At 30.5% G+C, this 72,089-nt stretch overlaps 2 protein-coding genes across 2 annotated transcripts; one reads left to right on the plus strand and one right to left on the minus strand.

The window, feature by feature from the left end:
* Positions 1 to 17,832: 17,832 nt before the first annotated feature.
* On the plus strand, positions 17,833 to 52,873 carry LOC148277665 (UDP-glucosyltransferase 2-like). Its single transcript, XM_088232566.1, has 8 exons — positions 17,833 to 18,183; positions 18,253 to 18,475; positions 19,205 to 19,418; positions 24,928 to 25,162; positions 34,271 to 35,113; positions 48,453 to 48,675; positions 49,794 to 50,013; positions 52,055 to 52,873. Exons 1-8 carry the CDS (start codon positions 17,833 to 17,835, stop codon positions 52,335 to 52,337), a joined length of 2,592 nt encoding a protein of 863 aa, XP_088088692.1. The 3' UTR covers positions 52,338 to 52,873.
* Positions 52,874 to 60,678: 7,805 nt separating this feature from the next.
* LOC148277666 (UDP-glycosyltransferase UGT5-like) lies at positions 60,679 to 69,343 on the minus strand. Its single transcript, XM_088232567.1, has 5 exons — positions 69,336 to 69,343; positions 63,741 to 64,443; positions 63,434 to 63,656; positions 63,133 to 63,352; positions 60,679 to 62,161 (listed from the first exon to the last, which is right to left on the minus strand). The coding sequence occupies exons 1-5, from the start codon at positions 69,341 to 69,343 to the stop codon at positions 61,864 to 61,866; spliced, it is 1,452 nt and encodes a 483-aa protein (XP_088088693.1). The 3' UTR covers positions 60,679 to 61,863.
* Positions 69,344 to 72,089: the final 2,746 nt, after the last annotated feature.

Here is a 72,089-nt window from a genome sequence, read left to right on the forward strand (position 1 = left end):
GGTAACCTCAAAGCTATTTTTGTACCACTCGATAAATAAATAAATAATAAAAGTATTTCTCTATTATTCTTTTGGTAAAAAATATAATTTTAAATAAATAATCTACTTACAGAAATTTACAGTTATAATGTAAAAAATCGATATTCAAAACCATACCTAAAAATTATTTGAACCTATAATTTACAATATTAGTACTATTTCATACAACTATATAGACTTAAATGAAAATAAAAATGTCAATACAGAATTACGTGTGTGCAAAGTTAAAATTATTTTTATTAGATGACAAATCAGTATTTTTTTTATTTGTGTTATTGAAGTGAAATATTTTTCAACAATATTTTGAGTTTGTCCAAATTTTTGTAGACAAGGACTGGATTCAACTCCCTGGGGAGCTGATTATATTTTTTGTAAACCACTGTTTAAAAAAAAACATTACAAATAGTAAGTCTATTTTTTTTAAAGAAAGGAGTAGCTTATGCATAAAATACGTATTTTAAGAAATGTCTTAAATACGAAAAATTTCCATTGGCCAGTATTAAAAAACAACAATTTTCTTATTTTCTATAAGTTGAGCATAGACAAAGCAGCATTTGTGACTTTCCTCTACCGGCAAAACGGGGTGACGTATCGCCATCCCTTACGTACCCACAATAGATAGACCTCGACTTGTCCTTCTCTTTCTAGCTGGGTATGATTATTCCTGTCCTTTTCATACTTACTGCGCACGCGCAATATTCCTACGTTTGAGTAATGTATTATTTTGCTGGCGAGATGCTGGGAGTAAGTTGGCTTTATGAAAAATAAAGATTAAAGAATATTAAAAATTATGAAGAACTCCAAAACTGATGTACTATGCCGTATCGAAATCATCCACTCATCTGAAAACAATGGTGTATTAAGCACTCTAATAGTACACAAAAATAGCGTATTTCAAGCATTTGTTTTATAAAGAGAAAATTTATATGTTACTTCAAGTCCAACAATTTGCAAAAAAATATATGTACAATACCAGTTTAAGTTATAGAATGATCTGAAATCTATCTCTATGTTGAACAATATCACTTTGGATTTTGACATTTTTCACGTCTCTGAAGGAATTTTTCGTTACAAGATTCTCTTACTTTTTTAACATATTATTCTTTAAATATTATGTATACTCATGTGTTTTTTTTATATCTACCTAATTTTACCTAATTATTTTGATTTTTTCTATATGTATGAATTAAGATATTCCATTTTGTAATGTTCGTATATATGAATAAATAAATAAAATTAAAATTGAAATTGAAATTCAATTATTGAAATGTTTCATCGTATGAGGACATTGCCTAATCATTTGATGCGTTTTTAATTTTTGATATTTAAAAACTAACAATGATGTACCTTAGCTATAAATTTTAATATATAAAAAATCTGTCAACTCATAAAAATAAAACTTTTAAGTATTACTCCATATATTAGGAATTTTTAAACAAATATCACTAATTTCTGAGAAGAATTATTATAATTGAGACAAAGTCCTAACAAAGCCCGAAACTTACGTTTAGATAAATCATTATATACGCGTATGTAATATGTTTTTAAAAGTGGTTTCACCCTGAAATGCATATTATATTGTCCAAGGACTGGGACCTTATAAGAGCATGCAGCAGGTTAGAATTTTTAAGAATAGGTAGTGTTGGGACTATTTTTGTTTTTTTAAAATTATTTATTATATTTGTATATAGTACGTTCGAAGACGGCAGATAAAACTGGACCGTTTTTTGGGTTTTTAGATGGTCTTAGCTCACATAAGAAACGATTGTTTAAAAAATCAAAACGACACAAAATTAATTTAAATGAACTAAGTAAATCTCTATAGTGCTTAAAAAAATCATTGCTCTAGTGCCATAATCGTGGCAGAAAATACTGGACTACGTTGACATAAAGAAAAGTAAGATCGCGTTTCCTCTTCAGCGTAAGACTGGTCACATCAGCTCTCTGTAACAGATGGTTGATATACGTTGCATTTAGTTTTAAAATGCAGTGCCTACCAGATGAGCATAGGGGTTTGATGATGATTATAACATATCTACGGTAGGTATAATATAACAAGGGGTAAAAAGCTTCAAATTAAATGTTAACTCAAGCATTTCTTTAAAAAAAACTAAGTACCTGAATGTGAAAGATGTGAAAAAAATTATATAGGTATACATATAATATGCATGTGATTTTTTAAATAAATTTCGATTATTTATGTTTTTTTATTGATTTACATCATTTTTTCTTATGCTCATTCAACATCAATACATCAAATTTTTAATTCTTCATTTGTTTCTCATTGTGTTTAAGTTTGAATAAATTTTTATTTTTCTTTTTTCAAAATTGTAATTCAAACAAATAAACCATTACGCCATTCCTCCGTAGGGATAGGCAGGGATATAATACCATATTACTGTAACTTCGCACACTGACTTCGCTTCTTCTATATTTAAAGATCATCTCATGCACGCAGGGCAAATATTCCTTGACATATGAATTTTGAGATCTCGATCTTCAAGTGTTTGTTGAGTTGGTCATACTATGATTTTTTTGATCTTCCTCGTTTGCCGTTTTTTCATCGTTAATTCGCTCTACATGTCCAAACCATCGCAGAACTCCTTTCTTGATTTATCGATAATGCTTAGCTCAGCATTACATAATTCATGGATCTTGACGTTTGTGCGCCTATAGCACTTAGTTTTACAACACACTTGCCAGAGAGATCGCATTTTGATAGCATTCAGTCTACTTTTTTCTTATTTTCCCGATTCCAAAGTAAATTGTAGTTAGGCATAATTAATGCTTTAAAAGGGTATGAAATAAAAAATAACTATCATTAATGTAAATACACGGCACTAGAATTCTTTGTTTACACGCACAAATCAAGATAATCCCCTAAAAGATAAGCAGAAAATATGGCGGAACATTTATTTATAAATCTTCTTTCCGGAAAACCACCGTTTTTCTTTAAATGAATGATACTTCAGGCACCCTTTTCCAACTGTAATCTCCATTCTCTTCTCGTCCTACCCTTACAGGTAGGGGGCGTCGGTGTTTACATTCGAAAGGTTTTTCCATTCATCTGAATATAATACGATACCTACCCCTCCTGGAGGGAATTTCAGTAGATAAAGGTTTCATTACCGCCGCAACTTGTTCACTGTACTCGGTCGAACAGAAACTCTGATGCTTCCGGTATCAAATAACATTTTTGCACACATTTTTTAAATTACATATGTCGGGATAAAAGTCACTGGAAGACACCTTTGCCTACTTAAATATCTAGCATAATAGATAAACATAAACAAAATGGTAAAGACATGAGCAAGTTATATGAATTTGTTCGTAGTTGACATAAATCGATGGCCTTTGAATTACTAAAAATAATTATATGTACGATCACTGAACTCGTAATCCGTAATATTCATATTTATATATATTTTATTTATTTGTTTATTTTTCCATACTTATATTATTTACATAGAAATATAATTACAAAAATACACTTTGGAAAAATACATCATAAAATTAAGCCATAACATGAATTGGAAAAAATGCCTACAAAGAAACAGCGTCTAAGCGTGGGCCATTCCTTTTTTTAATTATTAAAAAGTTTATGGCACATATAAATGGTATGACATCATCATGAAAAGAAAAGAAAAATAAACTAAAAACCAAATTAACAAATGCTGATATTACGAAAATATGATTTATTTGCAATATGCATTTATTTTTAATTTTAATTATTTGTACTTTGTTATCTCAAGAATTGTATGAAAATGAGTTTTTTTAGAACAATATTCAAAAAAGGAAAACAAATAAATTCTTGTCTAATGCAGGGTCTAGTGACGTCACTAAAATCAACATATGGAAGAATGTAAGAAATATGGATGCTCTAACATAGGCAAAATAGTGAATGTTACACAGTGTATAAAGTAGCCATTAAATCCAGCCAATGACAGGTCATAAGCCCTGTAAATGCCTAGACTTCCATATTCCCTTCTTTAATGTATTCTCCATCCCCGTTGTAATTTGTTAGTATTAATGACTCTCGAGAGGGTGAAATCCAGTCTTTTGTCTACAAACATTTGGACAAACGCAAATATTGTAATCCATCAGAATTAAATATAAAAAATATATATATATCAATATAAAAACGCATTTTGCATACATTTGAAATATAAAGTAATCACTTTTACAATTAATTTTTTTTTATCTATAGAATCCTATAGATAAAAAAAAATTAATTGAAGCTTTAAAATTTGGAATTTATTTTTTTTTAAATATTTTGTTAACATCTGCTTTGGATATATTTAAATAACTTAGAGAACAAGTAGGTTTTAAGCTTTTTCCGAAACATCACTTCACTCTCAAGGCCTCGCACCTCTGCTGGGAGAGCATTCTATGCCAAAGGGCCTGCGACCGCAAATGCGCGTTCACTGAATTTAGTGCGCTGTTTGCGTAGAGGTATGAACTAGTTACATAACTATTTTTCTCGCCGTAGATGTAGTTGATCTAAACTTAAGACGCGTATTAGCTAGTTCAGCTGGAATGCATAGTTACCTTAGATTGTCCGGAGCAGAGTTGTACAGTGATTTATACATGAGCCAACAGAATTTGTATTGCACCCACTGTGGAAAACGTAGCCAGTGTAATTCCCGATGTAGTGGAGTGATATGACTGAACTTAGATATTTCGAAAATAAGTCTCGCTGCAGCATTGAATACAGACTGAAGGCGAGTCATTTGGTTTTTTGGTAGACCTGCATAGATACCATTACAATAATCGACTCTAGACACTACAAACGCAATTTTTCAGTTCTGCCGATTGGTCCGTTTACGGAAAGTAAACCGGATATCGTTCACAGCTCTCTTATCATTGATTGATTTATATAAACCAGTGACGTCGTTCAAAGTAATTAGATTTGTTACAATATTTAATTTTTTTTGTACTTTTTTAAGAAACTTTGCCGTACAATTTAATGCTCTAATCTTGACCGCGCAAATGACAAAGTTATTTGTGTCCAATTTCCCGTAAAGCTGAAGTTCCTCATTTACTTTTGCTAACATATTGGCAAATGCTTTGATAATGCTCTTTATATCTTAAGTGTATAGAAGATAGAGGAGTGGTCCGAGCACTGACCCTTGAGGCACTCCAATAGACCCCCGAAAGTTAGGTGAACTTTTACCCTAGAACACAACTGCATATTCTTTTTCGTTAAGATATGAACTGAACCACATATGTACCTCATCACGGAAACCATAAGTTTTCTCCAAAAGTTCTTGTATTTGTGTGCTATTGTATTTAATCCAAATTAGATATGTACGTCTACATTTTTAAAATTGTGTTTCAGATTACATAAATTGTGAGAACAGAAAAAATTTAAAAATATGTATTCGAAAATTGTTTTCATGTCGCGGTCTTGCATGTCAGATAGTCTTGCACATCAGCACAACTACATTTCAAACCTTTTATTAGTTATTTAATATTTGTTTATAACCATTTATCGACTTTTCTTTGTATACCAGTTTCGAGACGTACCCGTCTCTTCGTCAGGACATTAATAAAACCAACATGCAAAACCCACTTCACACCGTTACTGAGCACTTCAATAAGCACATGCAATGATTAAGATAAACGTGCACTGATTAAATTATAAAAATATTCTATGTTGAAATTTATTTTATTAGAGAGGGAAAACATTCTTGAGAAGGGAATATGGAAGTCTGGGCATTTACAGGGCTTATGACCTGTCATTGGCTGGTTAAAGTGGCCACTTTACACACTGTGTAACATTCACCATTCTGCCCATGTTTCAACATCCACATTTCTTCAACTCTTCCATCTGTTGACTTTTGTGAAGTAAAAGAGCTGAAACCTCTTTCACGTGGGTGAGATTCATGACTGAACCAAATCACCTACTAGGTTACGCCTGAAAACAATTTTCCAATTTTTATACGTCTTCTTTTACCAGGTAGTAATTCAACAATGTTTGAGTATGTCCAAATGCTTGCAGACTGGCTGGATTTCCTCCTTAGGGAGTTCGAGAAATAGTTGAAAAGGGGTAGTATGATGGAGGGAGTGTTGATGGAGGAAGATGTGGTGGAGGGAGGGGGATGAGCTTAATAGGTTAAGGGTGACCATTACAATGGAACATCGTATAACGGACTTTATTGAAAGGTTGTTTGATTATCGATCAAAGGACCGTATTTTTCTTAAGCATTCCTATTGTGAAATATTTTCGTATTATTTACTTTTAACCCTTATTATTTGTATTTAGATTTTAACTCTTGTATTTTTATAAAAGTCATTATTTAAATTGATTTGGTGATTTGCGAATTCGGAAAAATTATAATTGTGAAGACATCTCATATATCATCTTATCTCATCTCAAGAACTTTAACACAATTATTAAAATTTCTTGATGTTCTTCCAACGTAAACGGAAGGACTAACATTGCATTTTAATTGGTTAAAAACCTGAATTATTTAAACAACTATATTTTTCTTTATTATTAAGTAATAATTTACCCATATTGTTTTTTTATAAAAAGCAAGTTCAATAATATTTGGTAAAAATTTATACATTTTAAATAATAATAATAAATAACAAATTTTAAATAAACGAAAAGATGGGTACGTATCGAAACCGGTAGACAAAGAAAAGTTGGTAAGCGGTTATGTACAAATGTTGAATAACATTCAGTAAAATTTTTGACCACAAAGTTAATGATTTAAACATGAATAATAGTTTTAATTAATTTATTACTTGGGATAAGATATATTTATTAAGGAAAGACGTGTTTACTTTTCAAAGATATTTTTGCCAATAACACAACCATGGGTTAGCTTATATAATTATTATTGTTTTAAATATACTAGATCCCATTATTTTATTGTCCTTGATTGCCTTTGCTCAATGTATATTTTTTATTTATGTTTAGTTTCATGTATCTTATGTTTCTTTATGTACGTGTTGTAATAATTGGCTTACGCCGAATATTAATTTATTTATTCATATTTTACTCTTACAAACTATAATCAATAAGAAAAATAACGTGACCTTACTGGGGTTACCCGTGCCAAGGAGACTTATTAATATATTTTTTTGAAATATTTTTACATTTGAGAATAAACAAAAAAGACTTACTTAAGAAACAGAGATAATTAACAAAATATTCAGACAATTTTTAAAACTAGATATATATATATATGTGGCGAATGGTGATTTTATGTACAGGTAAGCTATATAAAAAATTCATATATTTGTCCCCACATAGGAAGTACATAATATAATGTTAGTAATAAATACTATAAATTGATATTTTTCTGTGGTTATGTGTGATACAACAACTCTCATCCATGAAATCAACCCAAACGATGTAACTTCGTGATATATTATATTATATAGATATATTATCCATTACTTATTAAATATATAATACATAATTCATTAAAAAAAAAAAATACCACTATGAATTCAGTCGAAATTAGGTATTCAATTGAAATATCAACTGGCCGCATTGTTCTAGTAATTAATAGTGCTAAAAACGGCCGCGGGAAACGCTATATGTCCTGCAATATGACACATGAAAGTAATTATGGTCTTATGTCAAAAGTACCATCTCAAGGAAAATAATCCTTAAGAAACAATGTTTGAAATACTGTTTTCCTAATCAAGAATCTTCAAATAATTTGTGTAATCTGCAAGTTTAACCTAGTAGAAAAAACCCGCACATTTAAAATAAAGTATACTTATTAGCATGAAAAATAAGCTGGAATAATTGGCTAGTTTCTTGGCTCACCGCAGGTAATGGGCGCGCTTTTTTAAAATTAATATTTGTATTAGGATAAAAATACAAACGGTGGAAATGATTTAAAATAAATGGTAATTATTTATTTGTTTTTCTGTAAATAAAGTTACAATAAAACATTTTTATGGTAAGTCAAATGTAATGGTAAGCTGCGCATAATCGCTTCTATGCATGGTTCGCCTCTGGTATATATGTACATCTATATTATTTATATTAAAAAACGCACAATGAAAATAACAAAAACCTAACATAAGCTGTACACTTGTGGAGCGGTTGATTCAATATTGGTTTTGGCGAATGAGGCAATCCATTTTACTTTTACCTAGCTCCACTATCCATTTTTTATAGCCTTTTTAAATGTACGAGTATAATATAATACATTAAATTAAAAACAGCCATGTTCATTAATAGTATAAGTTACATCTTATGTTTATAATCTCTTTGTATTTTAGTTTTATCACACCGTGTTCTACTAAATAGAAACATAGCAACAACACACAAACCTGCGTGGGTTTCTGGTTTCATCGAAGTATGAAGCATATCAGAATTGTGAGGAACAATAGAAATGTAAACGGTACTCTTTATATAATTATTTTCGATACCTTCTCCGAATTTTATCCGAAACCAACATATTTTGCTCAGAGGAATTTCTCTTTTGTGGCCCCAAGAGTATTCAATGTTCTAGATGAACATATTTAGTTTTCCAAAATGAAAGTCATTTTCAAAAAGGGCGTACAAATTTTGTCCAAGGGAAGAGAGTCTTCCAGGAGACTGCTGCAAGATATTGCATAGATTTTCATACTATAAGGCGTGTTTTCCAGATATTTATTAAAATAAATGTATATTTTAATTTTATTTTTTTATTTTTTTTATATTTAATAATGAACATGCTTCCAATCACCATTATGTTGTATCCTAACTCAACACAGGGCTCTTTGCCCGATAGAGTTTGGGATACGTTATTATTTTTTTTAAATATATGTATATGTATGAATAAATAAATAAATTGGATACATTCTTATTTAACGAGTAAACAAGTCTTATTTATTTATTTAAATTTTTTGCTTACAAACTATAATAAATAATAAAAATAATGTGACCTCACTGGGGTTTCCCGTGCCGAGGACACTTAACAATATACTTTTTTTAAATTACATTTGAGAATAAACAAAGAAGACTTACTTAAACAAACGAAGATAATTAACAAATATTCAGACTGTTTTAAAAACAAGGTATTTATGTACATCTGTATTATTTATATTACAAAACATACAATGAAAATAACAAAAACCTAACATAAGCTATACACTTGTGGAGCAGTTGATTCAATATTGGTATGGGCAAATGAGACAATCCATTTAACTTCTACCTAGCTCTACTATCCATTTTTTAAAGCATTTTTAAACATTTTCTCGTTAAAAATTGTTTTAATAGATAGTGGAACTAGGTTATAGATTTTAATTTAATAATACTCTAAATCCCTTTGTCCGAAAGTTGTTTTAGTTTGTATTTGTGATGAATTGTGGGGTTATGTTTTTCATTTGAGTAAGAGTAGTTTTTAAATCTATAAGTGAGTATTGTTTTAGCGTATAATTGTTTTGGTGTCATAAGTTGTGATTTATGGAATATTTCTTTAGTAGATGTCTGTATCGGGACTCTGAGTATTATTTTAACAATAGATTTTTGTGCAACAAATACACTATTTAAAACTGCGTCACTTGCACCACCCCAACCGATTATACCGTACTCCAAAATTGATTGGCACGATGCAAAATAAATCTTTAAAAGTTCATGTACATTTATTATATTTCGAATTGTTTTGAATATATACGTTAGTCTCTTAAGTTTATTAGTAATATTTTCAATCTGCTGTTTCCACTTTAAATTTATATCAATAATAACTCCTTAGTATTTGTAATTGTCTGTTCTATACAGTATTGGGCAATTACAATGAGCACTTTGAAGATAATTATTATTATGTAGTTTGATGTTAAGATAAGCATTTTGTGAACAGTTTTTAGAACTGATTTGAAATGGAGTGAAGTTAGTTTAAGATTTATTAAGAGTTACGTAATACACATACTAGTAATTAAATACTTAAATAGTTTAAAGTGAGTGACATTTTACTTGTGTTTTCAGTGTAACAATTTGAATTCCATTTAATCCAAAATTATATTTGTTTTAAAATAGAAAACGTGATTATGGTTTGACAGGGTTAAAAAATATCTTGGTATTTACATCTCAAGATATTATTTATATTATATTTGAGTTAATACAAAGGATAAAACGAAATGAATATTTTATCAAATTAACTATTGGAATATCATCAGATGACAAGAATCTTCATTATCATGATCAATGTTTCTCAAACTTAAATTTAAATTAGTTTCTTAAAATTAAATTACTTTGCCTGGTTTCAGGGTGTTGGTTAAAATATAATATTTAAAGACAAAAATCAGTTTTCGGTTTTTTCATTACCAGGCGTATTTTTAAGTTTGAACTGAACCAAACCAAATCAATGGATCATAATTCAAATAATAATTAAAATATTTTAAAAAATAAAAATACTAGTAATTAAACATAAAAAAAATATGAAAATAAACATTAAAAATATTAATTCAGTCATGCCAAACGTAAATACTGTTGTCGCATCAGCAAAAAGTTATGCATTTATATTACGTAAACTGAATAAAATAGCAAGCAATGAATATGTTATGTACGCCTTTATGCATATTTATATCCAAATATAAAATATGGTTATATTTTTTGGGGTAACTCTACTAATGTACGGGTTGTTTTTAAAATTAAAAAAATATGTGTTAGAAAAAAGGGTTATGTTCATTACCAGACAACGTGTAGGCCAATTTTTATAAGAATTAGTTCATTAATAGTTACAGGTATTCATGTAATGGAACATAGTCTTATTGTTAAGGCACACAAGAAAAAATCCAATTTTATTACACGAGGAATAAAAGTAATTTATAAATTATAATGTCGAAACAATCATTTATACAAAGAGAGCCCGTATGCCAGTCAAAATTTGTAATAAGCTTCCCAAAAACACTAATAAAATATATAAATTATATTTTTAAAATTCCAAAAAAATTTAAAAGAGTTTCTGATAAAAAAATATTTCTTTTTAATATATCAGCCTCGTGGTTTAGTGGTCAACGCGATCACCTACCATACCCAAGTCTCGGGTTCGATTCCCGACATGTTTGACATGAAATATTTATTTAAAAGGGTGTTTTTACACTAGAATATTTCATAACCCCTGGACTGGTACCTGAAGCGAAAGACTAATCATCTTAACTTCATGTTACAAAAATGATCAAGATACACTGCAATCGGTGTACCAATGCAGTGCACTATGCACCATTAGATACGGAAAGCAAATGATGATTATGATTATAACAAAGCAAATTGTTTAACTTAAATAACAAATTCAAAAAGTTAACTTTAGGTCTTAATAGAATCACTATGTAAAGCGGTCTTGAGGTATTATATTACGAAAATGGCGCTACGTAAGGTATCCAAAATATAAATATAAATAAATATTTGGAATATGCAATTGAATAAATTAAAATGTAAATATTGACACCATAAATAATATAATTTTTTTACTGTTTCTGTTTTCTGAACTTTTTATTAATTTCCTTAATTTTTTTATTACTTTATTTTTTTGTTTTTTGTGAGACATTAATTGTAAGTAATTGCTAGTAAAAATAAGTCCACCATTCAACCATGTATGCATTTTAACATATTACAACAGAGATGAAGAACATTTAAGAGAAGGTAATATAGAAGTCTAGGCATCTACAGGGCTTATGACCTGTCAATGGCTGGTTTAAGTGGCTACTTTACTTTACAAAAATTTGGACAAACTCAAAATATTGTTGATAAATTCACCTGGTCCATGAAGAAGTATAGAAATTGAAAAATAACATTTTCAGGCGCTGCCTAGTATGTAGGTGAAATAATTCAATTAGATGAATCTCACCCGCATAATTAAAGGTTTCAGCTTTTTAACTTCACAAACATCAACAGATGAAAGAATTGAAGAATAATAGATGTTTAAATATGGACAGAATGGTGAATGTTACACAGTGTGTAAAGTGGCCACTTAAACTAGCCATTGACAGTTCATAAGCCCTGAAGATGCCTAGACTTCTATATTACCTTCTTTTAAATGTTCTTCGTCTCTATTGTAATATGTTAATATAAACAGCTCCCCAGGGAGTTGAATCCAGTCCTCGTCTACAAAAATTTGGACAAACTCAAAATATTTTTGATGTATGTTTTTGTTTTTTTTTTAATGTATTTATCATATTGTACTCGTACATGTTACAGTCAGTATTTTTTTATTTATTTATTATTATTATTTTAATATTCTAATTTACGAATGGGTTTTTTTCCAAAACTCACTGAGAAGAATATAATAAACAGCTCCAAATTAAACGTAGGCAGTATCCAAAAACAATTAATAATCATAAAAGTGTACGAAGGTGAGCATTTAAAATGTTTCATTGTTGGTGATTGTACCATAATGCCGCATTCTACAGTTTGCTGTTTGACGCGCTTTGTTGTATCAACTTCGTTTCAGAGCACCAGTTTTATTTGCGTTTTTACGCTCCGCTAGAGTCCCGTGTAAATTCCTCAGAAACCGTAAACGATGCGGGATTGGTTCAGATAAACGAAAACAACTGAAAGCATTATATATTATTGGTTCGTTTGAAACTTTGAACCACTTTGCTCAAATCGTATTATTCAAATTTTACAAAGGAATATAAAGCATCGTAAAATATTACAGTTTTGGATTTAAACAAAACTTTTGCTACCTTTGCATAATAAATAATTAACAATTTCATCATCTTTTTTTAATTAATAAAATTACAAACGGCTGTTTTTAACTATGGGTCACATGAGTCTACATCTTCTTTATATATATAATTCCACTGTAAGTGTGATGGCACCGTCCTAAACGGCTTAACCAATTTACGTGCGGTTTTTAGAGAAACATAGATCTTTGCGCTGTGCGTGTTCATAGATATTAAAAACTCCAATTAAATATGTAAAAAATAAGTAAGGAGCATAATTGTTTTATTAATCGATCTACCAGGGTTGCATTCGAGGAGAATGCATTTGCAAAAAAATAGAAAGACGTTGTTTTTTTAGTGTATAAAAAAGTTTGTTTTTGAATGTTTACAAACAGCATTTATTTTTTGTGGATCTCCTTTCCTTAAATTCCTTATAATTTCTACCCATTTGCTTCTACTTGTTGGATTTTTGGTAGCACTAAAATAATATTAATTCAATACATTTTTGAAAATCGTATTTCTACATAAGTACAACCCTTTGTTGGTGAGACGACCGGAGTTTGACGTTTGCAAAAAGAAGCTATATTTAAAAAAAATACTAATTTTATGCTTTGGAATTCAACCATAAACAAGAACCTAGGTACCTGCTTAAATTCAATAGACACTATTTTTAGTTTTGGGATTCAATCACAAACAAGTACCTAGGTACCTACTTATCAATGAAAAGTATTTTGCCAACGTTCGGGCAGGACAATGTATGTCGGGTCCGCTAGTATAATATAAGACTTGATATATGTCTCTTACTTTTTAAAATAAAAAAGTCGTATTTTGCTTTAACAGACCTAAAATATATTATTGTTTTTTGAATTATGGAAAATTACTTGTATATGTGTGAACACTGTGTTTTTATATAAAATGTTTATTTTGTTTTTAAATACCTGTATTTCAAAATATTTCTTCTTTATGACACGACATTAACCATTAACAACAGTTTGCAATATTTTTTTTGCAGGCTTTTTAGAGCTTAAAAACAGTTTCTTTGCCAATATGTTAGAACGAGAAAATGAGGAACTTCAGCCCTACAGGTCTACGTCAAATTGGATACAAAAAATGTTTTCATGCGCGTGGAAAAGATTAGAGCATTAAATTGTACGGCAAAGTTCATTGAAAATGTACAAAAAAAAAAAATATATTTTAACAAAAACAAACTACTTTTAACGACGTCACTGGTTCATATGAATCAATCAATGATAAGAAAGCTGTGAACGATATCCGGTTTGCTTTCCGTAAACGGACCAATCGGCAGAACTAAAAAAGTGCGTTTGTAGGGTTAGAGTCGATTATTGTAATATCTACCAAATGACTCGCCTTCAGTCTGTATTAAATGCTGCAGCGAGACTTATTTTCGGAATCTCTAAGTTCAGTCATATCACTCCACTACTTCGGGAATTACACTGGCTACGTTTTCCACAGAGGGTGCAATACAAACTCTATTGGCTCATGTATAAATTACTGCACAGCTCTGTTTCGGAATATCTAAAGGAACTATGCATTTCAGATCAGCTACGTCTACCGCGCACGAACAGCGCTCTAAATTAAGTGAACGCGCATTTGCGGTCACAGACTCCGTGGCATGAAATGCTCTCCCATCAGAGGTGCGAGGCTATGAGAGTGAAGTGATGTTTCGGAAAAAACTTAAAACCCACGGGTTCTCTAAATCATTTAAATAAATCCGTAGCATGTCATAACAAAATAAATTGTTTCAATCAAATTACAATCTAAAAGCTTCAATTAAATTTATTTATTTATAGAATCACTTTATAAAGCGTCTTTGAGGTAGTATATTACCAAAATGGCGCTTTACAAGTTATTCATAATAGTTATAATAAAAGGAAAAGAATTAGAGTTGCTGAAAAAAAGTTTTCAAATGTACGCAAAATGCTTTTGTATTTTTGCATGAATAAATAACCAAAAATTAAGGCGTTCTATTGAACAATTTAAAATCCTTATTATATGAATTGTTTTGTGATTCCCGATTCACGAGCATTCTTTTAATAAAGTTTCAAGTATCTGTATAAAACGCTTTCAATAAATTGATGTTCGTTTTGAATCTAACGAGAGTGTGAGTAATTTTCGCCGAGAATTTCAAATACATCTTTCTTTTCACTGCCCTATACGAGGAAACATAAGAGCCTAACTTTGGGAGGGTAATGTTACATACACTGTTAAGGCACTTGAGTGTAAAAAGAGGGCCATAAATATCTATAAAGTTGAAGAGCAAAGTCTTTCACCGAGTCGATAAGCGACTCAAAGTAATAAAGATGTTGTTAGTTTTGACGTAAATACATAACCACTTTCCTCGGGATATTTTCACAGCCAGTTTTGATGTAAGCTGATTTGTCTAAGCTTGATTTACGCAGAATGTTTTAGTTTCGAAATATTTTGGTTGTATTTTAAAGAGACAACATTTGACTTTTATTTTAACTGCGTCATGAGATATGTGTTTTTTGGGGAAAATATGTTTACGGATCCAGTCCAGGCATTTACAGAGCTCACGATCTGTCTTTTCGTGGTTATAATTGCCACTTTACAGACTGTGTATCACAATTATGCCAATGTCTAAACATCCACATTTCCTCAATTTTCCATATCTTGACTCTTGTGAAGTCAAAATGCTAAAACCTTCATAAATGTTGATGAGATTGATCTGCCTGAATTACTCGTATTTCAACTAATATAGTAAATGCCTAAAAACACGTTTATACTGGTTAGTTTTTATATCAACAATATTTTGAGTGTGTCTGAATGATTGTAGATCGGCTAAATTTCAGATAGGGAAACATTTTTCAATTAGCTGTTTAAACTCTTTATTTATTTCAATAAGGCAATTTTTTCCTACCTACCCAAACCGTTCGATTTGAGAAAATCAGTGGTATATGAACATGTTGAATTTATTAATTATACAGGATGTTCTTTAAACCCTGTCACACCCAAAACCACTATGATCAGTATGGGCGCAAGAATACGTATAAGCATATTAAAAAAAATATTTAGAACGAAGAATTTTTTTAAAATAAAATATTTTAAAAAACAAATCGTTGCTTATTTCTGCAGGGGAGAAGCGAGGAGGGCGCGGTTGCGCTGTTGACGATGTATCAGACTACTCCTCCTTTTCGTTGCTCCCCTGCAGAAGTAAGCAACTATTTGTTTTTTTAAATATTTTATTTTTGTACATTTTATTCGTTCTGAAAAAATATTTTAATGAGCCAATATGTCTTCTTGCTCATACTGATCATCGTGGTTTCGGGTGTGACAGGGCTTAAAGAACACCCTGTAGATATTCAAAAGCAGGTAAAATTATTAATATTGTTTGGTGTATAAAGCGATCGCTTAGTGATCACAAATCACCACCAACGAACGCCATGTCATACGTCATGTAAATCTTCAAAATTCCATATTCCTTACTCAAAGGGTTTGTTTGAGTTTGAAAATGTTTAAATATTTCAACAAATATAGACAAACTCATATTAAACTTTCCCGCTGTACTCCTTAGGTTATGTTTACGAAGTTTGGCATAATAATTTCTGAATCCAGACGGGTGAAGAATACAGTTTCGTTCGTAAAATAAAACCAGAACCCTAGACCACCTTTTTGTATAATTCACCTTATTGTATGGTGGTTGGTGCGTTTGCCTAACATTCTTGAGGTTCTGGATTCGATTCCTGAAAAGGGTTATTGTAAAATATCGATTTCGAAGGTTTTTCTAAACTTCAACGCTACATTGTTCCTGTGACCTTATGCTGTAATTAATTCGTTTCGTAAATTCAATCGTATTGTCTGAGTGGGAACGAGAACAAAAAATGGTTTCGATTGCGTTAGAATGAGATGGATTTACGAAATAAATTGTGACATAATAAGCTAACTTGACTGGTATTTGATACGTAAGACTAATCGCCTTTAATTATGTCACAACAGATAATTGAAATACGCTGCATTTGGTTTCCAAATGCAGTACCCTTTACACCACTGGGTACGGATGATGAAATAATAGTTAATTTAATATTTTTGTAATATATTAAACTCTTTCTAATTCTACGGTTTTCTGCTTTTGTCCCAACGTCAATATATTAAAATTCAATAAAGTCTGTGAAAAAAAAAATTCATTTATAGGTAGGAAAATAAATTCAGTTTTAAGAACCTAGGGGTTGTAAAATTCATGCATTTAATCATCGTTCGCCCTCTTTACCGGTACATGGCATTACGTACGTTGCACGTGCCAAATATTCTATGAAACCAATTATTTGCCTTTGAAATTTAAGGTGATATTCCTCACAGTCGTATTTTCGAATTTATTTTTAAAAATATCGATTTTATTATATATTATTATTCACATACGCTGACTGAGTAAATCTGTCTTTGTAACTTGTCATATTACAGCATTAAACTAATAATATTAATGACTTACAAGCTGGTATCTATGCTTCTTTTTAAATTCATTAGATAACGATGATTATTTACGGTGGTGATAATAATGACATGGCCACTGGCGCAACATTCAGATAACTTACGGAATTGTATAAAGGTTTTACCTTTTCATGTCAAACTTTACTATCACTTCAGTTTTACGAACAAATCAGATAAGGCGGTGCTTGGAGTTCGTTTATAAATATTAAAAATTTTCTCCTACAAATGTTGTTGAAAGTATTTTCATTGATAAGTTTCCTATTTATTTCACCGTACGGAGATGGAGCGAGAATTCTCGGTATATTTCCCGTTCCGTCGTACAGCCATCAAATCGTTTACAGAACGCTAATGGAAGAACTTGCCAGAAGAGGTCATCATCTCACTATCATCACAACGGATCCTGTCAACTACACGGATCGAGTTTTTGAGAATATAACACAAATAGATATTCATAACATATCTTACAAAGTTAAATCACAAAAAATTGACTTAAACGAAAGAGCAATGCAAAATCGAGGACCACTTGAAGACATAATATATCTTGCGGATGTTTTGATTGAGATATCGGAGGCACAACTTTCTACTCCAGTTATGCAAAATTTGATACATCATTCGCAGGATAAGTTTGACGTTTGTTTTTCGGAGAGCATTTTTCGTACAATGTTTGGTTTTAAGAATCGTTTTAAGTGTCCCTTAATTTTAATCAGTTCTACGATGGGTTTTCCACACGATTTTGACGCTTTTGGTGCACCATCGCATCCATTGATATATTCTGACATCTTATCTCCGATAGATGTAGTAAATTTTAATTTATTTGAAAAAGTCAAAAGAATTTACCAAGACTTAAAATACAGATATTGGTACCATCATGTTTATGTTCCTAAAGTGGATGAATTAAACAGAAAGCATTTTGATTCTAACCTTAAATCAGTCGTGGAGAAAGAAAATAAAGCCGAAGTCATACTTCTAAATTATCATCCTCTACTGCTTGGTGTACGTCCACTTGTTCCTGGAATTGTCCACTTAGGAAGCGTTCACATTAAAGAACCAAAGCCATTACCATTGGTATGTCTCATTCATAATAATTAATTAAATTTTGTTGTCAAGAATCCACTTTAAACGAATTTGTTTTAGAGTCTTAAGGAAACATTGGATAAAGCTAAAAAAGGGGTGGTTTACTTTAGTTTGGGAACTAACGTAAAATCGATTTTGCTACCAGCGGAAACCAGAAAGATTTTCCTTGATGCCTTTAGAGAGATGCCATACACGGTACTGTGGAAATGGGAGAATGCTTCTCTTCCTGACAAGCCTGATAACGTGATCATATCAAAGTGGCTTCCTCAACAATCAGTCCTAAGTGCGTTTTCCAAATAAATATCATTATTTTAATAACACAAAAATATGAGACACAGTTTGGTTCACTTCCCAAAAGGTTATATTTTTGTTTTTTTTTCAAATTTTTCAAAATATTGTGATAGCTCTTTTTATCTCAGTTTTGTATTTAGATTTATTTAAATCTTAATAATTTTACAATATTTGTAAATGAAAGCTCTAAAACATTTTTTATTTTAATACTGTATTATGCCTCGCCATCGCGTTAATGTATTGAGAAAAAACTTAATATCAAATTAATATTTGAAACCATTTTTGTATGATTCACGTTTTGCAACAGAGATGAAAACCATTTCAGAGCTGAGATTATGAATATCTAGGTATTTACAAGGCTTATGGCCTGTGGTTGGCTGGTTTAAGTGGCTCTATACAATGTGTAACATTCACCGTTATGTGTTATGTACGAGTATGTTTTAACATCCACAAATTCTTCCAACTTCTGATTTTTGTTTTAAGTGAAAGTAAAATTTGTTAGATGAAATCTAGTTATTGTTTACAAATATTTGGATAAATTTAAAATATATTTTATTTTTGTATGCCATAATGATTTTATTAATAAAGTCGAAATACATAAGATAGTTACTGTATACCCAATTATTTTTGAGATGTAGAAATTTTGATCTTCAGTAATAGGTCCTCTGTATGAAAAAAAATGTCTTTAGTCTAAAAACTAATTGACTAATTATTTTTACAGATCATCCAAATGTCAAAGTTTTTATAATGCAGTGTGGTCAACAATCTATGGAAGAAGCTATTCACTTTGGTATCCCAATAATTGGAATACCATTTATCACAGACCAAACTCGTAATTTACAAATAATTTTGAAGCACAAAATCGGAAAAGGACTTCAAGCAATCGCGAAAGACCATATCCAAGAAGCGATCAAAGATTTGATGGAGAATCCGACGTAAGATATTTAAATACATCATTCGTTAACAATCTTATGTAGTCTGGGTGGAATATAATCCAGTTGTAAGAGTCGAATGGAACAAGAGTGAAAGGTTGTTTTTGACTAGATGGCTACTCTCAGATAAAAAAATCTCGAAAAAGGGAATCGTTGTGTAGTAACTGGACTTACTATGATCGGAGTCCCGGGTTCAATTCCTGGCAAGATTACATAAAATTTTAGAGAAAATGATGGTTTATTTTATTTTATTTTGAATCTTGAAATAGGGCACACATAAACATATTCTGATGTGTGCTCTAATAACAATGTGCATATTTATTTATTTATTTTATTTTATAAACATAAACGGCAAATCTGCCTTTTACAAACATTTATAATATTAACATATTTGGCTTAATATATATTTTTTTAAACATGAATTTCCTTATACCCAAGATTTAAAAAAAAAAAAATTAAAACAAATTAAACTAAAAATTATACAAGATTTATATTTAAAAAATTAACCTAAAAATTAAACAGCATATTTAGTAGAAAGTATAAATAATAAAACATTCTCCAGTAAAACAACAAGAAAATCATAAGTACTGTTTCACACAGCTAGGCAAAGTGAACAAAAAACTGTATATATATAAATATTATGAAATGGATGAATAAATAAATATAATTACCATTCACCATCTTTGAAAAAGTTCAAAAGGTTTGTTCTATAGGAACAATACCCTACACTAAATATATCAGATACGTGGGAATAACTATTGCCGAGTTCATGAAGTCTATTTAATACGGCATATATTTCATTTATAGGTTATTTAACATGTATTTCTTAACATTCTGTTTAAATTTTGTTTTTTTTTTCTTCAATAATGTTTTTTCCCATATCACTTTATTTTTTTACTGCCATATATAAAATAGAATTTTGTGAATGCATTTTTTTTATTACACTTTGCAGTATCTCATTTTCCGTGGACGTGCATATTTTAGCTTGAAACTTTATTTGTCAAAGTTTTGTAAGCTGATAACGAATCTATCGAAATCTACCGAATTATTTCTCTGAAACTACCAATTTTAACTTAATGGTAGTTGGCAACGCTGACTTGACCTTACTTTCATGTTACAAATGATCAAAATTCACAGTGTTTTCTTTTTCCAAGTTATTTAAATAAATATTTTAAAAATATTTTAGGCTTTGATTAGTCATTGGAATTATTTCAAACGATTCAAAAAAAAGAATTCCATATTTATAAAGGTACTGGTTTTTACAAGCGGTATTAGGAAGAAATTAGTTGTTATTGGTCATTAAGAATTTTCCCGGTGGAATAAAATATATATTTTTTTAAATTTCAGAATAAAAAGTAGCTGGTATTTCAACTATCGCTTAGTATAAAAATGACGATACGTTAGTCTATGGCGACGCAGCGTCGTTATACTTTGATGTTAATTTATTTTCCCACTAAGCATTCATTTTTCCACTTAGAAATTTTCCGAGGGAGTGAGATGTTTTTCCGGGATAAAAAGTACTATGTAACACTTGTCAGCTCTCCTACAATTCCTATGGAAAAAAATGACGTCAGTCGGTGGCGTCATTGCAACGTAACGGAAACGAACGCACAAACACACGCATTTATAATGTGTTATTTTATTTTGAATCCTAATTACTATAGTTTTGCCTATGTTTAAACATCCACATTCTTGATGACTTTAATCTGATTAGATTATTTTTTTACAAACTGCGTATTTTTTACTTCAAACTGGATGGTCACTATTAAGTTGTTATTAAATTCACATTCTATCACTTCTTCACAATATTTTAAATAATCCCACTTCGCCTGTTTATCTAAGAGAGCTCATCCAACCTCTTTCACAACACGGACTATATCTTCGTTCTAGTAACGAGAGATCTCTTTTAATACCCTGTCATCGCTCTAATTTTCTTGCCTCCTCTTTCACAGTAGTAGCCGCTCGATTGTGGAATAATCTACCCACTAATTTTAGAGACGCCCCTTCTTTATTTACATTTAAGTCAAGATTGAAATGTGACTATCTAAATATTTAAATTGTTCCTATATCCTTCTTCTTTTTTTCCCATCCTCTCTCCTCTCTTTATAGTATAGTGTTATTTTATATATATATATTTATTTTTGTTAATCTTCGCTTTTAATTTTTGTATGATATTGTAAAATTCAATATGTCCATGTATTCAATTCAATTTCAATTCAATTCAATTTATTTATTCTAAATATCACATAAACATTACAAAAATATATTCAATACGTACATATTATAAAAAAGAAAAAAAAAATACATGAAAGAGACTAATGTCAAAGTAGTAGAAGAATCCTGCTCCGGAAAATCCCTTCGGATACATGGAACAGATCAATATCCAGAGCGATGTTGTTCAACATAGCGGTAGCCCTTCCAACAGGCATAACCATAGGCAGGTTGGTCCTGAATATCGGAATATGAGACAATCTATGCTGACGCTGTCTTAGGTAATTATCAGAAACATACAAACCAATGCTCATCATAATTTCAGAGTTATCGATTATACCGCGCAACAATTGGTAAAAATGTGTAGTCAAATATATAATACCCTGGAGAAACTCGGTCAAGTAGAGCCAAGGATAATAACCGCATTCTCTCTTGTAGAGATATCTCAGAAACTTCTTTTGGATTTTCTCTATCATAAGAGAGTACTTCAGTTCATGTGGCCCCCAAATCATCGAGCCACTCTCTAGTCTACTTCGTGCCAAGGAGTTGTAAAGAGTTCTCAGTACGCGGGTATTTTCGAAAACCCTGGCAGTACGCAGAAAAAATCTTAACATCTTCAATGCATTACCACTGATTGTCTCTATATGTTCATGAAATGTCAGAGTGCTCACTAATTTAGCGCCCAGATCTTTAACATTCAATTTTCGTATCAGATTCTGGTCATTCATTTTGTAGCGAAAAAAAAGAGTTTTTTGGCCCCTAATGAAGGACGTGACCAAACACTTGGAAACATTAAACCCAAGTTTGTTTCGCCTTCCCCATTCAGATATATTAGATATATCCGCTTAGAGAAGACGAAAAACGACAGAAGTTGTCACCTATAAGAACAGCTTTAAGTCATCCGCAAACAACAGAAAACGCGAGTTCAATATTACATTTTTAATATTATTAATGAAAATTGAGAAAAACAATGGACGCAGGTTAGAAATTTGCGGGACACCCGAGAAAGTATGGAAACACTCTTACGCGAATAGACCGTAGGAGACGTATTGGTTTCTGTTTTGAAGGTAGCTCGCCATTAATTTTAACATACCATCCGAATAACCGATTTTATACAGCTTATTTAATAAGACATCATGGTCGACAGTATCAAAGGCCTTGGCGAAGTCATTATATGAACAGTCTAACTGATGTCCTGCATCCAGAGCCGTGACGTTGTTTGTAAAAACCATTAGATTGGTTTCAACCGAGCGGCCTTTCCTGAACCCATGTTGTTCATCAATAATAAATGGCTCTACTCGGGAAGTGACGATTCTACAGATGATAATTTCAAATACCTTTGCTGGTGCAGAGAGAACAGCTACAGGTCTGTAATTTTCTACTGATGACTTAGATCCACTTTTATGTATAGGTGTTACTTTTGACGTCTTTTATGTTTCTGGGAAGACCCCCGTATTAAAAGAAAGATTATACAAAAAACAGAGGGGTTTTTTGATCAGTTCCACACAACCTTTTAGGAAGAATGTCTGAATAAAATCTGGTCCGAGAGAATTAGTATTACTTAACTTTTTGAAAGTGTTAGCCACATCCTTCTCATTGATATTTTGAACATCAATAAACTGTGCCACCAGTCTGTGAACATTGCTTAACAATATTAACATCCAGAAGCGGAGGTTCATTGCTATATACTGTTTTAAAATGACCTGCAAACGCCTCAGCTGTGTTTGCACCCCGAACCAATTTTTCACCCCATGTCATGGAGTCAACATTCCCACCGTCCGCCTTTTGTGACCTTATATAGTCCCAAAAGGTATTGGGATCATGTTGCTTTTCATGTTGGAAATGAACTCCCGGTACGCCAATCGAATTCTATGTCTTACGACAAATCTGTAACACCCAAGCATCTCATAATCACCGCGACAGCCAGAAGCTTTCCACTTTTTATGATAGAAATGATTAGTCTGTATGTTTCTAACAATATCCCTAGAAAACCACTTCGGATATCGCCTCCCACCAGAAGCCTGAGATTTTCTAGGGAAGCAGGAATCAAATACATCTTCAACAATACGATAAAAATATTGTACCGCATCATTTATATCTGATATTTTATACATCTCGCCCCAGTCGATACCGTCCATGAGAGAGGACAGTCGGTCAAAGAAAATTTATAATTTTCTCAAACTGAACGGTTTGGGTAGGTAGGAAGAAATTGCCTTAATGCAATATGCCCGCCCTTATATGTATATATATTGTATATGTATATAAAGTTATAGTGAGTATTTACAAATGGAAAGTAATATTATTTCCATTTGTAAATACTCACTACAAACCACAAACTTTAAAATATCTTTTTTTCACTTAAATTTTAATTTTTAAACAACTTTCAATTATGTTTTTCTTTTTCCTTCTCTTTTTTATACTTTCATAATTAACCTAACATATAATTGCTTTATAATATGGAAACTTCACTGGTCCATTAGAATTAAGTCTAATTGTGTAAAATATTAAACTTTGTAACTGTACTGTATGTTTCCTAAAAAATATTAAATTTAAAAAAAAATTTAAAAAAAACTATCAAATAAATAAATATTTCAGTCGTTTATTTGTGATATCACATATGTACTCGTATATTAAAGATGTAAAAACCAGTAACATAAATTTAGAACTCAATGTAATAATGACATTTAACTAAATATTCTCAAAAACAATTAAATAGTTACCGAATTATACAATAATTGCGTGTAAAAGAAATAGAAAACGTATTAGAATATATATATAAGTGAAGTAATATCAATGCAAGGTATAGATTTAAATATTTTTGGTTAAGGGACCTGATTACAATAGAAAGTTAACAAAGTTATCTTCTATTGTCTATAAAATAAAACCAAATTGTCTGTATGAAAATGCGTCTATTTTTATGATTTTTTTATTTGAAATATATTCCAATACATATTTCCGAAGAATTTTTTATATACCTTTCAATTATACAAATTTTCGTACATAAACATAAAATTCAATTTCACTTCAAGACGATTGAAGATATCGCTTTTGACTTCCCATTGTAATGAGCCTAAAAAAACAGTTATTTTGTATTATTTACAGAATATTTAACTAGTGTTATTATGAGCTGGACAGGCGATGTCGCAATTTTGAAATATTCTTAAAATAAATCATTAATACCGTGTAACAAGAATACACTGCATTAAAAAATGCATTGCCGACAAGGTTTATTGTTATTCTTATCAGATTTACGATTATTTTGTTGTTATGATTTCTGAGCGTCAATTTTATTTTTCTCTAGCTATGTGTCTAACATCAAGAGTCTACGTGGAAAGTTATACGACCAGCCACAGAGTTCCCTGGAGCGTGCGGTGTGGTGGACTGAGTACGTGATACGTCACGGGGGCGCGCGTCATCTGCGATCGCCTGCGGCGGACATGCCCTTCTACCAATACTTCTGTCTTGACGTCCTAGCGCTCCTTCTTACAGGAATCACCTGTACCATTGTATCATTTTACACTCTAGCGCGATGTCTTGTAAAATGTAGAGCAAAGAAATTTAAAACGGCGTGAATTTGCTTTTTTATCAATCTTCTAAATTCCATCTATGGAGCCTCGCCATTAAAACAAATTACAATAATAAAATAAAAAATTATACCGTAATGTGAAGCGAAGTTGATCATTTTATTTACTCTGTTAAATAATTATGTGAAAAAAATTAAGTTCATCAATTTTTTTTTTTCAGTTTTCACTGAAATTGTCAATATTAATGTGTGATCGACTTTACCACCAGGGTAAATATAATATTTTATTTACCCTGTGGGGTAAATTTTTTACCCTGGAGTTTTCTTGGAAATTACGACTTTAACTGTTTGGTAGAGTGTAAAAATTAATAATAACATAAAATATATAATTTATGTATTTGTTTACTTTTTGAATAAAAAAAATGTTTATACTTGCTCAATATTAAATAAATTAATCCATCTCTGCCTCTCTTGAAATCCCAACCTAAAACCTTTAATTATTGGTCCAAATGGAGTAACATGACTGTCTGGCATATCAATATCAACTCTACAAAAACGTAGTAATAACATTGAATCCACATTTATGCATAATTTACTAAATGGCTAAACTGATGTACCACAGTTACTAGAACAAAGTGCATTTCAATCCGCGGTTTGCAAAATAATAATGTCCTGTTCCTTGATCAGCACAGCATAAATTTTGGCTCGCATGCACCAATGTCTCGATTGTGTCGCGTTGTGAACTCGAGACAAGATCTGGACTTTATTGGTGTAAGTCTTTCTAGCTTTAAACAATCACTAAGATAGACCAGATCTTGTCATGAGGTAATAATTTTTTTTTTTGTCCTAGCTTTAATTGTCTTTTGTTGAATTTTAAAACAATTGTACCATTATGTATTTTAATGAAATGTGTTTTCCATTATTAAATGGACTGTTTATGTCCGTAAATAGATAAATAAATATGTGAATGATGAACAGACATCTTTTTCGCTTTCTTTCTTTCAAAGGAACGTTATTTTTTAGTGACCGACCGAAGTTTTAGTTTCGGTTTCGATCAGATTCATCCAGTAAAACGAGTTTCGGGTGCAGTTTCGGCTCAGCCGAAACCTGCGATCGGGATGTGTCGGATATCATTTGTCTGTACTCGAAAAAACCTTGTGCATCTTTTGGTTCTCGTAAATTCTAATGTCTTTTTTATTTATATTTTTGTAATTCCTTTATAGTTAATGGGTTAAATATCCTATAGCGTACATTGAAGAATTGAAACATATAAATTGTATATATATAAAACATAACAATGAACCAAGAAGCGATTTGATTTCTGTCTATTACTTCATTGTGTATTTTATCTAAAACTTATTTGAATGAACTCGTAATGTTTAGCAAAAAAACGCTTATTTAAGGCCTTTTGATGTGACTTTTAACGGGTAGATGCAGAAAACTCGAAAAGTGGTTATATATAATTACTTACCAGCATTAAATCAAATGCTTGACAATAAAGTAAATACTTTAAATACTAATATTTCATTCTTTGGTTCACCTACATCAAAATATCATTTTTTTGGTATTCTTTTTCCGTCCAAGTTGCTAGACTTTGGAATGAGCTACATTTTCATATAAAAAGTGCACCTTCTCTAGCCACCTTCAAGAAACGCCTAAAACATTATTATATATCCCCAGAATCCTGAACTCCCTGAGTTTTTACTGTTTTTTTTTCATCTCAAATATGTATTTTTATCCCTTTTTTCTCTGGTTCATCTTTCTCTTTCCTTCCAAACTTATTATCTGATCCTACATTCCTCATAATTTAATATGAATAAAATATTTTTTCACATATGTTGATATATGCCAGCCTTATATCTCCTAAAACAGCTGTTATTTTTAATTAATTTGTTTTTTAAAAACTATTTTAACATTAACATACTACAAAAGAGATGAAAAACATTTAAGAGAAGGTAATATAAAAGTCTAGGCATCTACAGGGCTTATGAACTGTCAATGGCTGGTTTAAGTGGCCACTTTACATACTGTGTAACATTCACCATTCTTAAATTAATATATTACAACAGAGATAAAGAACATTTAAGAGAAGGTAATATAGAAGTCTAGGCATCTATGGCTGGTTTAGGTGGCAGCCATTGACAGGTCATTAGCCCTGTAGATGCCTAGACTTATATATTACCTTCTCATAAATGCTCTTAATCTCTGTTGTAATATGTTAATATAAACAGCTCCCCAGGGAGTTGAATCCAGTCCTTGTCTACGAAAATTTGGACAAACTAAAAATATTGTTCACCATTCTGCCTATATTTGAACATCTATATTCCTTCAATTCTTTCATCTGTTGATGTTTGTGAAGTTAAAGAGCTGAAACCTTTATTTATGCGGGTGAGATTCATATAATTGAATTATTTCACCCACATACTAGGCAACATCTGAAAATATTATTTTTTCAATTTCTATACTTCTTCATGGACCAGGTAATTTATCAACAATATTTTGAGTTTGTCCAAATTTTTGTATACAAGAACTGGATTCAACTCCTAGGGGAGCTAATAATTCAATTATATGAATCTCACCCGCAAAAATAAAGGTTTCAGCTCTTTAACTTCACAAACATCAACAGATGAAAGAATTGAAGGAATATAGATGTTCAAATATAGGCAGAATGGTAAATGTTACACAGTGTGTAAATTGGCCACTTAAACCAGCCATTGACAGGTCATAAGCCCTGTAGATGCCTAGACTTTTATATAACCTTCTCTTAAATGTTCTTCATCTCTGTTGTAGTATGTTAATATAAACAGCTCCCCAGGGAGTTGAATGCAGTCCTTGTCTACAAAAACTTTGGACAAACTCAAAATATTGTTGACTATTTTAACATATTGATGTATCTTTAGATATACAACAGGTGCCGTGGAGCAGTTGGTTAGACGGCTAACTGTGAAACTGGCGTCGTGGGTTCGATTTCCGCCAGTTGCAAGAAAAAAATTCAAGATTTTTTTTTTCTCAATTGGTCTGAGTGTTGTGGTGCATTTTTCGAAACCTCCTTTTATAATCCCTCTCTTTCCCACCTGCTTACAATCCTCTAAAAAGAGACTCAGCAAGTTGATTCTTTAAAAAAATATGTTTATAGTTTTTTATTACAGAATTTTGACCAATCGCTTCTTTTGACCAGTCTTTTTTTTGATTGACTGGAATATATCGCTTTTAGCAATAAGTCCACCAAAATGTTTATGATTTGTACTTGACGTTTTAATTTAATAAATAAGTAAAATTATTTTTATGTATTTCCAAAAATTATTTTGAATAAAATAGCATTTTTTTCTCCTTACTGCTTGAATTGCAAATAAATTGTCATACTTGTAAAGCAATTTATCATTATAAATATGTGTCTTCAGTACATTATTATATCATCATCGAAATAATTTAAATGATAACAACTGTTTAATAATGATCTATCATTATCCGTTTTAAGTCATCATAGGAAATCATTAATAGCATATTTATTTATATAACTGACTTCTTGGGAAAGTGAGTAATATTTATATACAGGTTATAATTATTTACATCCAATGTACAATTTATATTATGTACAAAAAGTTTAATGAATAAAATAATTACCTTGATATCATTTTAATGTCATATAATATTGAAAAGGTCCAGAATAAATTTTAAGAGATTCATTCATTTTAAAAAAGGTTTTAGAATCGATTTTTTATTTTTTTATTTGATACCGTTTATTTTGAAATTATTAAGATTAAATGATAATATAATTTTAATAGATTATATAACAGTAAATGACCCCTTTTTATTTATAATTATTCAATATAATGCCCAAAATTGTTTACTTTAATAAACTTTCATATTCCACATAGACCAACAAGACTAATTTTTTTGTTTAAAATTCATCATCATGGTACTATTTATTCATTGAATTCTCCAACTATTCGCATTCAGTGACTTGCTAATTAATAGTGATTATTAAGATTTATTTTATACCACGTCGCTGATTATCGAGTCCTGTGTTTTGAAAAAGAATTAATAATTCATAATTCAAAAAAAATATTAGTTCTTTTCTTTTGTTTAAACTCTTCACACTTGTGTTCTTAATTATTTTTTGAATTTATTATTGTTTAGGATTAAAATTTATTTATAACATGATTTCAACTTTCTAACTTTCCTTTTATGAATAATAAAAACTTTATTGGTACCGCATAGTATCTTAATAGTATGTGTTACATGAAAATAAGTCTTACAACTTCAGGTGCTAGTCCATGGGTTATAAAATAAGCATTTTATATCGAAGAACCCGGAAATTGAACTCGAGATCTCTTGTATGGTAAAAAGCAAACATGCTGACCTTTGCGACCATAAGGCGGATATTTATTTATAGATTATAGCAATTTTAATTTCATTTATGTGTGATATGAGCCCGGGTAAATGAAGAATACAGTTTGAAAACACTCATTTAAGGTTCTGGTTATTGCACACATTTGTATTTTTTATCAACCTTGACACAGAAATAATCCACAAATAAAATTGTAAATTGTAGCACATTATTTTTTTAATGATAGCTTTTATAATTTCTTCATTTTTTAACGTGCAATTTAAAACTTTAAAAATAAATATACACAATGATAATTATATGTGTATATTTTATTTATTTATTTATCTTTTCCAAAATTGCAAAAACAATAATTAATAAAACTGCAACAAAAAATAACTTGATATTGTTTTTATTTAAAAAAAATGAAAACAAAGAAATATATGTACTTTAGTAGAAAGTATCAACAAAAATAAATATAACATATTTTGTACAATAGGTATATTTAATGACATTTTATTTTGCATTTTTAAGTACATATGTGTATATAATCCCATATAAAACTGTTTGGTTATTTTTTGTTTTTAAACGTAATTTTTGTTTAAATATAAATCATTTTCGTGAAATGGTTTTTTTTGTTAAAAACTGTAGCCATATATTATTTAAACAAGCGAACGATTTGAACACTCTGTAGGTCAAAATGTAAAATACACTGTGTTTGTATACTCTTATTTTTCAAAACCTATGAAGGTCTAACTTTCGAAGGTCATAACTGGTTATGACATTTGATACGTTTTTTTTCAAAAAGATTTGTAAAACAGATACGCGGCTGTTAGGTACCTTAGAAATATATTGTATTTTTTATGAGGTTTATTTCAAACAACTGTCCATCATATTTTTAGAGTGAAATATATCATTAAATATATCTTGTTAGCTGAATAAATAATAGCTATATACGAAATACTCTAACTCCAATCTGTTAAATATTTGTTAAAAATATGTTATCAATAGTGATTATATTGAGTTTTTCTACTGACATTTCTTGGTGGATCTGCATTTTAATTATAATACTAAAAATACTTTATAGTTTTATTCCACTTTTATTTATAATTATTTTATAATTTTTTTACCAGTGACCGGGTTTCGTCGTGACCGACATCGTCAGACTGGTGGGAGACTAAACAAATTTCTATGTTAAATACAAGTGCAAGCAGGGATTGTCAATCATGATTTTATATAATTATTTAAATAAAAGAATTTAAATTAAAATCATTTAAGTATAAGGTAATAACAATTATAAGAATATAAGTTTTGTTTGAATGTATATAATAAAAACTGGTCTAAAATATATAATTTTATGAAGTTTTTTAATGTAAATGTATTTGAATTACATGAATTTAAATTCAATTAAAACTATAACAAGAGCCGCTGGTTGGTAGTTCCATCGACAGCTATGTCTCCGGGTCTGGGGGGTATTTAAGTGATTCTCTGAAAGTAAAAATTCCCGGCAGTTAATTCTTATCGATTAGTTTCATTGTTTGTATTTTATTTACCCCCGGACCCGGAGACATAGCTGTCGATGGAACTACCAACCAGCGGCCCCTGTTATAGTTTTAATTAAATTTAAATACATAAAATTCAAATCTATTTTCATTATAAAACTTCATAAAATTGTATATTTTACACCAGTTTTTATTATATACATTCAAACAAAACTTATATTCTTATAATTGTTATTACCTTATACTTAAATGATTTAAATTTAAATTCTTTTATTTACATAATTATATAAAATCATGATTTACAACCCCTGCTTGCACTTGTATATAACATAGAAATTTGTTTAGTCTCCCACCAGTCTGACGATCTCGGTCACGACGAAACCCGGTCACTGGTAAAAAATTTATAAAATAATTATAAATAAAAGTGGAATGAAATTATAAAGTATTTTTATTATTAAAATTATCAATAGTTATATTTATTTTTTAAAAATTGAAGCACTAGCTTTGTCATTTTCCGTGTTGAAATAGTATTTTGTTAGTTTTTTCTTTTCAAGTTTTATAAATAAACCCTTACGGATTATTTATTAAAAACACTTTAAGCACAAATAATAAGTACGTTTGTGGACTTACTGCTAAAAGCAATATCTTCCAGTCATCTTAACAAACATAAAACTAAATATTTTTTCTTTGAATTTATATTCTACTGGTAAAGATAATATTTTTAACATCTTTGGTAGAGGTTGTCTGATTCTTTTGTTTAGTTTTGTCTGGTATTTTATTGCATAATTTAAATCCCTGGTTTGTTAGTTTCGACTATTCTTGTCTTGGAAAGTTGTATATGATATTGTTCTGATATTCTCGTATTGTGTCTATGTTTATTACAAGTTTTAGTTCTTCGTCTACAATAAAATCAGTGGCTGATTTATGAATAAATTTGAAGGGTTCTAGTTGAAAGAGTTCAGTAATATTTATTTGTTTAGTTTGTTACAGAGTTCTTTAGTTGCTGTTAGATAAGGAAGGTCATTTACTAACTTAAATAATTTATTTTGCTGTCTTTGTAGTCTGTTTATGTCATTTTGATTTCCTATTCCCCATAGTAGTTGCATAAAACACATTTTAGTTTTTACATAGGCTTCTTACATTGGAATTTTTTAGTTTTAGGTATAAAGTTTTTAATTTTAAAACATAGACTTCGTAATGTCACCATTTTGCTAATTGAATTGTTTATATGAATTAGTCATGCCAATTGTCGGTCTATTGTTAGTCCTTAGTTAGTTTAATATATTCAATATCAGTTAGTCATTTTGTAAATACATACTTACTTTATTTAAAATCACTCAATATGTTTTTGCCGACCGGTTTCAAATCATGACTGTTTTTTCATCAAGGTATGAAATAAAAATGAAATATTTTACTTCTTACAAAAATGGCGGAATGGAAGATAAAAAGTTCAGAGATTGATCACCTACCCGATAGAGTGACTTAATGAAATCTGCGCTGGGGTCTTCAGTGTCTGATACTCTTCACCTAGCAAATAAGCCAACATCTGCACGACGAAGCTGACTTTTTCTACACATGATTTCACTTTTCAAGATAACCTGAGAGAGAACACCGAGTTGAAAACACTCGCATAAGATTCAAGTTCTATTTCACTACAAAAACGGCATTCTTTAACTGCCCAGATACAGGTCAACAAATTATATACTCTGTTCGATTTATGGCAGGGTGGACGTGGAATATTGATTTCAAAGGTTGTTCAAACTGCTCTCAGCTAAAATTCTTGAATCATCAAATGAACTGGACGTATATCCAACTCGTTGTGTAGTGTTTGACACGTCCGTCTGCCATTCTTAAGTTCCGGAGTCCGATTTCTGTCAGAGTGGACGTGAAATATTGATTCTAAAGATTGTTTGAACAGCAATATTTCATTGTTCCTGGACTTTCACCTGAGTCCGTATTCAATTAAAGGTTGCCGACAAAAATACTTTGAATTTTTGTCGAAATGCACAGATTTTCGTACATAAATATCGATGTTACTTTCGTCTCAATATGTATTGACGAATATAGCGTTTGGAATCGCGGCCCTGAAGCGTCAAACTGATAATCTTCATGTAATAAATCGAAATGAACTGCATTTGGTATATAAATACAGTGCCCTATGTACCGCTGGGCACGGAAAGGGGGAAATATTATAATTATAAATCCAAAGATCCAAAGGGGGAAATATTATAATTATAAATCCAAAGATCCAAACATTAGAGAACAGACGAAAATTAAATGACTTGCTTTTTTTGTTTAAAATAATAACATCAATGTTCGATTGATGTGAACTTATCAATTTGATTAATGTGCGAGTGCCTGGTCGAGTTACCCGATGTAATACTCTGTTCTTCTGCGGTCCATCGTCGACCAATTACAGCGTGAATTCACCAGTAGTGCGGATGCATGTACTCGCGAACCAATATGCTAACAACATCGATGTCTTTAACGTGAGTCTTGTAAATTTTAAATATCAATGCATTTGTTAAATATTAAATAGAACTTAATATTCTGTTTATATTGTATTTTATAACATTATGTACCTAGCTGCTTTAAACTTTTAACTGCATTTCTTTAGCTTACTTTTTTTTTTTTTTTTAAACCAACTAAACTACTAAACACAGTTCTAGATTTTATTTCTTTATATTGCATTTTTTAAACTTAATCCTATTTATACACTCATCTTTTTATTTTTATACCAACTTTACATCTTAACACTGATCCTATCTTTAATTTCTTTATATTCATTTTTTTTTAATTTATGTTGTTTATATACTCATCTTCTATTTTTATACCAACTTAACTTCTAAACACTGTTCTTTCTTTTATTGCTTTATGTTGTATTTTTTTAATTTTATGTTGTTTATATATTTATGTTTTATTTAACTTTCATGTATGTAAAAGCCTTATGGGCATGAACAATTAATAAAATAAAATAAATGTGTTTTGAACCTAAGTCCGAGTAAAATTTTGCGTCTCTGAAAACTGAGTTAGAGCATTTTATTTCTTAGAAATGACTATATAACTTATAACATTACATCGTTCACGAGACGATATTACAAACACGTTTAATTACATATTATTTATTATGTTATTGAATATGTGAATATACATTAGCAATAATAAAGTAGCCTTGTAATAAAACGAGTTTGTTGCAATATTTTAATTCAGTGCGGAATGTCTAAGTAAAGAGCTGACAGTGAAGTAAGATGTTTAAAAGACTCTGTAAATTTATATAATTACTATTTAAAAAATGCATCTCAAGTGTTTGTTGTTTGCTCTAGTATTAACGCGTTTGCATGAATGCAAAAGTGCAAGTATTCTAGGAATATTTCCAACACCCTCCATAAGTCACCAGGTTGTGTTCAGAGTCCTCATGGAAGAACTAGCCAGGCGAGGTCATCATCTAACGGTCATGACCACTGATCCTGCCAAACATACCGAGCCAGAATTCGCAACCTTGACTGAAATAGACGTGCATAATCTATCGTATACAACATGGAATGACTATAATAATTTTGCATCGGAAAGACTAAAAAGTGGAGGACCTATGACCATAGTAAACAGTTTTTTCACCATCATGCAAAATATATCCGAGGCACAGATGTCAACTCCAGAAATGCAAGATTTGATCAAAAACCCCAAGCGGTATCATTTTGATCTGTGTTTCGTCGAAGCTTTACTTCCGGTAATGTACGCATTCAAGGATGTTTTCAATTGTCCGTTGATTTTAATAAGCTCCTTGACTGGAATCGCGCAGAACTTCGATTCAGTTGGAAACCCATCCCATCCACTGCTGTATTCAAACTCTCTTCTATCCGTCAATCCAGGCAACATGAATATATTTCAAAAACTCCACGCGATCTTCAACGACCTGAGATATAGATTTCTGTACTATTGGCATTATTTACCTGAGTATGATAAATTGGCTAAAAAAGTATTTGGTTCAAATGTGAGGGCTCTGAGTGACATCGAACATAGTGCGGATATGGTGTTTTTAAATGTTCATCCAGTTTTGGAGGGAATACGTCCTTACGTTCCCGCAATGATAGCTTTGGGAGGAATGCATATTAAGCCAATAAAACCTCTTCCAAATGTAAGTTAATTCAATTATAATCTTTAAGTATGACAAACCTACATTTGAAAGAAAAATTTCACCATATTTTTTCATGGATTTAATATAAGTCTTCTTATTTCAGTCGTTTTTAAAATTCAAATTGTCATTCTGTTTTAATTCATTTTAATGAATCCCAAATTCGTATTCGTTATTTTAAAAAATATTTTAAGATGTATATTATTTGTAAACGAGGCTTGATTTTTCGCTCTTGAAGTTATTAAGATTAAAGTTTATTAAAACAGAGAAGAAAAACATTTTCGAGAAGATAATATGGGAGTCTAGGCATTAACAAAGCTTTTGATTGCCTGATTTTATTTGATTACTAATCAAAACTAATGTCTGAACACCCGATGACAAACTATTATTGAATAGTTTATCGGGAGAAAATAAATTGTAAAACTTTGGTTTCTTTATAATGTATTAATATTGTAATAACTTATAAATGCTGTGAAATATTTACCATTTTTTTATGTTCGAACATTCATATTTCATAATTTATTCCGTCTGTTGATTAAATTGAAGTAAAAAGCTAATTTATTTTATCGTTGCGAAGAGATTTATGAATTCAATTTGTTTACATATTAGGCAACGCCTGAGCCTGAATATACTTTGTATTTTTTTGGTTCTTGTTATACCAGTTAGGTTTATTTACAATATCTTAAGTATATCAAAATGTTTAAAGACAAGCTTTTTCAAAACTTTTCCATCTCTATTGCAATGAACGTCTGTTTATACCAAATCTTCACCTACCTAGCTGTCTTTCCCATTTCCTAGCGCACTCCATGTAACAATAATACTACGTCTGAGTGCCGATAACAACATTTAAAAATTAGTACAAAATCTAACATTAACGAGTAGTAAGTGCTCAAATAATCTATCGTCAAGCGAGCTAAGACAGCGTCCTTTTAGACCACCAGCTCCATACAAGCTGTGCCAGCGTCTCACAACCGCCAGCTTCACCAGCCAGGTTTCAGCACTAATCACCCCTCATCATCAGTAGGTTAGTGGAATTGCGCAACCTTCCTTCCTAACAATACAGTCCACTCTAAATTTTCCTTCTTTCAAGGACAAGGTATTCTTCACACCTCGTTCACTCCTCAATACGTCAAGTGTTCAATTTTATAAGTTTCATGAAAGAATAAAATAATCAATCTACAAATTCACGGCTCCAATTACATTTTATTTATTTCTTTGCGCTTAAGGTGCCACAGGCCAGGAACAATTAAATATTGATCTATAGAATTACATTTAAAGCCAAAAATTTGCGTCCGCCATGCCAGAAATCGAACCTGGGACCTTAAGCATAGTAGGAGAATATGCCAACCACTAAACTTTGAGGCGGACATTTTCCCACACGATTACTTTTTTAAGATTTTTATCTGAGATTAGCCATTTAGTCAAACACACTTGTAAGGGCTTCTGATCCAACTTCATACTTCATATACAAAACTGGACAAGTATTCTGTGTCGGCCTAGACACGGATTAAGTAATGTGTTATTTTCTATTGATTAATATTTTATTATTATTTATACAATAATTACTTTATCGGGATTATAATATCACAATTATGCAAAATTAATGAGGTACAAATGACAATCCTATAACACAATATTAATGTTTTTTTCAATGGGTAATGCCTTTTAACAAAATATAACCTTTATATACTATATTATATTATATACTTCGACACGATATGGTAAAAATGCAGTCATCAATTGACTTCACACTCTTGGCAATAAGTACCAGGACGTTGGTGACTCATTTCACATAAAATTTAGTACATATAGATTAGCTCTTCTCCTGTATTTCATTGGTAATAGTTCTAGATAACTATTTGTTACTATTGTTAAAAAATGTTTAAACTTCTTTATTAGTGTTTTTTTTTTTTTCCTTTCTTTTCTTGAATTAAATTATACGTTCAAAATATTTCTCTTCATAATTGTTTATACATCATTATATATTTTTATACACAAATATATACTATTTACCTAAGTATTAGTTTTAAATAATAATCTATATATTTTATTTATTTTTCGTTTAATGTTATTCAAAATTATTTTCATGGTTTTTTTTAACTGGTGCAAAGTATTTCTAATACCAAATTATCTTTTTTTATCGATAATTCTATCACTGGTAATATTTTATTCTTTTACATAGTTTATCTTTTTTAGACTTTCTTAATTTGTTAATCAATATTTTTGTTTTAAATCCACTGTATTACTTATAATTATGTTTAGATGTATTTCTATTTAATTGTTTTTGTAACTAATACGTAAAAGGCACTTAGTGCCGTTTATTTCAATAAAATAAAATAAAAATAAAATAAAATAACGAAATAATCATAATAACAAAATATTTAAAAAATATTAATGTGTAAAAATAGTGGCAAACAAATATATTTAAAAAAAAATAAAATAAATAATCATAATCCATAATTTAAGCATCATCATCATTCCATGTCCGCTCCCCAGTTAGAGCATATGGTATCCACAAAGCGTCTCCATGCATGTCTATTGCCTGCCTGCTCCTGTGCATCCTCCCAAGTCAGGTTCTTGTCCCATAGTCCTGACTTAAACTGCCGACGAATATTAAGCAGTGGACGTCAAGGACGTCGAGAACCCGATACCTTGTGAAGTAGGCAAGCGTGATAAAGGCTCTCAGGAGGCATCCGCAGTATATGGCCCAGCCAACCGTATCGACTCCGCTTGATGACTATTATCGCCGGAGTTTGCTGTGTCCGTTCCCATATTACTTCATTTCTCACAAAGTCAAACCACCACACTCCCGAAATTCTTCTAAGACACCTGTTCTCAGGTCTGAGTATTTTGCTGTTTTGGACCCTAGTGAAGTACCACGATTGGCATCCGTACAGGATAATAGGTGTTATGCAGGCGTTATAAAAGCGGCATTTGGTTTTCACTGAGTCACTTAAGCACAATAACTTTTTTTTAAAACATGATATTAAAGTTTTATGTTTGTACTGTCTCATAATGTATTCCTTTATATTAAGGGTCAGATTTTAGAAACATTCCTACAGAAGCAATATTTAGTATGATTAAACAATTTATTATATACGGATAGTTCGGTAAATATATAAGGTATCATCATCATCATCATTCTATTTCCGCACCTAATGGTGCATAGGGCACTGCACCGGTACATCAATCGCACCACATCTTATTTTTTTTGTTCAATGAAGGTAAGATGATCAGTCTAACGCTTCAGGTACCAGTCCAGGGAAATATTGTTGTGTAAAATCACACTTTTAAATTAATATTTCATCTCATCCATGTCCGGAATCGACCCCGAAACCTCTTTCATGGTAAGCACACACGCTCACCATAACACTGTGAGGCCGACTAATGTATGCAGTTGTTGAAATCTCGAATTTAAATTTATAAAATCCCTTGGGAAATAAATGCAGGAATATATCTAAAAATACGCGAAAATACATTTTCTGCGATGTTCCGTGCGCCTGTTGACATTTTATGAAAAAATCCTTTCATAATTCCGAATTAAAAAAGTTAAAGAATATTTTTCATGCATTCAAACCACTATTATTTAAATGTCCTCTGCAGTTAAATAAAACTTTCAGAATATTTCGAAATGTTGGAGTAGCCTGTCTTCATAGAAATTTGTATAAAGCGGGCGCGGCAGCACGCCGAAATATTTGTAACCATATATGTATATTTTTTTATATGTTACTTCTGAGAAATACTTTGAGCTGGACGCACGTTAGATCAAGTCCTGAAATTCAATACAAATAAAAGTCCTTAGATAGCGCACTAAAGAACAGTCACAAGTAATATTGTATTGTCGAAACAAATGAAAAACAGTATCAATTATGATGTTTTAGTTTCAATTTATTTATTTTAATCTTCAAGTTCAAAGAATTAGTGGCGGACTTGTTGCTAAAAGCAATATCTTCCAGCCGACCAAAAAACAAGTTGGTCAAGAGTTGGTCAAAAGCTTGCAATAAAAATAAAATTATACATCGAATGTAGAATCTGATAATGATTTTGAAAGGAGAGAGAAAATGAAACTAACGAAAGAAAAGGGATAAAAATCCATATTTAAAAAAACAATGGAATACAGGGAGTTCAGGATTTTAAGTATATATGGTAATGTTTCAGGCGTTTTTTTAAGCTGGCTAGAGAAGGTGCATTTTTGTATGAACGGGTAGCTCATTCCGAAGTCTACTTCAAGTCTTGAACTGAAAATGATTAGCTGAAAGTGTTCTCTCCCGAGAAGAGCGAAAAGAAAGGCCATAATCAGAAAGGTTAATGATATTCTTAGCAAAATATTTTGAAAGGGTTATGAAGAATATTACAAAGAAAGACTGAAAGTTTATGCGCTGGTAAAAAAGAAGTTAATGTTAATTATTTCACATTTAAAAAAGACCGGGTGGTGTTATTTTTATAAAACTAAGCAATTAATTGGTGTCTGTATTGCAAAAAAATAAAAGAAATACATTAACATAAACGAACTCAAGTATGAAGTAAAATTGTAATTTCACGCTTTACGAATGTTCTTTAGACATAGTGAACGAAAAACTTTGAGTGTTATGCTAAAAAGTATCTTAGAATAGTATATTTCCGTCGAAAGAGTTCTGTTTGAAACATAAAAAATGTTTGGTTTGTTAAATTTCGATGATTTGTTACATTATTGCCTTATCTTTATAAACCATAGCAAACACAAATTTTAATTTAACAAATAATTATAGTGTAAATATTATAAAAAAACAATGTCCTAGTTAAAGTGTTTAATAAAAAAAAGTTAATTCAAGATTTAAGTAATAATAATTTTAATAAACAAAGATAAGTACTAAATAAATATACTATGATGGCAGATATCTGCAGTAAAGAAATCTTCTCCTGGTGCCTTTTTAGCATTGAAAGATGACACAGAGTTCGTGACTTCTAATTCAGTAATTTGTGGATCATCGGGTATTTCATTTTCCATGCAGATTTTGCACCAATTCTAGTGGTCTTTTGTTCATCTGTGTCATCATCGGAATTATCATCGGGGAAAAAAGTGTTCAGCAATAATTCGGCTGTTTCCCTGTGAGTTTTCGTGTAGCCATCAGAAGTTTTGAGTGAGCTTGGGGAGTGCCTAGAAGTATTTGAAAGTATTTCCCGTACACCATTCCAAGGATTTCGGTTATATGTAACAAAGTTGTTTTATTTATTTTATTATAATGAATAACCACAAAGTTAGTGCTTCAAATATAAACTTCGTATTTTATTATAAAATATATTATGGCTTCTAATACATGCTTTAGTAAAAGTTCTAGTACTGGTGAATTAAATATGAACTCTCTCTCGAACAATGATTGCCTAAAGTATGCCAAAAATCATCCAAAAAAATTTAAAGATCTCTTAGCAAACAACATACTTAGTAAAGATCAACAAGGAACTCTTATTGATGCTGTAAATAGAATTATGGATCATCTTATTTCGCTGGTACAGTCAACGCCAGACAAAACGGATGTGCTTTTAAATGTTATTGAATCTACAACAACACTCTTCAGCGAAATCCAGGATTTAGAAACATGTAAATTTACTGACGATAAAACAAAATCATTTGAATTTGGAGTAAGTGTTGACGAAGTAAAAAAGTTTTCTTTAAATTTAATACTTATAAAATGAGACGTAAAGGAGGATGCAAAATAGTTAAAAAATATGCTCAGAAAATGAATTCAAAGACGTTTATGTCGATGTACGTGTACGAAACCCTGTACGAATTTTGCTTTTTCATCTGGAATCTGTAAGTCAGCAAAGTATTCTAGATGATTCTTGACTATGTAAAGCATTACTTTGCTTGCGTTGGATATGAGAAACAATGTGTGATAATTATCACATTTTCTTGTAGAACCTTTTTTTTGCAGAGGAAAAAATATAGAGTCAGGCCAGTCTATAGGCCATTGACCGCTTTTCCATATTTTGTTGCAGATGATATGCAAGATTTGTTCCCCTTTTGGGCTCAAGTGCTTTACTTCAGCTGATATTTCATCTGGCCCGAGAGTTTTGTTATAATTGAGTTTTTAAATTACAGTTCTTACTTCTTCTATCATTGTGTTAGGCTCCATCCCATCGATCTCCCAATTCGCTTCTGATGGTGTTCCGGTTCCTGCATCTTTGTATAAGTTTTGGCAATAATCTTTCCGGGTTTCCCTAACCTAATCAAGTTCAGTGTTGACCGTTTTTATCTTCAATAACCCATGATTTGGGTTTGAACTCTCTTGCCGATAACTTTATTTTTAACAACTGATATTCATATACAATTTAATCATACTTATATTTTGTAGTAGTAGTAGTAGTATAATAGGTAAAATGTGTGTACTGATTATGAAATTTGTTCTATTGGTCTATATAAATTGGTTATGTTTTTTATGATTACTTTAGTTTTTTATTGATAATTATGTTAATGATAATTAGGTTAATTAGATTAATTACGTTTTTTATTGTTATTATTATGTTAACTTTGTTAAATAGGCATGTTTCACATTTTGTAAAATGTTTCCCTCAGCACGGGACACCCCAGTGAGTGAACATTATTCTGTATAAAAAAAGAATACAAACTATGTAAAACTGTAATAAATAAATAAATAGTAAATATTAATTTCTTCAACACATGTGTACTGGATTTGAATGTTTTCATATGCGTGTTTATAATTCACGGAGCTGTGTTTTCTTGTTTGCATTTAAATATTAAAATCAAGAAAATTTTAACTAAACAGATGTTATTATGGCTTGTTTAAACATCTGGCATCCAAATTGCTCACTAGAAAAACTAAGACAATTATTTATAAAACTCAACTCAAACCGGTCATTGAAAACATGGTATTTAGTATATGAAAGAAAAATATTAAGAAAGGTATTTGGTGCTGTCAACCAAAACGGAGTGTAGAGAAGACGGTTTAATCATGAATAAAAGGCACTGTATGGCGAACCCGACATTGCACAATTCAGAAAAATAAGAAGATTACAATGGTTGGGCCATGTCCACAGAATGAATGATAATAGTACCCCAAAAGGGATTCTTTATACCACTCCGGAAGGCAGACGAAGCAGAGGCAGACCAAAATTAAAATGGCTGAAAAATGTGGAAAGTGGCATTAGAGCAATTGCCTTGACGAACTATAAAATATCAGCAGGGTACAAGGAGGAATGGAGACAGATTATAGAGGAGGCCAGGGCCCACAACGGGCTGTAGCGCCACTGATGATGAAATATAACATTATTAATTTAATAACTTATATTCACATATAAGTTACTAATTTAATAAGTAGAAGTGTACCAGTATTTTAATTAGAAACTTATTTGTAAATATAAATTATAACATCATTACAATGAAATTCCAGCAAGATTTGTCAATAAATAATTTAAATCAAACTTAATATTTGTTATTTCATTAGATATTATGATACGGCCTCAGCATGGATATATTATTTTATAAACACATTTGTTGATATGAGTTTTTTAACATCTGATAGTCATATATCACTACTATATTTACATAATTGATTGTTTTTCAATCATATTATGTTACCTGATATTGTATATAATATGATATTTTTTTATTTAATACAACTGTCTCAAGTATATTTCTATATTTTATTTAGGTATACAATCTTCTGAACACTGTAAACGTATTTATATTATGAAAGGTTATATGAAAGATAATAGCTTGCCATGAGTCTTGAATTTATAAATTACGAGAGGACGAGTTAATAAACAAGAGGATTCTGATTCTATTTTATTCTGATTTTATTCAATCAATTAATAGTAACAAGCGTTTGAATAACAAAATTACTTGTGTACAATGAAATATTCGCTCAATATGTAAATGTTTAGATATATTCAATGCATATTTCAAGAACTGTTTACAGTTTATTGATGTTCTAATGCCATCTGAAAATGCGATTAAGGAATGTAAAACCTGTTTTTATAATATATTAGAGCATAATTTTGCAAAACTAATAAATAGGGTGGCTGAATAATGTCATATGTTATTATTATAATTATTTTTCACCATATGATGGTAAATGGTAATTATGTTTATTTTTTCATGCATTTCATAGTATATATGTATATATATACAGTTTTTGTTCACTTTGCCTAGCTGTGTGTAACAGAATACTTCTACTGAATATGATGTATAATTTTTAAGTTAATTTTTTAAATATAAATCTTGTAAAATTTTTGGATTAATTTTTTTATATATAAATCTTAGGTTTAAGGAAATTCATGTTTAAAAAAAAAATATATACTTAGCAAAATATGATAATATTATAAATGTTTGTAAAAGGCAGATTTGCCGTTTATGTTAATAAAATAAATAAAATAAATAAAATAAATAAAATAAATAAAATAAATAAAATAAATAAAATAAATAAAATAAATAAAATAAATAAAATAAATAAAATAAATAAAATAAATAAAATAAATAAAATAAATAAAATAAATAAAATAAATAAAATAAATAAAATAAATAAAATAAATAAAATAAATAAAATAAATAAAATAAATAAAATAAATAAAATAAATAAAATAAATAAAATAAATAAAATAAATAAAATAAATAAAATAAATAGAATAAATAGAATAAATAGAATAAATAGAATAAATAGAATAAATAGAATAAATAGAATAAATAGAATAAATAGAATAAATAGAATAAATAGAATAAATAGAATAAATAGAATAAATAGAATAAATAGAATAAATAGAATAAATAGAATAAATAGAATAAATAGAATAAATAGAATAAATAGAATAAATAGAATAAATAGAATAAATAGAATAAATAGAATAAATATAATAAACAGAATAAACAGAATAAACAGAATAAACAGAATAAACAGAATAAACAGAATAAACAGAATAAACAGAATAAACAGAATAAATAGAATAAATAGAATTAATAGAATAAATAGAATAAATAGAATAAATAGAATAAATAGAATAAATAGAATAAATAGAATAAATAGAATAAATAGAATAAATAGAATAAATAGAATAAATAGAATAAATAAAATAAATAAAATAATAAAATAAAATATGTTAGTAAGAGGTTAAATTTTATTTAAAAAACAATACAAGCCATTTTTTTCTAAAATGTATGGGACTTTGTTTTTACCTAAAAAAGCAACAAACATATATTTGGCAATATATACACCTCTAAATCTTAACAAACCGGGTTTCCTAAATGAAATCTCAACATTCCTCAAAGATAGTATCAATAAAAATAAAAATTTATTGTTCTTAGGAGGTATTAATTCAAATCTATTGAATGAATTTGACCCGATAAGTATGAAAACATAATAACTGATAACTTTATTGTAAAATGTATCTCCGTCGTCCCAAAAGAAGCGGTAGTGAGTAATGGAATTACTATCCCATGTGTATATACCATATTTACTTAAAATATATATTGCAAAAAGGTAGGTGGTATGGGGCGGAATGCGTTCTCCACAAACATACGTGCTTGTCTATACAAGTATTTGAAAGCTGATCACTATACGAGAGCTATTCGTTTTCAATTGTCTAAATGTTGTCGAAAAAATAAATTAACATACATACTTTCACAAAAGCGTGTAGATATTTATTTATTTATTTAGTTGACACTTTATATACATATACAATAAATATACATATAAGGGCGGGCATATTGCCTTAAGGCAATTTCTTCCTACCTACTCAAACCGTTCAGTTTGAGAAAATTGTAACTACATGGACATATGAATCTTACAATTTTATACAAAAATTAAAAGCAAAGATTAACAAAAATAAATATAAATAAAAAAAAATTAACACTATACTATGAAGAGTGGAGAGGGGATGGGAAGGAAAGAAGAAGGATAAGGGAACAATTGAAATATTTAGATAGTGACATTTTAGTTTTGACTTAAATGTAAATAAAGAAGGGGCGTCTCTAACATTAGTGGGTAGATTATTCCACAATCGAGCGGCTACTACTGTGAAAGAGGAGGCAAGAAAATTAGAGCGATGACAGGGTATTAAAAGGGTTCTCTCGTTACTAGAACGAAGAGATAGTCCGTGTTATGAAAGAGGTTGGATGAGCTCTCTCAGATAAACAGGCGAAATGGGATTACTTAAAATATTGTGAAGAAGTGATAGAATGTGAATGTTTATTCTATGCCTGATACTGAGCCAGTGTAGTTGCGTGCGATACTCGGTTATGTGGTCAAATTTGCGAAGATTAAAGATATAACGAATACAAATATTCTATGGTTACAAAATATGACTAGCACGCCCTTCTAGAAGAAGACTATTGCACCGTATTATACGAGTATATTAAAATCAGTGAGAGTTTTGCGAATATGTATAAGGAAAGTTTAGTTTTAGTTTCATGTAAAAATACAACTAGACCTTACGCTATTAAAGATGATAAGAGGTAGTAATGATGAAATATTGTATGAAATAAAATATGGAGACTTATTTTTTAAGAAATAGAAATACACGCCTAGCAGTATGTTTTACGAAAAGGAATATAAAAGGTTATGGAACAATCTATATAAAAAAAAAATTAAGACCACATGTTAAAATGAGAAATTTAAAAATTGTTTCATTAATGTTTTAAAAACCGTGGGATGAATGTAACATAACACTAAGCAAAAAATCAATAATTAAAAGTCTATCATGATTTCGCTGAGTATTTTTCTAAAAACGTGTCTCAAATTTTATACATATGCGACGAAAAATTTGATAAATCAATATCCATAGAGCTCTTTCACAGCTCATTAGCTTCAAACAAAATTATTTGAAATCATTGATATCATAAGGCTAATGAAAAATTTAAAAGCACCAGGGGCTGATCAAATTAAAATGGTTGATATTCAAAATCATGTGGATATTACAGAACTGATCGTAACGTATTTAATAAATAAAATTATGTCTCAGGGCGGAATTCCATTAAAATTGAAATGCAGTATACTTAGACCAATATACAAATGAGGTGATAATTCATTATTAGGAAATTAAAAACCTATTAGTATTTTACTTGCTCTTGAATATTATTTTTTTAAATACATTAAAGTTGACTAAACATTTCGAACTTTTTGGAATAATTGTTGTCAACCAACACGGTTTTCAATAAAATAAAGTTCCGAAACTCTTCTCTGGGAGACTGCTACGAGACATTGCATAGATTTATGATGTTTATTTAAATTTATTCTCGTGTAATATTTTTTTTATTTGAGTGTTCCTTAATTATATGTATGCTTTCACTTTCTATTTTGTTACATTCCAACTTAACACGGAGCTCTTGGCCTCATAGAGTTGGGGATAATTTGTTTTTATAATATGTATCTTTATCTGAATAAATAAAAATAAAAATAAAATAAGTAATTAAAATTTTTGCTAATTACTTTAATAATGAACTAAATAATAGAAAATATGTACTTATATTATTTATTGATTTTTCCAAAGCTTTTGTAAATTATTAAAATGTTTAAATATAATCGAACAAGAGGACCATTACTTTACCTCTTTTAAAACTAGGTTCCTAACTAACCGAACAATGTATGTAAGTATCGAAAGTGCTCAAAGCAGTAATAGAAATATCAAATCAGGTATTCCCTAAGGTTCTATATAAAGACCCATAATTGTATTCAATACTCGAACAAGTTTTATTCATTAAAAATATTTTTTACATGTTAAGCACTTTGTTTACGCAGGCGATATTGCTCTAGTTGTTTTGCATAGCGATCTTAGTAAATACACTGAAAAATTGCAAAATGACTTTAATATCTTACAAATTTGGTGCCATTATGCTGGCCTCTAAATAAATGCCAAAAAAGGCAATTAATGCCTGTTGGATCGCCACACGCCAAAATAAATATGTTGCCTATTGTAAAATTTCCCCGTTTTATTTATTTATTTATTAATTTACACACCCTACGGGCTTTTACATATATTAGAAATTACATTCAAGTGCAGCAGTAAAACATAAGTTTGTAAATTTAGTTAGTATTAAAGGTAAAATAAGAAAAACTAAAAGATACAATAATAAGTAAAAATAAGGAAATGTACCAACATAGGTATATGAGTACATAGAAAAATATTTCACAAATTTACAAATGAAAACATACACACATACATACACATGCATATGCATACATACACACACATATACATACATGCATGTACATATACATACATACACATACATGCACATACATATACATATAAGTTTATACATTATTATAGAGATACATGAGAAAAAAAATAGTAAATAAAGAAGAATATTAAGAAATTTTATACAAATCAATTTATAACCTTTTGAATACTTAACCTATATAAAGACAGACTTCACCATACTCGTTACCTAGCCGGTGTAGTCTAGGTATTGGTGAATTGTAATAATAATTGTGACTGCCAGGAGATTAAAAAAATAACGTTAACTGCTGAGTATTTCGAACAGGTACTTTTAAGCTGATAACACTAGTTAATTCCGCTTTGAATGCCTTTATAACTCTCACTTTGATAGAATTTGCTTATGTGATAATTAGACATCGCAAACGTATATGTGTATTTAGGTTTAACTATTGATTGCTTTTTTAAGTGGAATATACATGTTATAAAAACGCGCCAACGGTTAAGTTCCGTAATTAGCCAATTACACTAATTAAAATTTTTAGTTCCTCTCTCCACACTAGGATAAATATATATGTCTCTGACCAAATCCATAGTAAGAATTATTATTATTCCACATACTAGGCAACGCCCGAAAACAATTTTTGAACCAGTTGGTTAAATACATAATATTTTAAGTGCGTCTAAATATTGATTTGTAGGCAGGGACTGTAGAAAAGTTGAAAGAACTGAAGAAGTACGGGTTTTCAAATAAAATCAGAATGGTGAATGGAGTGTAAAAGTAGCAAATCAATCTAGCTGATGAGACAGGTCACAAACTTTATAAATACCTTACATCCATTTTACCTTCTTGAACCAGTTCTTTTCATTTGTTGGGGTATGTTTATGTTGATGATGATTTTCGTTCAAATTAAATGTAATTTTTGTATTAATGTATTACCATCTTAAACCAGTTCTCTATCTTTGTTGTAGTATGTTGATGATGATTTTTGCTCAAATTAAATGTAATTTTTGCATTAATGTATTACCTTCTTAAACCAGTTTTCTATCTTTTTTGTAGTATGCTGATGATGATTTTCGTTCAAATTAAATGTAATTTTTGTATTAATGTATTACCTTCTTGAACCAGTTCTCTATCTTTGTGGTAGTATGTTGATGATGATTTTTGTTCAAATAAAATGTAAATTTTGTTTTGCAGGATCTCAAAGAGAAACTAGACAGGGCAAAAGATGGAGTGGTGTATTTCAGTCTCGGAAGCAATGTAAAATCGAATGAGCTTCCGGAGGAAATTAGGAACATATTTCTGGATGCTTTCCGACAAATACCATTCACAGTTCTGTGGAAATGGGAAGACGACACTCTGCCAAACCAGCCGAGCAACGTCGTCATTTCAAAATGGTTCCCTCAACTAGACGTGTTGAGTACGTATACAAATATGTTACTTTTTTAAATATTAATAAAAATAATGGTTTATTAACAGCAGATCAATTCCTTATGCTTGTCTCAGCTTTTGCAAGATTCTCAATATTTGTTCATGTATTAATGGTTTTTCAACCCGTTTTCCTTTATAAAAAAAATATTTTTTACAATTTCATACTTGTTTTTCCTTTCACTTTAGTACCAGGGCCGCGATTATATTAAGAAAGTTATGTTAAGATTTCAAAGATATACTACCGACCTCCTTTTCCTTTAAGTTTTGGGTAGGTACATCGATATATAACAAGGGGAAGCGTATGTCATGGTACACATATCTACGCACTAAAGTAGTTTAGCTTCATAATAACGTCATAGCTGAAAATAAATTCTTCCTTGTGATTATTAAGATACACTACCGATCCCCTCCCCTTTAAGTTTTCAGGTAGGTACATCGGTATGTATTGACGGGTCAATATGTTACGATTTATTTTAATTGTTAACCGTTATGAGGTTGGCACTTTTGTTCTTAAAAGCCTATTGGAAATATGGGAGAGTTACTGACACTGACATAACTGTCGCTTGCAAACCATAACTGTATAACAGTATTAAGACGTTAAAGAAGCCGGCTTTGTAATCGCTCGGTAGATAAATACATACGAAAGTTAAGCATACAATCTTGGGAATTGCCAAAAGTAATATAAAAATCATGTCCAAGAAAGCTTTGCTTGGATTGTGATTTGTAAGAGTTTATAATCGCTTTGAAATGGCCACTTGTAATCACAAAAGCCTATTTTAAATAAAAATGAGAACTATTAAAAATTTTAATTTAGGATCGCGGACTAAATTTCCAAGGTCATTCATTGGTTGGTATCAATTATATGATGTCGAGATGGCAAGTCGGTAGAACATACCGAGGTAAATAGAGATAGTACAGAAGTAAAATATTCCGTATCGGTATGTACCGATGAAGATTGCCTTTATAATCGCGGCCCAATACTCTTTTCTTAACTCCTAATTTCGCGTCCCGCGACAAGCATTTATTTGACGAGGTTTTTTTCAGTGCTTCAAATTTGAATTATTACCATATCGTACATCAATAATTTTAAATGTTTTTGTTAAACAGATCACCCAAATATCAGGGTATTTATAACACAGGGTGGACTGCAGTCTTTGGAAGAGGCAATCTATAATGAAGTTCCGTTGATTGGAATTCCCTTTCTGGGAGATCAATGGAACAATGTACAAAAAATGGTGAAACTGGGAATCGGAAAAGAACTTAACATTGAAACTATAACAGCGGAAAGTATACGTGATGCAATAATTGGCATTACACAAAATAAAAGGTAAGTGGTGTTTTAGTATATTTTTAAATAAACCGTTTTTTAAATTGAATTTAACTCAATTGATGTCATTGTTCCTGTGACTGTGAATTTGGCAACATGTATGAAAGGCTTGTATAGGTGTTGGCATTTTTACTAATGGTAAGATAAACTATGTTTATTAACTAAAACTCGTCTAACGTGGGTCAGGAAATGACACAAAATCGTGTGCAAGATTTCATTCAATAAATATTATGTCGTGCAATACATAAATTCGATCAAATCTGGAAGAATGAGTAGACAGGTGCCACCGTTTTGTGGCAACAATTCACGGACAGTGTATACTTGTAATGCCGTATTAAATAGACTTCATGAACTCGGCAATGGTTATTCCCACGTATCTGATATATTTAGTGTAGGGTATTGTTCCAATAGAACAAACCTTTTGAACTTATTCAAAAATGGTGAATGGTGATTATATTTATTTCTTCATGCATTTCATAATATATACAGTTTTTTAGTCACTTTGCCCAGCTGTATAAAACAGTACTTATGATTTTCTTGTTGTATCACTGTAGAATGTTTTATAATTTAAACTTTCTACTGAATATGCTGTAGAATTTTTAGGTTAATTTTTTAAATAAAAATCTTGCATAGTTTTAAGGTTTATTTTTTTTTATAAATCTTGGGTATGAGGAAATTTATGTTTTAAAAAAAATGTATTAAAACAAATATGTTAGTATTATAAATGTTTGTTAAGGGCAGATTTTCCGTTTGTGTTAATAAAATAAATCTGTGGTCGAATTCAGAAAAAATAGAAAATGTATTAAAATGTTTCAAACAATATCTGGGCGCGCCTTTCATGCCTGTGGTACTTGTTAATGTCAGCTTTAACTGTCGACGCCTATTTGTTGTTGCACGTGCCACTTTTATACTCGGTCTTATTTGTTTCGGACAAAACAAGAACATATGCCGAAATTCGGTTTAAGTTTCGGTTCCAGCTGAAAATCTTGTTTTATTTGGCCACTTATTATTATACGACAGCCTGCCAACTACATACTGCACACCGCATCTGAAGAAGTCTACTTGGTGGCGTGTCCACCTACAAGGTAATATTGCTCATTGCCAGACGCAAAAAGCTGCCCGAGGTAGCCCTCTTTAATCTGGAAGCCTCGGCATCTTTGTGGGAAGGAGGTAGTCTAGAAGTACATAATATGCACTTTATTGGATTAAAGAAAATAATGAAGTGAATTCTTCTCTGATTGCTATTATTAAACCGTTTAAAATCATAATTAATTTATTTAAACGCCTTTAAGGCTTTTACATGTTTTTACATACATATATACAAATAAAGACAGACATGTATTTTACAAAGAAGTAGCAAAGAAGGTATAAATGATTTTTAGAAGAAAAGGAAAAATATAAAAAATATCATCATTACATATTAGTATAAAATTGGAAAGAACAGAAGTGCATTTTTAAATATGAAGACAGAAATACATTTTACACAAAAAAAAGGAGCAAAAAATAGAAATGAATTAAGAAGAGAAAGAAAAATAAAATTAATAAAATAAAAATTATTACATATTATTAGAAAATATATGAGGATACATAATAATACATACATATATTGCAGTGGAGAACAGGAGTACATGTTCTCGTATTAGTTGTATTAAAGTTATCTCAATATTAGAAGTTAGAAAAATACTAATTTAGAATACAGATATAATTCAACAAACGGTAAACAATTGAAATCAACATAGTATTATTTAGGTATTACAATTTGAAGATATTAAATTGATACACTGCCTTTTAAAATTATGAATTGGGTTGTGGTCCCGTGGCTAGTATTGCGGACTCACGGATCAGAGATCCGAGGTTCGAACCCCACTCTACCCCAACACGATTTCCATTTTCTAATAGTGAAGTTTTTACAACTCGTAGAAAATGGCCACCAAAATTGAAATATTTGGGTAAATTATAAGAACGCTAATATTTCCTTTATTTTTTTGAAAATTATGCAACAGTGACATTAACATTTCTTATCATTTTTTTTTTATTTCAGTTATGTTTCTAACATCAAGAGTCTTCGTGAAAAGATGTATGACCAGCCACAGAGCTCCCTGGAGCGTGCGGTCTGGTGGACTGAGTACGTGATACGTCACGGGGGAGCGCGTCATCTACGCTCGCCTGCGGCGGACATGCCCTTCTACGAATACTTCATGCTGGACATCCTCATTTTCCTGTCAGCGTGTCTGCTAGGGGGGGCAGTCGTCATTACATTAGCAGCCTACTTTCTGCTGACGAAGATTCAGGAAATAAAACGACGGAAAATAAAGAAGTCTTAATGACGCATTTATCTCATCACGGACAAGAAAAATTGTCATGTACATCGATTTTTATTTCGTTTTCGTGATTTTTATTACAATGATACTTTTGATGCGTTGAACATTGATATACATACATGTACACACTAGATGCAGCACTAAGCACCCATTTTGTGTTCCATTCAACCTAAGTTCCGGAACTTGTAGTTCAATTCACAGTAAACTGGCAAACAGTATTTTTTTACTCTACTACGCGTTTTGAACGGCAATATTCACGCGACAACGCTAAATTTCGAAACATAATTTCAAATATCATTCTTTGAAGCATTGATAGCGCTGGATTGTGTATATTTAAACTCTTTAAATTACATTTTTAATATTTAAAGCATTAACTTTGTGGTCAAACATTTTGTAAATAACCACTTACCGACTTTTCTATGTTTACCGGTTTCGAGACGTACCGTCTCTTCGTCAGGATACCAATCAAACCAACATACAAACCAACATGCTAAACCCACTATACACCTTCACCATAGTTATTGCACAAAAATATAAAACCAACACGACATGCATTTTAATAAGCACATGCACTGATTAGGACAAACATGCACTGATTAAATTATGAAAATATTCTTTACGATACTCGTTGCGTCTAGATTCTCATAAGCTATTTCGTTTACAATTTTGTATATTTTATTTTCTGTCACCTTAATTTGCTTTATATAAACAAACTCTGGTTGTTTAAATATTCTGCCTAACTGATTCAAATTTTTATATTGGATAAAGTTGCATTTCGTTCAATTTCTTTTTTTTATCTAGTTTTTTTTCGTGTATTATTTTTTTTCCGGATTCGTATTCCAAGTGTTAATTCCTGATAAAATTCTCCTTTTTCCTATCATTACAAAAATGGCATGGAGCAGAGTACAATTTTTATCTTTGCAAATGAAGCTCAAAAGTACATTTAAAACTGTTCAGCAATAGGGAGCTACGGTCCTGAAATTAGCACTCCGCACATTTAGATTTGGATTCCTACAGATGGACCATTATGAATTGGGTTTAGAGCTACAAAGCGAATCATTTAAAATTGGATTTCTATTAAACTAAACTGTGAAACTTTTCAGCGCAGACCAACCGATGTCGATCGGGACAAATGGGCCTAAACTACTCTTACTAGTGATGTGCAAACCGATTGCAGTAATTGCAAAGTCGTCCGCTAAAAAAAACTTCATGGAATTTATTATAAGTAATGAAATTATCATTTTATAAGCCGTATAATATTACTAACCATACTTTTTTTTAAATAAAAACTTTTAATAGCATAAAAAAACGATACATTCTTTTAAAAATGGAACACTTCAGTTTGGACTTGCCAAAAAGAGAGTCTGGCTCTTGTGTTTGGCAAGTTTACAAAATAACATAAAAAAGGAACAAACAATGCAAAATAAAATTTCACAATAAATAAAAAATTAAACTATTTTAAAAATTGAGAAAATTTAACACTGATAAAAAAATAATTAAAAACACTTTTTTTTTTATTGATATACAAATTGATAAACACAGGCACATATTATACATACATCTTTAATTTCAAAATACGGTTAGTATTAATTATGTCAAGAAGCTTTTTAATTTATCCTTAAATTTTCCGTAATTTATTTCTTGACGTAGATTTTGTGGTAAATTATTGAAAAGCTTCCGTCCTATATAAGTATAATGATGTTTTGCGGTGGTAGTTTAAATTTTCTGTACAGCTAGGCATCTTGTTCTTAACCTTCCCGTAATACGGTCCGATGGGAGACTCTCCTTATGCACCTGGAGCATACAACACTTTCCGTAGATATTCTCCACTGTTACAACATTGAATTTCTTGAAAAGTTTGGTAGTTGAGAAAGGATGGTTTTATTTATTATTTCATTTTATATATTTACTTATTATTTTTACTTATTCTCATACAAATACACACAAACACACCCTTTCACATGTATATATATATAAATATATAATTATATATATTATATATAAATATATTCTTATATATAAATAGTTTCTAAATATATAAATATATTGGTTGGTTGGAAGAAATTGCCATTTGGCAATAAGCCCGCCAATGTTCAAATAACATTATGTACAAAAAGTTAAATAAATAAATAAATAATATACGAGTATATACGAATATATAGATGTAGGTATATACGGACGCACATATTTAAAAATTGACCATAATTTAATATGTATGATTGATATTTAGAAACTTTGCTCGTCTCTCTTTAAAGCTTATCTCAATTTTGTAATTTAATCATTCTTTCGGATTCATTATCTTTTATTCAAGTGTCAAGCCATTCCTTCCTTTGATTCCGGTGGTCCTTGTTTTAAATCCCAATGTACCTACTCCTCCTTGACGGCGAGTCAAGAAAGCAACGCGTGACAACACAACGATAAAACACAACAACGAAAACCGTACCGCGAGCGTGACAGTGATTTCGAATCACCAACATACAAGGAAACGTTCAAAGTGACCAGTGCAAACGATAACGGTGTTTTTCTGGACCAGTGCCAAAGGGAGAAAATCGTAAGTCCTTACTTCATTCATTAATTCCAGGATTGACACTCAAAACCATAACGTCAATTAGTTTACCTAAAATCAATCGTTCCCTGTTTTCTTCGAACACAAGTATCGCGAGAGGGCAGGCCTTGTTTACAGTCCCGAGGTTGAAGGTATCGAGCATCCAACAATCATTTTTGATTGTAGGTTTCTGTAAAATAAATAATATGAATCGTTTTAAGTATTCAATTATTTTCTTTAAACTTCTTCATTCTTACTTGCCACCATTGATATATAATATAAAGAGATTACACTCCATATAAATCCGACCATAAAAGTCATATCCAAAAGAAGGGGAATGACCAGCGGAGGGAGCAAGTATCGTCACGTCATATCATGTCGGCTTTGATAAGCAAAACAAGTAGAACAATAAAAAGCACGGACTTTTTTCATCGGTCTCCTGTAAGTACTATTCAGTATGTCACTCCCTTCTGCATACGCGTCACCTTTGTTTATCGTTCCACTATACTCCTGACTAACTGAGCAGGGCAGAGACAGGAGATAGCTTACGACTAGTAACATATTAATAAAACGTTTTTTAACTTTAAAATAGCTATTTCAAACAAGTCTAGATTAAGATACAAACATTGTTTACTGGTAAAAAATTAAACCATCGCTTTTTCCATCTTTTTCAGATATATTTGTGCATTATCTTAGCGAATATACACGCATTTTAGTAATTGCGAGGAGAAAAGTAGCCAGGGAATGCTCGCAACAGACCTACGTCCGTTGTATCAAATATATGCCAATTGACCGTTGGTTGAGGGAACATATTTTGAATGCTCATGTTTGCTCATGTTTACTCTAGTTGTCAGTCACATAAACTGCAAAGCCAATAAATCCCTTAAAATGCTAGGCCATATTTTGCGAGTAACTAAGGATTTTAAAAATAAATCTACTTTGAAAACGATGTACACAATTTTAGTTAGGAGCCAGTTGGAATACAACTCAACTTTATGGACTTAGTATTATAGTTCACACCAATATACTCTAGAAAGAGTTCAAAATAAGTTTTTAAGATACGTTAACTTTAAACTTGGAATCAAATATGAATTCATTAACTATGATTTTTTATTAAATACTTTGAACTTGTTGAAACTTACTGAGAGAAGAAAAATTATAGGTTTACTGAATTTATTTAAGATTGTAAACTTTACATGGAACTGCCCAAATCTATTAGCACTCATTAACTTCAAGGTACCTGGACGAATGACTCGTCAAGTACCTCCGTTTAGTTGCAACAATTCGCGAACCGTGTACTCGTATAATGCTATTCTGAATCGACTCCATGTACTCGGCAATAACTATTCCGACGTTTCTGATATTTTTCACTTAAAGTATAGCTTATATAAATCAACTCTATTTAATCATTTCAAAGATGATGTACGGTATTATACATTTTTTAGATTATAGTGCTTTCTATGTTTACTTTTGTATGGGTACCATTGTGTACCATATTTACGTGTATACTTATTTTTTCAATTACTTTAATTGTCATCATTATAACTATTTTTTTAATTAATTTTTTTTTTGAAACAAAAGAATTTTATTGTATTTAACATACTTATATTTTGTACCTTTTAAAGAAAAATATATACTAATTCTTTTCCTTTTAAAATTTTATCTGCACTCATTGTTTAATTATTTTTTATATCTAAATATGTTATTTATACAAAACTGCTGTGTTATATATATGGTATTTATATAAAATAATACTTTTGTATTTAATTTTAAGTTTTTCACATTATATTGATATGTTTATATTATTTTTAAATGTATCTTTTTGAGGTAAAAGGCACTGCGTGCCGTGTATATTAATAAAAAAAAAATTATATACATACCTCAATGCTTGCCGTTATCTTTAAACGATTATTTTCTTCACCGGAATGTATTTACTTACCATTTTATAAAGCGTTTCTGTCCATTTTTAGTGACAACTGCAAAACCTATGATAATTATTAACACAAAATAGATAAAATAACGTTGTGACTAAGTGATAAAGAAGAGCAATAATATAGCTATCTTTTTCGCTCACACACAATACATAATGATGTTCGTAGCCCGGAACTGTCAGTTTGAATATTAACAAGTTATGACTTGACGCCGCAGCCAGCTCGAGTAATTTGGTAATTAAAACAATCGGGAAAGGTGAAATGATTTACTATTATGTGAATAAATGATTTACTATTAATGATTTATTGTTATTTATTAAATGACATTTGATTTATTTGATTATTTTCGAATAAAGGTAAATTTATTTTTCGTGTTTGTTGTTTATTTCATCTGTTTACGAGTTTTTTTCTTGAAATTGTAATTAAAAATATCGCATGTCATTTAAATGTGACACTGACGATTTTGGGGAATAAACAAATCTTTTTATTTGTCCCAAACACGAGACATTGCCGAAAATACATATGGACGTATACAGTGTTATTCCCATAGAATATTATTGAATTTAAATGAAAAATAACTTATTTACAGCAATGTCCATTAAATAATGCCATAATGCTTTTTTTTCATCTATTGATGTATTTAACACACCCCTTGATTTATTTAAAAATAAATTAAGACTGATTCTTTCTGGCTGCGATATGATCCCACTTGCTATTTAATGGTGCTCACATTTACACACACCTGAACACTTACTCCTTCATACACACAAACACACCTATACACTTACTCTCATACAAATACTCATAAACACACCCATTTGTTGTACCATAATTTAATACATATTATTTTTATTTAGAAACATTGCTGGCCTGTCCTTAAACCGTATCTTTTTTGTGTTATTATATCATTGTCGACTGTTTGTTTCTGTAAAATAAATAAATAAAAGGACTTGAAAAAATATGTAATAAAAAAAAAATATATATATTTTAAATAACTGTTTTGACACGTGCGCTGTAATTCACGCACGCTTAATTGATCAGACAAAAATAAACCTTTATTTCATTAAATAGGTGGGTAGATTTTCACGATATTACTCTTATCATCGTGTATCTTTTTTGGATGATCCCTTGTCAGTTGGATTCGTTCCAACGTTTCGACTACTATTGTAGGAGCCATCTTCACACAATTTACCTTAAAGATGTCTCCTGCAATGGTAGCCAAAACACCGGAATCCAACTTACCCAGGATCACTAAAAAAAGATATCTAATTAAAAGATCATTTCTTTATTGATTGCCATAATCAAGGTTTAACCAATAGTTTGCCGTAATTTAACATTATTAAATAACAGTCACTCTTTAATTTCTCCGTCTTTTCCAGCATACATAATATGCTCTCCATTCAGCTCCACTGTAGATATATCTCCCTCTCACTACCAAAGATTTTTCTACAGTAGATATGTTTTAAATCGCGTCTATGGACACATCACCTTTTTCTTCCTTAATATTTTCTCTTTCTTTATTCCCTTTTTCTCAGTAAAAACTACGAGTATGTAGTATTGTTAATAATTCATTTATTACAAACAAAATGCTATTTCTCTTCTGTTTTTTTTGCATACGCATTAAAACTAAGATAAAAACAAAACACCTTTCACAATATTTTTAGTATGCTAGAATGTTTTATCAACTAATAATAAAAACACATATCTCTTCGCATTTCATCAAGAGACCAATATTTTAACAGAGATGAAGAAATTATTGAGGAATGTCAAAACCTAAATATCAGACAAAATTAAGAATATAACACAGTGAGAAAATGATCACTTTAACTAGCCTATGATTGTTCAATAGCCTCAACACATTTTAATATATTAGTTATAGTTAGTCAAATACATTGCTTACAGAGAGGGAAAACATTTTTGAGAAGAGATATGGAAGTCTAGGCATTTACAGGGCTTATGACCTGTCATTGGCTGGTTTAAGTGGCCACTTTACACACTGTGTAATATTCACCATTCTTTTATGTTGTTTATTTACTCATTTTTCATATAACTTTTAAGTATGTAAAAGCCTTACGGGCCGGAAAAATTAATAAAATTAAAATATTTAAAAAAAGTATAGGTACATGTAAAAAAATTAATTGTTTTAGATTTTCGGATTGAAGATCAATATTTAAAAAGTTGACTTAGCAGGTTTCTTAATAGTTCACTCAATCATCATGAATAAAAATTCCAAAAAAACAACCAAAAAAAATAATTGAATTACACCTTTTACAGATTCAAAATAGGATAACAGTGAACATGCAAAAAGTTAAATTATATGTTAATAATAGAATAGGAGTTTTTATTTTGAATTTTATTTAAATTAGAAATATTTGCGTTCTTAAAATTAACCTACATATTTAAGTTTTGAGGGCCATTTTCAACGAGTTGTAAATAAACCATTAATAGAAAATGTAAATGAAGTTAGCGTAGAATATGGTCCGCGGTTCGTGAGTCCGTGACATTCACTAGCCACGGAATCACAACCCGATTCCTGATAAATGTTAATAACTGGTTACGAATTATTCGATTATTCCCGTGAATCGGAATGCACATCACTATTTCCTATTCGTATTATTGTTGAAGTATTTAAAAGCCTCCTCCTTTCCCGTGTTGGGAAGACTATGAAAAGTGGGTAGATTTCATTAACCAATATGCTGCAATCAAGTTTATTCGTGGTAAATTTAATTTCCTAGTGCAACCCTTTTGACTTAAAAATGAAAACTAAATGGTCCCATAAGAAGTATAAAAATTGAAAAATATTTTTTTATTCTAATAAAAATATATTATCATTACATATATATTGTTGCTAAGGCTAAAGTAAGCGTTTTTTCGCGGATAATCAAAAAATTGGATACTGGATAAAGGAAATTGGATACAAAAAATGTTCTCCCATGCGCGATAATAATTTGAGCATTTAATTATACGGCGAAGTTAATGATTTTAATAAAAACTAACTACTGTGAACTACGTCGCAAGTTCTTGCGGATCAACCAATGTGAGAGTGTTGTAATTGATTTGCAGTTTTCGAAAGGTTGACTCAGCAATCAGCAGAACTCACCAACTAGAGCTTGTGACGTCAATGGCGGAGTAATTTGAAAATTACAATGCTTAGTAATAATAAATAAATCATAGCGCTGATAATACGATACATACGAGATTTTCTGTTAAATTTGACAAAGCTTTATAGTCTTTAAAAAAAAAACAGTTAATTTTCTTGTTGAATAAAAAAAGTCAAGTTTAAACAAAATAAAAAATGCAGTTTTGAGTCTCAATGGTTAAATAAAAACGTAAGTGAAAAGAAACTCTTTTGACAAAAACACAAGAATTATTTAACTTACATCCTTTTAAAAGTATTTTTTTTATGTTGCAACTGGCCCTTAGAAAGAAAGCTGCCATTTTAAAACTATCATACTGATTACATCAGTTTTGAGCAATATAGCGTGCAGACATGATACATGTAGTTTGATCAAAATTCTTACCACAATTCGCTTTATATTTTTAAGCAGTTATTTCCAAGTAGTTGAAAATATGCTAAATTATTTGAATGAATTATAATCAACACAAATATTTCATAAAAAATTAATGTCGTATTTAATTAATTATTCAAAAAAAATTAAATATAAGAATGGGCCCATAAATGAGATTTTTTTAAATTTAATAAAAAATAAATAAAGGATATAAAACAAATTATTTTAACTCATAAAATATGTTTTACGGAATGGTTTCATAATTATTTTACTTTAACATTAACTAATTGAGAAAACAAGAACTACCACGAAATACGTAGAGTAACTTAATTATTTAAAAAATGAGCAAACTCAAGCCAAAAGTCTAAATAATCGGCGTACAAAACAAGACCCATAAAAAAAACTAGGCTGTATGCAAACAAAACATTGGGTGATGCGTTCCTTGTCAATTACCCCTACGGAAAATGGAGAGATAGTTCCTTTTTTCATTTATTATTCATTCAAAATCCCAAATCGTTTTTTTTTTACATAAGAGGGTAAATAACAACCATAGAATCAAGAATAGTCCAGATGGAGCGTAGAATCATATTTGAATACATCGGGCTTTGTCAATAATTCCCCCACTTAGCCACACTTTCGCCGCACCCATACTTGAAGTCACCGAGTAATATTGCCAGATCACGAAGAATATAACCATAACACAAATGTAAGGTAAAAAAAAAAAACAAATTGTTAATTTTTCTAAAATTTTATTGTGCACTCGGAAACATTAATTGACACAACAAAGTAGATAAGTAAAGGGTCATTCAATAAGAGTAATTGAATTAATGAACTTTGAACTTAAAATATAAAACAAATTTTATTTTACATAAAACTGATATTTTTATGTCATGTTAAATAATATTTTATGTTTTAAAGATAATGTTGGTCAAATATCCACCATGGCGTTGTTTAATCCGAGGTTCGATTTTCATTATTTCTCTTATTATATGAGCAAAGTAGGGTAAAAAAATTTACTGCCCTGGCAACACTAACAAAATTTCCATTTTAATTCTTCGACAATCTGACAGATGGAAAAATAATTTAATTTTTAAGTAATGCATTTGTAACATACACATTCTCAGGAGTTGCGTACTGAGCGACGTCTACAAAGAAACGAATGGGTCAAAACGTAAACCCACTCACTTATGAGTGATTTAGTCGCCTTCTGTTTGATGTGCGTATGCGGTTTCTGGACTATTCTTAATTCTATGATAACAACACAAAAAAATATGATAAGTTTAAAATCAGTTCAGTATCCAATATAAAGAGACATTTATGTAAATATACCGTTGTACAATATAATAAAACAAAGAAAAAATAAAACAATATACAAACAAAATGTTTATGGTAAATATGCGATAAACTGCGAAAGAAAGAGCAAAATACTTTTGGAATGGAAACATGAGAAAGATAATTTGTTCCCAAAAAAATCGGTACTGGTATTATTTTTAGCACACCTGAAGATCCCAGATAAAGTCAAAATTATGAGTAGATCAACGATTTTACTTAACTTTCTTACTATTGTGATACATAACAAGTGACGCTTTCGACCCAAAGATCTTTCGCTTCATCTTTCGCAAGACAAAATACGTGACTATGAGAGTACAGAAACACATGATCAAGACAAAGGCCAAAATATCCAGGAACAAAAACTGGTGAAGAGGAAGTGCTGTGGAACTTCTAAAATGCTTGGCACCTTTGAATGCTAGCACGTGCTCTATCCACCAGGTTGCTTTTTTTAAAGGAGCTAATGGTTCATCGTGCATAATGGATGACAACTCTCTTATCTTGGTTTTATACCTGAAAATAAAATACTCAAACATAATAACCATTATTTTATTAGGCTGTTCTGTAAACATGATGAAATTTCGGAATCGGAGAAATTGATCCATCTGTAAGGTCCATAGTCCATAGTCGATGACACACTCGTGTTAAATTAGTTCACTTGAAGTATACTAATGACCGACGACGATGCAATGTCATCATTTTCTATCGAACCCAATACAATTTATATTTCAACTCTAGCAATATTGCACATAAAGACGGGATCGTCACCCTGCAGTACATTCACATCGTCCTTACCATGAAGAAACAAACTACAAAGGAATATGGTGTATACAGAGACCACTGGACGCAGCCAACATCAGTCAGTTCAGTTCACGTCAGACCAGCTCGACGACATCACACAGTTCCAGCATGTAGTTCAAGTGCAGTCTCTTCAACTCATCATCGCCGCGACGCTCGTGCTACACAACCAAGTGCTGTATCTTATTCGCCATGTAATATACAGGCATCCAAACTACAACAACGTCTATTTTGTCCACCTCCAACTGGGACGGGATCACCACACCTTAACAACATATTCCTACACATCCACACCAAATAGTATGTTAGGCGCTCCATTCAATTATCAGTTGCGGTGTTATTCACACTGATTATTACACGAGAAAAAATCTGATATAACCCATGACTTATAAATAAATGGACACGGTATTCTCTTGCTAGTCACCATTTGAATATAGAATATGAAGAGGTGACTTTATTTTATTGGTTCTTAGGATTTAAATAACTTTTGAAATGAAGAAAACTGCGGCAAGTGTTCATTTTGATTAGTCAATATTTTGTCTTCGATATACCAGATCAGACATAGATTGAAGATGAAACTCACTGTAGTAAAAAACAAACACTAAAATATGCATTTGATAATTTTGCAGATAATTTTAACATCTGTTTTAGGAGTTATATTTTCAAGTCTTAATTTAAAAACTTACGTGCTGTTGGAAATGACTTCATTAATTGCAGCTAAAATACTTTCTTTAGTAAGGGTTTCATAGTCCAAATGGACTCCAACACCTAACTCAACTAACTTTGCAACATTAAACATTTGATCTCCACCAATTGGCATTCCAATAATAGGAACATGGAAATAAATGGCTTCTTCGACAGATCTCAATCCGCCATGAGTGATACAGGCAACAATTTTCGGGTGATCTGAAATAACGAAAAGTAATAAAAGCATTGCGTTATATCTTAATTTTATGTAATTCATTTGAATAGGTATTTATTTCTTACTAAATAAATCTGCCTGAGGAGACCAATTATGAATTAAAACATTGGATGGATGTCCAATGAGTGTTGTGTTTTCCCATTTCCAAATGACGTTGTATGGAAGGTTTCTAAATGCATTGACAAATGCATTGATTTTTTCTGGCGGCAGATCTTTGGATTGCATTGTTGCACCGAGACTAAAGAAAATAAATCCTTTTTCTGAAGAACTCGCAAACTTATCCAACCACTAAAAAAAATTTACTCAAAATGTCAATTGCATATACACAAGCCAGTTATATTTCAGAAAAAAAGAATTATTTTTTAAATTTACCTCAGGTAAAGGCGTACTTTGCTTAATGTGCATATTCCCCAATAACACAAGACGGGGAACAGTTGGTCTTACGCCGAGTAATATTGGGTGTATATTCAACAACATGACATCCGTTTTTCTCTCTACCAATTCTAAAGGAGCTGTCTTGTTGCCAAAATGTTTCGCAGCTAGTTTTTCAAATTTCGGCAAGTAAATATTGTAGTAATTCCATTTAAACTGTAAATCTTGGAAAGCTATACCTACTCTTTGGAAGAATGTCGAATGTCCTGTATGAGTTGAATACACGTCTGGATAAAGAAGAGGATGAGAAGGATTATCCACAGAATCAAAATTTTGTAAGGTCACGTGCGAAGAAGCTATAGACACTATCGGTAACTTCAACTTGTCTGCTAAGGCCAGCCACGTTGGAGTATAAATTTCAACAATCAGCAGATCGAAGATTTCAGAACCTCTGATTATCTTTTTTACTTCTGGGTTTTCAAGTTGAGCATCGGTTAGTTTCAACACCAAATCGTAATATGCGGCACCCTTTGAATTTTGTTTATAGCTTCGAGGATTGAATGAGTCTTTTATAACGGCTTGAGTTATGGAACTTAGATCAATCTGGTTGATGGTGTTAAATTGTAGCCCATTATACTTAGCGGGGTACGTTGTCAGTATAACCAAATCATGACCTTTTCTACTCAGTTCTTCAGTAAGAGTTCTATATGCAACATGATAACCATAGAAAGGTGTTGGAAAAACACATAATATTCTGTCAGCGGATAAGCATTTTGATAAAAATGTCAAATATATTACGAAAAACCACTTTAAACGCATATTTACACTAAGATTTCAATGACTGCCAAATAACACTGAATTTTTATTGTTAAGTAAACTTTTTCATCATTGGAAAATATATCTTCATATTTTTCAACTACAATGAACTTTAATTTTTAAGTAAAAATTTACTTAATCAATTGAACTCAATATATTTTACTAATCTAGTAAAAGTCAAACATGTCGTTTTTTATGCAAGCCGTTTGACTAAATTTGAAACACTAAAATATTTCTCGTTTTCTCAGAGGCAAATTTTAAATATATTTTTAACAGCCGTTAACGCACGACTTGGAGATATGAAAATATGTTATAGCTTACAAACCTAGTTTGTGCAACATAACATTTATCAGCTAGAAACGATAATAATAGCTTTTTTTACAACAGCTATTTGCATAACCCATAACCTACCGATATAATGCGCATTTCAAATAAAGAGGTTATTTGGATAAGCAATTGATTAGGTCTTAAAATGCAACTTTATATTCACTATGTTATAAAAACATCATAAGTATGTTTAAAGATATCAATAATTTTAAAAAATCGTCATCACCACCCTTATCTTCACCCTGTGGTGCATACAGGTGCCGTGGCGCAGTTGGTTAGACGGCTAACTGTGAAACTGGCGTCGCGGGTTGCAAGAAAAAAATCTAAGAAAGATTTTTCTCAAATGGTCTGGGTGTTGTAGTGTATTTTTCATTACCTCCTTCCATATTCCATCTATCCCACCTGCTGACATGTCTCTAAATAAAGGATTATCGGGTTATTCCTTTTTTTTTTTAAATGGGTCACAGAAATGGAAAACCAAATGCAACGCATCTTGAATATCTGTTACATGATAATAACGTGATCATTCTTACGCTTCAAGTACCAAGGGTAAATAAGCAAAACTCAGATTTTATTTTTTTATTATAAAAAACAGCCTTTTAAAGCAATACTTCATGTCAACTTTGCCAGAAATTTAGTCCAGGACCTCAAGCACGGTAGACGAACGTGCTCACCACTAGCTCCACTCGACTATCTTTTTAGGATTTTTACCTGACAAAGTTAAAAACATCATCATCATTCCCTTTCCGCACCTAATGATGCATAGGGCACTGCATTGCTACACCAATCGCAGCGTATCTTGAGCATGAAGGTAAGATAATCAGTATTACGCTTCAGGTACCAGTCCAGGGACAGTGAAATATTTTGGTATAAAAACATCCTTTTGAATAAATATTTCATATCAACTATGTAGGGAAGCGAACCCATGATCTCTTGCATGGTAGGCTTACGCGCTTATCATTACACCACTAAGCTAATAAGTTAAAAATACTTGAATGGAATTCTAGTTTCATTTTAGAAACAGAACTGTATTCTTCATTTATTTTACCGGACACCGTGATTCAACATAAAAACTTAACAACAAAAAACAAATTATTAGCCTAATTATCACTTAACATATTCAACAAATTTTTAATGAAAATTTCAGTAAACATTAAGAAATTAATACACATGAAAATTCAATGGACTCCGATGAAAAGCGGAGTCCATTGATTTTTTTTTCGTTATTCGTTTGAAATCGTGATCGCATGTTTTTTTTTATTCAAAAAAGACTCGACGTGATACTACAAAGAATGTTAGCCTGCGGTTCAAAATATTATCCTTTGTAAAACAAATGGTGTTAAAATAAAAAAATTCACGGAATATTCGATTCGCTCCGAATGTTATGTATCTGTTTTTTTTAAGCGTGATACAACTTTGAATTGAGATAAAAGAAATATGAATATTTTAAATACGTTTGTTTTTATATTGTTCAAAAGAACTAAAAAAGAACATTATATTTGGAAAATTATATCTAACAAATAATGTAGCGTAGCGCATTTTGTCAATTTTAGGCCAATTCATCCTTTATTTCCAAAATGGTGCATGTTGTATTGGCTTCCAATGTTTTTATAATTTAATTGTCTTAAGCCGTAAATATAAAATAAATTAAAAAAACACCTATCTCGGCGACGTACTATACTTTGATGTCTTGACTTTTTTTTTTTTGCTGTTACTTTTAATCATTTAAATTTTATTTTCAAATTCAAGTTTATTCTCACAAAAGTTATTGGGTAGTAAAACTAACCTTTACACTCTTAATATTCTTTCCGTTGCTGCTATTTTGATTTATTTATTTATTTATTTACCTACTGTTTTTTATATTTGAAGATGTTTTTATTTGTCGCAGAAAACATATTCCTTTTTTAGTGATACTTTCTATTAAGGTATGCTTCTTTATTTTTATTTTTTTTAATTTATAATATGTAATATTTCGTTTTAATTTATCGTTGCTGTTATTGTTATTGTATAAAAGGTTCATGGACCTGTAAATAAGAAACCCAGTTATTTTAATAAATTTTTGACCCGAAACGTTGTGCTTAACATTTGGTATATTTTTATTAATTTTTTTTGTCGGCCTCGTGGAGTAATGGTCAGCACATTTGCCTACCATGTGAGGTCTCGGGTTCGATTCACTGCAACATTTTATAGTCCCTGGACTGGTACCTGAACCGTAATACTGATCATCTTACCTTCAAGTAACAAAAATGATCAAGATACGCTGCGATTGGTGTACCAATGCAGTTCCCTATGCACCATTAGGTGTGGAAAGGGAATGATGATGATGATGATATTTTTTAACCATGTGTTTATTAAAAAGCGTTGTTTTTTTTATCGTGTATTAACATAACCTATTGCTTACAGGGTCTTACTTATAAACCTGATATCAAGTCGTAGAAATTTTTACCAACAAGCGTTGGTATAATTTTATACTAGGTTTATAAGTGAGGCTCTATGGAAATAAATTAAGTCAAGGTCAGTTGACTAATGAAATTTCGGTTCATATGCATTGATATTTTTTCCTTTTAACATTTAATAGATCTTATCATAGATCAAATCGTGATTTAAATTTCACCTGACAGCTATTCGTTTGTAAATAACATAATGTATTTATTATAAAACATGTTTTGCAACTAACAAATTGTTATTGTATATAAGCAACATACAGCGTACACTGATATTAATTTTTAATAGCAATTTTTTTTGTTGCCTCGCTTATGTGCAATGCTTATATTTACTGAAAACGTATGTTTCTTCTAATTACTCCAACTGTCGTTTAAGGATCTAGAGTCTAGAGGGATCTTCTGCGGTGGCCTTGAAAAGGAGCTTCTTCGCAAAAAAAATCGATGCCATCTTAAAAGTTAATGAAATGATTGTTCGTAGGAACGTGTTCAACAAACTACGTTTTTTTTCTTCAAAACATATTAAATGTTCTCTTTAGTACTATAGTTTTAATTATCCGTGATGTTTTACCGATGTGAAATGAAGGGCAGTCGTCACAAAATAATTTATATATGATTAATTCATCATCAAATAAATCTTGAAGCCTTCTTTGCGTTACCGAAACTGCTTGGTTTATAAATTAAAAAATAAAGTCACGCATAAAATACAAATGCATTATAATAAAATTAAATTGATTAATAATGTACTAAAAAGTTAGCGTTTATAATATTAAAAATATCAAGACATTATTTTTATTGACACGAATTTTCATTTTACATGTTATACTTCAAACCTTGAAAAACCACAAGGGGAAAAATAGAATCTTTACAAAGAATTTACCATGAGAATATAAATACATTTTATATAATAAATCTTATGATATAGAAAACAACCCACGAAAAACATCTGCGCCTAAAGCAATATGACTCATATTTTCATTTGAGAAAAAGTAGCAAATTTATTTGTAAGATTTGAATCTGTATTGAATAAGATTTAAAATATGGTGAACGGTGGTTGTATCAAATGAGAATCGTTCAACCTTAAAACACATAGAAAAACGAAAATTCAAGATTAGTTTATGCCATAGGTCATAGATTCTAAAGCTTATTTCGCTCACCGCCCACTATGAGTAAGAAAATTTTTCGAAAATCCCCTAAAAATTTTAAACTTACCATCTCTTGCGCGTATTTGAATAGGTAATGCAATTTTTATTTTTAAACATGTTATATCTAATTTATGGGTTCAAATTTTCATTTTAAAGGAGCTTTTTTCATAAAAGCAATTAAAATACAAACCCGAAAATATTTAGAAAGGTTTTCACTAAAATTAAAACAATAAACTATATGTTGTTCAATATTTGTATGTAACCCGACTTTTTATGTTTTTATTCTAACCAACGCCAACGTGCAAAACCGACTTTCACAATAGTTGTTGCATTAAAATACATAACTAACCTGCCATGCATTTTTATATACAAATGTTAAATTACATTTAGTAAAATATTTAGCCACAAAGTTCATGGTTTAAATATGAATACTATCAAAAAATACGTTTTAAAAATTATTTAACGTGAAGGATACATCTGTTAACATAAAAAAATTTAAATAAACAAGTTAGAACTTAATTTTTAGCATAATAAATAAAACTCAAACAGGGTCATAATAAAAAAAAACATCAATTTTGCTTGATATATTTATTAGTTTATTATATTTATATTCGGCCTAAGCCAATTACATTTTTTTTTTCAAGAAATATATGTACAGGAAACTGAACAAAAATAACATATACAATTAAGTAGCAAATCAAACAATGTATTAAAAAAATGGTGTACACTATATTCATAAACACGATCCTCTTATACGACTTTAAACTACCACATGGCAATCCATCTTCATCCCACACTGTTCGAATGGCGAATAGAGAATAGCCGGAAGATCTATCCCAAAGAAGTTTTGTGATGAATTGACTTACCTTCGCATTCTGGGTATCAGGTATATATATTTTTTCTCCTTTCTTATTTTCAACCATCGCCCCTTTGAACCGCCTCAACGCCTCTCAATTTTCTCTGGGTTTCCTACCGCCCCCCGGAAGGCTTTCAACGCCATGACAGGGAGGCAGTATCACCCACTGAGAAAGACTGCCATATACAGATATGTAGATAGGAAATTTGTTTTTTCATAATCCACCTACTGATCAAAATTTTGAAGTATCTGGGATTTCCTTCTGATTGGTAGAAAATTTCATCCGTTTATTTATGTTGTTAGGATAGATAATCCCGGTTGAAAATTATTGTATCACAGTTATTTGAAATAGGGGAAATGTCGCGTTTTATTTTTAATTTTAAACTAATAAGAGTCTATGTAATACTGTAGAGTAAAAAAAGTCTGTACTTATTAATAGCATAAAAATATTTTTGAAATTATAATTTTCAATTCTCGCAAAAACGGTTCATTGTATTGAACGAGCTCCTTATACGTCACGATTCGGTTAAATTTTGAACTTTGTTTGTGACCGTTTAAATTTAAATAGAACATCGTCACCAATCTTGACGTCACAATTGTCAAGGCCGAACATGTCGCGTTAAAGACATATTTTTTAACAATTTTATTTTTGAAATTATGTATGAAAACATTTCTCCACAATATCCATATTGATTTTGAAAATACAATAAAATTTCAAAATCCATTTCACATATTTTAATCGGTGTTTGTAGTATGTGATATTTCCTTAATATGTAGGAAATGTAATACGTAAGATTTATTTTTTCAGTGAATTTATAATGGTATGAATAATTATAATCAAGAACTTTAGAGATTAAACTTCACGTTTTAGTTTGGAGGCTGTCGGCGTGGAAAAGATGACGAAATCTTCCATGTTCTTTTTTTTGCGTTTTGTCCACGCCTTCCTGTTGACGATCTTGCATATTGTGTGATGTTAAGGCACGGCACAATGCGTTGGATTCCTTAATAATAAATAAAATTAATCTTTTTTTTAATATTATTGTCACTTGATAATACGTTCCTAAAACCACTTATTTAAATAATTCTTTTTTTAGTTCTACTTAATATATATTTGAATTAAAGTTGGTATTTGTAAATATCGTTTATCGTGATTTCTCTCTCCATGCCGAGTGGTGTGTAGAGCGCTGAATGGAAATATTAAATACAGCGTATGGTGACCACCTGTTTCGAAGGTAAGGAGGTGCCAGTCAAGCAAGGGTCAGTAAGATACCATCATTCTATGTCCGTTCCCTGTTTGAAGCATCAGGTGTCCACAAAATATAATTTTTAGGCTAGAAATGGAAAAAAAAAGCACTGAAAGGAAGTTGAGGATAACAAGACAAAGTTAAGGAGAAGAAGAGGAATTTTTTAATCGAATATATAAGCGATTATTATAATCAGAAGAGTCGAGAAAATGTAGATATTTAAACATCATGCCTAGTATGTAGATAAAATGATTAAGTCAAATTCCCACCCGCATCAAATTATGTTTTAGCTCTCTAACTTCACGAAGATCACCAGGTAGAAACATTTAAAGAATATAGATGTTCAAACATAGGCAGAATGGTGAATGTTACACAGTGTGTAAAATGGCCACCGAAACCAACCAGAAGTCATAAGCCCTGAAATTGCCTAGACATCCATAATATCATCTTAAAAATGTTCTATGAACCCTTATCAACAATTTTTTTGGTTCTTCCCATGTTCTCTGCAATCTGTTACGTTACGTAAGTTTGACGAAATGAAAGTTTCAAGTATACATATATATCAATAATTAATACTAAGTTTAATGATAATTAGTTGGAAATTAATTTTAGGACATTCATCCATTATAATGTTTGCACTATTTCAAGACCAAATAAAAAAAATAGTGCTCTCTGTTACAACAAATTTAGAAAGGGGTAATGTTAACATTATTGAAGTCCCGAATCGATTTATAGTTACTCCTGCAAATATCATTAATTTGTTTTTTAATTTGTGAAATATTATTTCTTGATTTAAAATTAAATATATAAAAAACAATACAAAATATCTGTTTAAAAATGCTTCTGGGTTTGGGTCCCAAAAAAATGCCTTGAGACGGTTACCCCACCAAAACAGTAGTCTATTTGAACTCCAAATCATTTTTGCATGCCGGGCTGCCTGTACTGGCTGACGTTGACTGGTTGACTGAGCTGGGCGTTGAGTGCGACCTGCGGTCTCTCTATAGGCCACGTTCCTTTGTTGTTCATATCTCGATGGTAGGAACGGTGTCAATGTACTGCAAAACGATGTTCTCGTCTTTCTGTGCAATACTGTTAGAGTTAAATAATGTGTTGTATTAGATGATATAGAAAACGATGACATTGTTTCGTCGGTCATCGTACTATTTCAGGTAGAATGTTTTAGCACGTGTGTGTCAAACATTATGGACTATGAACCCCACACATTTATTTGTCAAAGTTGATTTAAGTTTATTGTTATTTATGCAATAACTAATGGTGCGGCTCTACGCACGTGACTGTTGAGCAGGAGAAAAATTTAGAACCAGCTTGCCAGGATGTGTGGGTCTGCAGATGACTGTAGTTTTGTTGTTGTTACCAAATATAATATTGTTTACAATCATTATACTAGACTTATACCACTTTTCTACGTGTCTAAGAGCAAAAATAATTACACCCAGAATTCATTCATTAGACTTGCCTATAAATACTATGATAACTATTGTCAAGAAATAGACATTCTT

The sequence above is a fragment of the Micrasema longulum genome, unplaced genomic scaffold (genome assembly GCF_059751315.1).
Source record: "Micrasema longulum isolate JH-2025_06_02 unplaced genomic scaffold, ASM5975131v1 h1tg000997l, whole genome shotgun sequence".
NCBI classification, from domain to species: domain Eukaryota; kingdom Metazoa; phylum Arthropoda; class Insecta; order Trichoptera; family Brachycentridae; genus Micrasema; species Micrasema longulum.

Bases quoted from the DNA above. Each gene is read 5' to 3' on its own strand.
- LOC148277665 (XM_088232566.1), top strand. From the start codon at position 17,833: ATGGGTTTTCCACACGATTTTGACGCTTTTGGTGCACCATCGCATCCA. The intron at 18,476-19,204 runs GTGCGTTTTCCA...TTATTTTTACAG, and splicing joins TCCTCAACAATCAGTCCTAA to ATCATCCAAATGTCAAAGTT. The intron at 50,014-52,054 runs GTAAGTGGTGTT...TTTTTATTTCAG, and splicing joins GGCATTACACAAAATAAAAG to TTATGTTTCTAACATCAAGA.
- LOC148277666 (XM_088232567.1), bottom strand. The intron at 63,657-63,740 runs GTAAATTTAAAA...AATTTTTTTTAG, and splicing joins AAAGTACGCCTTTACCTGAG to TGGTTGGATAAGTTTGCGAG. The intron at 63,353-63,433 runs GTAAGAAATAAA...TCGTTATTTCAG, and splicing joins TCCTCAGGCAGATTTATTTA to ATCACCCGAAAATTGTTGCC.